The sequence below is a fragment of the Rhinopithecus roxellana genome, chromosome 10 (assembly GCF_007565055.1).
Source record: "Rhinopithecus roxellana isolate Shanxi Qingling chromosome 10, ASM756505v1, whole genome shotgun sequence".
In the NCBI taxonomy this organism is placed as follows: domain Eukaryota; kingdom Metazoa; phylum Chordata; class Mammalia; order Primates; family Cercopithecidae; genus Rhinopithecus; species Rhinopithecus roxellana.
The window spans coordinates 104,899,365-104,958,398 of NC_044558.1; the positions used below are offsets into that span (position 1 = coordinate 104,899,365).

Genomic DNA, 59,034 nt, shown 5'->3' on the forward strand with positions numbered 1-59,034 from the left:
GCAACTTTTCCAGAATTATCACATTTACCCATTTTTTATGGTTCTCAAGACATTCAATTCTTTTAACTTTAAGGCAGAGCTTAAGACCTGCTAAAAATAAGCTTTTAAGACTTAAGTAACTGACTAGCCACAAAAATCCATAAATAAAAATACCTTAAATTAATATTTTCCAGTCATATAATTAGACTTCCTTATATTCCTTAATGCTAGGACAACCTTAAGCAACTTCTATCGTTGAAATGTTTGTCTTTGGCATTCTTTTGAAAGGTCACACTCTCCCATGTTTCTTGTCTTCTCATGCTTAGAAATCGAACAGGTTAAGGAACCTGGGCTACTTGCCCAGAACAATGTTAACAACAGTTAAGAGCGCTAAGAACTAAAAGGAAAATAAAATGGTTTTCATTCATAATATGTTAATAAGGCTAAATCCAGAATGAGACCGTGTGCCACAAAGGTAAGACAACTTGAGTGATCTGCATTCGTTGAAATTACAGTTCCAGGGACTCGCGTATCGTCAGTAAAGCTTACGCGCACCACATCTGCAAGCAATGTTTAGAGTGTGCCCAGGATTTACAATAATTCATTCATTTTAAGCCTTCTCTTTGCAAAAGTTCCTGAGAATTCCTATAAATATGCAGACATAAAAAGCTACAATTTCCAACTTCACAACACCACAGACTTCTGAGTCTGTACTTCCTTGTAAGCTGTGGATACCCATTCTTACTCTACAAATATTGGAGGTGGCAGCATTTCCTTAAAGAATTTTACTCTGACATTAAAGTTCCTAAGAGACACTAATTGAGTTTTTTTTTTTTGAGACAGGGTCTCACTCTGTTGCCCAGGCTGGAGTGCAGTGGCGTGATCTCGGCTCACTGCAAGCTCCGCCTCTCAGGTTCAAGTGATTCTCCTGCCTCAGCCTCCTGGCGCCGCGCCCGGCTAATTCTGTATTTTTAGGAGAGACAGGGTTTCACCGTGCTGGTCAGGTTAACTGAGCTGTTATGAATGGAACTGTATGCACTTTTAAAAATAAATGAAAAGAAAATGCACATACTTTCAGTAAAAACAAGAATTACAGTTATTCAAATAAGGTGACAATCACATCAATTTTATTTTATAACAAATAGAATCATGTTGCAGTTCCAAAACAAAATAAATAGTAGTGTTAATATAGAGATTTACTACTGGCCTTTTTTGTTAAAGAGTCTTAAAATGTTTCTTTGGACAATTTAAAAATTCCCAATCTTTTTTTTTACTCTCATACAAACTAGCCCCCTGCCAAATAAAAATTAAGCATATTTTCTCCTATATCTTGTGTATAGATTATGTAATAGTACCTTCTATCTTTTAAGATATGAGATGAAACCCTACCTACGACTGTAGTGAACATCCTACTTTATGCCTCTTATCTCCTTTAAATTCAAAATAGGTATTTCAAAAATAAAGTTAATATAGGTTTACAAGTAGGACTAGCTCACTCCTGAAAGTACTTTTAAGTAAATCTCCAAACACATTTCAAATACTCTCAGAGAGTCTGTTTATATTACAAAGTATCTTATCCACATTTCTTCAAAATAAACAAAAAAACCTCACAAAACATAAGAAACAAACAAGAAGATAAAATATAAAATCTTAATTTTTACCTATAAAATAACGAAGCCAGCGAATAGCAATGCTAGAAATAAAATGCGAGATGTCCTAATTCCCTTCCCAAGTTTCATCCAGAAAGACAACAGTTAAAAAAAAAGTAAATAAAAGCTTAAAAGAATCCCAAAGTTATCATTTCGAAAAGAAAAAGCAGCTGCATCTTCTTCTGCAGGTTAGAGGTAGTAAAGGCGGTTTGACAGTGACAGATTTGGCTCTCTGTGAATACTCTGGCCAACAAGAAAAGCCAGCTTGTGGGCATACTGGCAAGGAGCAGGAACACGAATGACACCCTTTAGTGGAAGGAAAAAAAGGGTTCTATTACTCTAGATTTCGCCTCTTTCAATTGCAAATCTCAGTATTAACCCTAAAAGTCTTTTAAACCACAGCTATTTCATTTTGAAAAGTGAATCTCCTTTATTCGCTAAACATCAACAAGTAGAAACACTTACTGGCCAGTTATAATAGATATGACACAGCTTGTAAGTCAACCGCTGTATGTGGTCCGGCTTCAGGCCGCTGTTGTCATAGATGACGTTGTAATGTGTGGGAGAAACACTGCCACTTCTCACAGCCTGGCTCACGATAAAAAAATCATACCTGGAATTACAGAAAACACATGGATGTATTGAAAACTAAAACTAGGATGATTCCAGTTTCTGACAGTGAAAAGCTCTGTACTACTCTTCGCTGTAAGTTACCACAGTAACCTCATCTCTTCTCACGCTGTAACATGCTTCCTTGAAGTCCAGGAGCGTGTTATTCATGAACCATTTGGGACTGCTTATGTGTGAATGATGTTTACCATAAGGATTATGATTTTGATTTTAAATACCTGTCATGATGCCTCCCAGCAGAACCAAGCTTTTGATATGGGTGGTAACAACTATGGCATACTTGGCTAGTTCCTGTTTTCCACCCCCACCCCCAAACCATGTGACTGAGCCTTCAGACTCCAGAAGCACAACCTGTGGGGCAGTGAGTCAGTCGAGCTTCAGGGACATGCTTTTACCACGGAACCTTGTCCCCTCTTGCTGTTCCCATTGTTACTGAACAAAAATATAATTCATTTTAATCCCCAGGAATTTAATGCAAATCTTTAAGAGGAATGGAACGTGAAAGAATATAAACTAGTATAGGACCAAATGGAAGAACAAAAACTAAGCATAGCCATCCTTTGGGAATCGGTTCCAGGACCTCCTGAGGATACCCAAATCCTCGGACTGCCCAGGTCCCTAACATAAAATGATGTTGTCTTTCTATAACCTCCCATATACTTGAAAGTATCATCTTTACGTTATAATTCCTAATACAATGCAAATGATATGTAAATAGTTGTTTTACTGTACTGTTTAAGGAATACTGAGCATGTACAGACTTTTTTCCAAATAATTTTGAATCCATGGTGGCAGGACCTACAGATATAGAGAGCCGCCTGTAGTACAAAGATGAAGGAATACACATTAGATTTTTTTTTCTTGGTACCAATAAAATATCAATCCAGAGATATTGTAATTTGACCCAATAAAGATTTAAGGAAATTAACCCTGCAATTTATTATGCCCATCGAAACTAGTAAAATTAGGAAAGCAGAACTGATCTACAACAGACTGTACAGCTACTTTTTCAAAGAATGAGGAGTTAAGAAATGTTAAACGACTTGTTCAGAAAGAACAGAGAAATCGCGCCAGGGCTGGAATCCAAGCCTGGCTTCCCGGCTTAGGCACAAACCATTTGCAGTGCTGGTGATTAGAGATGACTTTGGGGCTCATTAAGAGAGGGCTTCTCAGTGGCGACAAAAGCAGAAATCGACAAATGGGATCTAATTAAAGAGTGTCTGCACAGCAAAAGAAACTATCATCAGAGTGAACAGACAACCGACAGAATGGGAGAAAATTTTCGCAATCTACCCATCTGACGAAAGTCTAATATCTAGAATCTACAAGGAACTTAAGCAAATTTACAAGAAAAAAAAAGAAACATTACAAAGTGGGCAAAGGGCAAGAACAGACATTTCTCAAAAGAAGAAATTTATGTGTCCAAGAAACACACACAAAAAAGCTCAACATCACTGATTATTAGAGAAATGCAAATCAAAACCACAATGAGATATCTCACACCAGTCAGAATGATGATTATTAAAGTCAAGAAACAACAGATGGCAAGGCAGAGGACAAATAGGAATGCTTTTACACTGTTGGTGGGAATGTAAATTAGTTCAACCATTGTGGAAGACAGTGTAGCAATTCCTCAAAGATCTAGAACCAGAAATACCATTTGACCCAGCAATTCCATCGCTGGGTATATACCCAAAGAAATATAAATAATTCTGTTATAAAGATACATGCACATGTATGTTTATACAGCACTATTCACAATAGCAAAGACATGGAATCAACTCAAATGCCCATTAATCAGAGACCGGATGAAGAAAATGTGGTATATATACACCATGGAATACTATGTAGCCATACAAAGGAATAGATCATGCTCTTTTCAGGGACATGGATGAAGCTGGAAGCCGTTATCCTCAGGAAACTAACGCGGGAACAGAACACCTAACACCACGTGTTCTCACTTATAAGCAGAAGTTGAACAGTGAGCACACACGAGCGTGGACGGGAATGACACACACGGGGGCCTGCTGGGGGACCAGGGGGAGGAAGAGCATCAGGATAAACAGCTAATGCATGTGGGACTTAACACCTAGGTGACGGGTTGATAAGTGCGGTAAACCACCATGGCACACGTCAAGGTTACCTCTGTAACAAACCTGCACGTCCTGCACATGTTTTGGAACTTAAAATGAAACTAAAAACAAAACAAAGAGTGGGCTTCTCCAGGTGTCCAAATTGCATCAGCAGTTGCTACATTTTAATAATATCTAGTGAAAACTCATGACTTTTTTTATACTTCATAATTCAACTGGGATTTTACCCAATTTGTTTAAGGTAGTTACTGTCTTCAGGCCAATGTCACATCTGGGCTTTGGCATTCAGAGTAGTAGTAATGTTGGAAAGCATCGGGGGTCATTTTGAATGGTGAAAGAGAATCCTGCAGAAATGAATTTGCTATGTTAATATCTTAGCCTTGTTTTGTCTTTCTAGCCAATTTTTTCCCAATAGGTTAGAATCCTTCTGAGCCAATGCCGTAACATCTGTCTGAGAAAAAGACAGAAATCCAAGATAATGTATTTCACAGTAAAAATTTCTCTCCACTGTCAGATAACACAGCAGACTAGGTAAGACTAAACTCTGTATGCTATTATCCTTTTCCACCTAAAGTCACTATAATTTTGCCTCATTCACCCAAGGTTCACACAGGAAAAGCATTCCCCATGTCAACTTTGCATACAGGCCGAGACTTTATTCTGTTAAAGTCGCCTTCCTCACAAAGGTTCCAAAGCACCTACGTATAAAAACAGAAGCCCTCCCAACGGTTCGCTCTCCTGAGGAGAGAGTTAACTTAGAATGACTGATGGGTTGCCATCACGAACGTGCCCACTGCATTAACAACACCTCCCACAAAAGGGTTTTTGAGGAACTCACTAAAAATGGAACAAGTTTTGGCTGGGCACGGTGGCTCATGCCTGTAATCCCAGCACTTTAGGAGGCTGAGGCCAGTGGATCACTTGAGGCCAGGAGTTTGAGACCAGCCTAGCCATCATGGTGAAACCTCGTCTCTACTAAAAATACAAAAATTAGTTCAGCATGGTGGTGCATGCCTGTAATCCCGGCTATTCAGGAGACTAAGGCATGAGAATTCCTTGAACCCAGAAGGTAGAGGTTGCAGTGAGCTGAGATTGTGCCACTGCACTCCAACCTGGGGAACACAGCGACTCTGTCCCAAAAAAAGAGGGCCAAGTTTCCTGACTTTACCACTGAATCCTCCTCCTGTGCTACTAAGGCCATTTCCTGGTGCCCGCCAGTGCCCACTGTAAGCTCCGGCTGGCATTCTGCTTTTCTCACGGTCAGTGAGTGTGGCTCCTGGCTGCACACAGCAGCTCGGCTCAGAAGCCACTTTTCTCATAAGCACCTCTGTCTCAGATAAAACTTCTTGACCTGTAGAAAACTAAGTGTATTACAAATCTAAACATTTTTTACTAGAAAACAATCTGTGGATAGGTTATGTATGTAAAAAATACAAAAGCAATCTACAGAAGCAATTCTTAATCTCCATATATGTAGTAAATACCACAGAAAATAATCCTCTTCTCCCAACAAAAAACTGTACTTGGAAACCTCTGTTCAGACACTAGGAAACCATGGGCTTTCTTAATTATGTTTGACCAAATTAGCTGAAAAAATGTTTATAAAAAATATAAGAACAAAAGTAAACTGTATTAAAAATGGTAAAGCATAGGGGCTATGCTAAAGAAACCACCACTCATCACACGGAACTTACCATTCTGGTCTGGTAACCTCTACGTCAATAACTGTTCCAGGAAGTGGATTCTGAAGTCTTCCTCCAGACTGAGCAAAAAATCTGGCGTTCACTCTTTTCTTCACCACAATTACCGTTAGTCTAGGGCTTAAAAATGATGATGAATGTAACTACATTTAGCCAGTCATATTTTCACGGCATTCATTCATTCAGGTGTTCATATGCTCCATGTAAAAAGGAACACACCTCTCCTGGGGCGTATCACCTGTCCAGGTTGTGGAGAAGGATCAGGATCTTACTCTTGACAAGAGTAAAGACCAGGGATAAATGGTGAGAGGGAAACCAAATGGCACCTGTGTCTAGTGACACGCGGTCATGTAGATGGTTTATCCACAGACCAAACACATTACATACCTATCACACCAAAATGTTAAACCCAGCATGTCTTCAAAATTCACAGTTTATAACAGTCTTCAGTGGGCATTTTCTACCATGTAGAAAATATAATACTAACTCTAAAATCTGTGCTAGTAAGTGGATTTAAGTAGTGCTTTTCAAAATGACTGGCTCACAATCCATCAGGGGACACACACACACACACTCTCACAGACGTCTACATATTCATACACCTTTGTCGGGAGCAGCTGCTTCATTTCATATTAGCGTCTCACTGGAGTCTCAAATGACATTTTGTGCAGACCCTAGGACAGCCCCATACTCCTTGGCCTACCACATGTCAGATGCATCCATAGAGAGGATGCCCTTTTTAGCCATCTGTATTCTTCAGGCAGCTCTCCTGTGTCACGGTTCATCAGGCTTCTTGGCCTGGACACATCTGTGCACGCTCAGCTGTCCCCGCTGGCAGATCCCTGGCCCTTCTGCCATGCCCTCTGACCCTGCTGAGAGCAGCCCTGCACTCGGCACTGTGTGGTCTGCTAGAGCACCTTTCACATCCTTTTCCACCCCCTCCTCCAGGCTCACTTCAAATCCTTCTGAAGTAGCCACACTTGTACACACATAATCCATATAGTTAATCCATGAATTAGAACAGGTAGTAATTAGAACAGCACTGCCAGGTAGTAAGCCCTACATAAATATAATTATTAGCACCTCCATCTCCAACTACAACATTAGTTCCTTAAGAGGGCAGATACACTTGATTTCCAACACTGGAAAACAGAGGGTTTTATACAGTATGGACCTAGTAATGTTTGACTCGGCAGTTTTGCTGATGTTTTTCACTGATAATTAAACAGGGCAAGAAACTCAGCGAGAGTACTTGAGTAAGCAGAGGACATCTTCAGAAATGTCCCTCTCTGCCTATGTAGACAATTGCTGCCCAGCGACTGCCCGCTGTTAATAGCTCTGAATATAAGAAAACCACAATGAACGTGTTGAAAAAATGTACAGTCCTCTGTTTCAAATGCCTCTGCCACTTACAGAGATTAAGTTCAGCATAGGGCCTTGTTAGAAAGTGATTACTATCTAGGACTTCATGATAGCATCCAAAACAAGTATCAGTCTTGGGAACAGAAGGGCATAAGGTGGATAATATTAATCCTGTAACATCACAAGAAACAATTTAGCAAATATAGTAACAGAAAAGCAGGTCACAAATATGCTGGCCTGACTTTCTGATTTGTTCTTGTATCAAACATTCTAAATCAGCTACCCTGTGATGCGTCTCCATAAAAGCTTAAAAGCAACATTTCAATTTAAAAGCAAACATTGTGGTTCTAATGATAAATTTTATTTATTTATGTATTTATTTATTTATTTATTTATTATCTATTTATTTTGAGATGGAGCCTTGCTCTGTCACCCAGGCTGGAGTGCACTGGCACAATCTCGGCTCGCTCCAAGCTCCGCCTCCCGAGTTCACGTCATTCTCCTGCCTCAGCCTCCTGAGTAGCTGGGACTACAGGCACCCGCCACCGTGCCCGGCTAATTTTTTGCATTTTTAATGGAGACGGGGTTTCACCATGTTAGCCAGGATGGTCTCCATCTCCTGACCTTGTGATCCACCCGCCTTGGCCTCCCAAAGTGCTGGGATTACAGGCGTGAGCCACCACGCCCGGCCAATGATAACTATTATACAAACATTTAAGTCCAAACTTTGCATTTTTTAAAAGTGAAGAATAATTCTCAGATATTCTACCTTTACATACAACTTGAAGGTTTTTCCCAAAAGAACTGCCTACCACGTATCGAATACTTACTGGATACTGTGTGAAGTGCATTACGTATATTTTCATTTACTCCTTTCAATGCCTCACTTAACTGTTCCCCTCTTCTACAAACGAAGGTAAAGCTGGGATTAACTGAACTCTGATTTTAAGACGTATTGCTCTTTACCACTGATCTCTACTGCCACCAATTACCAGCACAGTTCACAGTGTGCAGTCTACTTCACGCAACAGTGTGCTAAGAGTCAGCCCAAGCAGTCGACTCAGGTTCTCCTTCCCTGCAACACTGTGTTCCCACCCAGCTGCTGATGGAGCTGGGCAGGTGCACCCAGCAGCTGCACCAGGCTCTACTTTGCACACCCAGGACGACTGTTCACAGGTACTCATTCACTAGGGGGGCAACCTCCTCTTTAAGAGCCGTTCCTGCCAGTCCTTCTGGGAATCAAACCCAAAGGACCCTAAGAAACAGAGATGACCCGGCAAAGCCAAGAGTATGTACTCCTAGTAGCCTAACAATTCAGCTCAAGGGAATGTGACGAACTTGCACAATGACCTCTATTCATCATTTCTTGACAATCTTCACTTCAGGTATGAAGAAATGACAATGAAGACTAGAAAACACTGTGTGCTCAAGTAGTAAATCACAGGAAAAAAAGAGTAGGAAAGAAGCAGTCCAAGTTAGATCCTTCTTTACTCCCTGCAACACACACCACACCATACCTCCCCACACAGACAGAAAGGTCAAGTCAGATAACAGTATAAAATAAGGCTTGGAAAGCCTGAAAACAAAAAAGTATCATTATTTGACAAAATATAAGCATTAAGAGTCTTAAGGGAATAGGAAAGAACATTAACTTTCATTTCCAAAATATTAAAAAAATGCGTAGTCTTTTAATATGAAACACAGCTATTTCAAAAAAGATAAAAACACTCCTGACTTTCTCTGAGACCTTCATGGCATCACATCTCATTTTAAGAAACGTCTGGGATAAACACTCATTGTGTGGGGCCTTTTAGCATTGGCCAAAGATGACTCAGAAGGCCCTTAGTAGAAATCAGGAATGAGCTCTTGGTGCTTGTCCTTTTCCTACGTACCAGGTAAAATCAAGCCCCCGATGTGGCCAGTGGCTTTCTGAATTCCTCCTTTCTATAATGATACAAAGTGCTGAAATACAAGAATAATGGGTGTGTAACACGTATGTGCAAGCACACAAAACAGGATTCAAGATCTTCCAAATATCCTGAAAAGTTCAGTCTTTAAATCTGTACTCTACCATGCACTTAGCCCTTAATACAACCATCCCTGATTTCAAATCACTCACAGATCTGATAAAGAGAAAGAGGACTAGTTAATGTAACTTATTAAAACGGCTATCTTGCAATAGTACACATTTTACTGACTCATAATGGCACTGATGGAAATGTTTGTAGGCGAGCAGAGGAAGACAAAAACTAATATGGGTTTCACAGGAAAACAAGTGCAGATTTGGATACTATCCTCGGCCATCCACATCACTTACAGGGAGAAAGCAGAGGCCGGGAGTTGTGGCTTATGCCTGTCATCCTAGCACTTTGGGAGGCCGAGGTGGTGGATCACCTGAGGGTGGGAGTTCGAGACCAGCCTGGCAAACATGGTGAAACCCTGTCTCTGTGAAAAATATAAAAATTAGCCAGGTGTGGTGGTGCACACCTGTAATCCCAGCTACTCAGGAGGCTAGGGCCGGAGAATTGCCTGAACCTGGGAGGCGGAGGTTGCAGTGAGCTGAGATCGTGCCACTTCACTCCAGCCTGGGCAACAGAGTAAGACTCTGTCTCAAAAAAAAAAAAAAAAAAAAAAGAGAAAGGAGAACCACCCCCTGCCCCATGAGACTAGATGCTCACCAATCACCTTACTGATCAAACACAAGTCCATAAGGAAATGAAACAAGTATTCAGTAAGTTAAGACTGTCATGAACACTTATTTCAATAGTGAATCCTGTGGACACCTTTGGATGTACAGAATTATCAGATACCTGCACTCCAAGGTCTTAGGTAAGAAGGCCGATCGATGATTGGTAATGGTGTCTTACCATGCTGCCCTGCGAAGGAATGACCCTCTATACTACCCCACAACACAGCCTTCTCGTGAAAAATTTCCAATAGAAACTTCCCTCTGCCCTTCCCATTACCTCAAAGGCCCTACCGTCCCTATCAAGTTAGTTTCTCCCTTACCCTTTCATCTTGTGATGCTAATTTCAAAGATGTGCAGTTTTGGAAAATGCTTTACAATTTGCATGCTTACTTGTAACCTCTACCAATGGATTTTAGACAATCCAAAAACTGCGGCACTTCGTAGTTCACCAGTGTTTTGAGCTGGCCGTCTCCTACGCCATCACGGTACACGATGATCCGGCTGGGCATGTACTCATTGCAGCTATTCCAAGCCCTCAGAGCCGCTGAAACAGGCCAGAGAAGTTTTACATCAATTCATGCCTACAACACAACCAGTCTGTTCTTCCCCAATTCTGGGCACATCAGTAACACACTTCAGGGTGATTTCTGGAAGACCCCAGGTTAGAGAGCAGAAAGGTAACCCCACAGGAGACTAACCTTGCAGGCAGACTTTGAGCCCATCTACCAGCTCCTGTCCTCTATCCTGAAATATGCAGCGTGAGAACCAGCTATTCAGAGAAAAACACAGCTAGAATGAGAATGCAATTGTCTACCAATTTTTCCTTTCTGAATGATTCTATATTTATTTCACTCTTAACAATCTGTCATCTTTGTAACTGCCTTAAAGATATCTGCTACCATCTCCAAATACTTTATAAAACCTTCACAGAGGGAGCAGGATACAGGAGATCCCGTATCAGCATCACAAACTGTGTCTGTTTTCATTACAAATCACTACCATGATTCCAGCTGCTGGGGAGAAAACAGAATTTAGTTATAATACCCAGGGGTGCTGTCCAGGTTTATTACACCTAAATACACACAGAAGCACACTCATGGCTATGCTCTTGAGAAACCATTCATTGTAAGTCTCACTCTTCTAAAAGATAAAAGACCTTCAGCTCCATCCATCACCTCTAGCAAACTAATGCAGGAACAGAAAACCAAATACCACGGGTTTTCACTTGTAAGTGGGCGCTAAATGATGAGAACTCATGGGCACAAAGAGGACAACAGACACCAGGGCCTACTTGAGGGTGGAAGGTGGGAGGAGGGAGAGGAGCAGAAAAAAATAACTACTGGGTACTAGATTTAGTACCTGAGTGATGAAATAACCTGAACAGCAAACCTCATGACATGAGTTCAGCTATGTAACAAACCTGCACATGTACCCCTGAAACTAAAAGTAAAAAATGATAAAAGACCTTGAAACATATCCATTACTAATGTCAACAACTAATATGCCTTCAATTTTCATATATTACTATTCTTGGCAATTCCCTTAGTTCCAAGAAAAGCACTGAAAAATAATGTTATCATGTTGAAATACAAGTGACTGGATAAACCGAAGTGGTTTTTCTACATGAAAATGTGAAACTACATTTCAGTGGCCAGTAAATATTATTGAACAAACACATTTTATTTTTATTTATTTATTTATTTTCGAGACAGAGTTTCGCTCTTATTGCCTAGGCTGGAATGCAGTGGCACGCTCTCGGCTCACCACAATCTCTGCCTCCTGAGTTCAAGCGATTCTCCTGCCTCAGTTTCCTGAGTAGCTGGGATTACAGGCATGACACCACCATGCCTGGCGAATTTCTTTTGTATTTTTAGTAGAGATGGAGTTTCTTCATGTTGGTCAGGCTGATCTCAAACTCCCAACCTCAAGTGATCTGCCCGCCTCAGCCTCCCAAAGTGCTGGGATTACAGGCGTGAGCCACCACACCCGGCCTAAACAAATACATTTTTAGAGAGAGTCACATTTAACAAGATGTACTTGCCAATATATATGACAAAAAAAAAATCTGAAATGCAGTTTGACTAATATAGGATGAAGGTCATTCAAGAGCTAACGTAGGTCATTATTTTTCTTTCCTAAATTTGTTGCCATGTATAATTGAGAAACTGGAAGGATAACAACGAAGAATGAACACTACTCCTGAACCTGCAGACCCCTGCTTTATGTCCTCACTGCTACGCACAGTAGCCCAGTCTCACTCACCGGGTCATCCCTTCATTGATGCTGGCAACAAATCCTGCAATTGACCTCCGTCCAGCTGTGGTGTCATGGTAACAATCAATGCCAACGATCATCGCTAGCTTCAGCTTGAATACAAATACGGTAATTTTAGATACAGCAGAGTACTAGCAACATTTAAAAAGTAAATCCATTTTCTTAAATACCAATTTTAAAACTGCATCTACCAATTAAATCAAACTCACGGGGATGTCCACCCTCCAAAGCTCTCCTCCCATCTTGCAATTCATCTGCAGGGCAATCTTTGTAGCAATGGCCATGACAGTTTGCTGTTTGCCTAAGGTTCGGGCCACCACACATTGACTTGGGGTAGGGCAATCTGTACACAGGTATTTTTTAATAGCATCATATTTGTCCTTCCGATTACTTGACAACAGACAGACAACCTAAAAACAAAGTGTCTTCGTTACAAAGAATTAGGAGACAGATGATTAAGAGTAAGGGAGAGGACAGGAAACTAAACTCACCTGTGGAGTATCAAGGTCAAGAACATGATCATTTATTTTACTATTTACTTCAGCCACACAGCTAATCAGTAGGACATTAACAAATACTGCTCATCATGTGCAACTAAATAAACGCATGTGAAGCAAATAAATCATGTTAAGCAAACTACGAGTCAAAACTGAATACTGTTTAAACTTGAGAACTTAAATATGCTCTATGTAACCAGTGTGGAAAAATTTAGAGACAGAAAACAGGGTAATATAAGTTAATGATAAGTGACAGGTAGACAAATCAAAGATTTTCTACAGTCTTAATTTACTCATGATTCACCTATGATCATAACTTGTAAGTTTTAAAGCTCTGGATTGAGAATCTGATCAAACTATGAACTTTCACAGGAGGTCCATGGACAATTTTGGGGACAAAACAGGTGCCTGATCTAAATGTACCCCTGCCCCAATTCTGGGCATCCAAGTTTAACTTTCTGGAGTTTTTTGTTTTGTTTTGCTTTTGAGACGGAGTTTTGCTCTTGTTGCCCAGGCTGGAGTGCAGTGGCGCAATCTCGGCTCACTGCAACCTCTGCCTCCTGGGTTCCACTGATTCTCCTGCCTCAGCCTCCCGAGTAGCTGGGACTAGAGGTGCACCCCACCACGCCTGGCTAATTTTTGTGTTTTTAGTAGAGATGGGGTTTCACCATGTTGGCCAAGATGTTCTCAATTTCCTGACTTGTCATCCGCCTGCCTCGGCCTCCCAAAGTGCTGGGATTACAGGCATGAACCACCACGCCTGGCCTGAATCCAGCTTTTAACTCACTGTCATGTTCTCCAATTTATGTTCCCAGATTCTTCTCTTCCCTTTCTATAGTGCCCAGCAAAATAATTTTCCCACCTTGGGTGTTTCCGTTACCTAGATAACATAATAGATACCTGCTTGTGGGATCTAAAGTGTGAGACGGAGGGCTAAACTAACAAACACATGAGAGGAAGCCGATTCACTTCTTAGGCTTACAGCAACACAGATGTATTGTTTATCATGAAGTCTGTTTTTGCCAGCTCATTGCAATGTGGCTGTACGAACACTCAGTGGGGCAGAAGACACTTGTCCTAGCGCTCACTGCCCCACAGCGTGCTGCTGTCCTCAGAATGCTTCCCGTCAACTAGAAATGTGCTTTCCATTTGTTTTAAAAAATAGCCGAGGAAATAAATGTCTAATAAAAATAATCAGTGAAATCGTTGAACTAATGATTATTCACAGGCATGTCATTTTTCCCTTCCTGCTTTACAATCATAATCACATAATAGTATAACCTATCATAATTTTCCTTACCACTTAAATTTTAATCTCATATTGTCATTCTTTTGCAAGTTCCATGTTCTCTCAGCAGATTTGCGGCAATTTTATGCTACAGATATAAAAAGCAATAGGAATGTACTGAACTTCTACGTCTCACCCACTACAGTCCCAGGCTACTATTACCTTTGTGTGTCAGTTTTCTAACAATCATCAACCAACTCTGCTAAAAATAAGAAGTGAAGTACTTGACTTGGAGATTTTATCAGGCAGAGCTCCACCAAAATAGATGGAATATTCAACCTGGACAAGTTGAGAGAACCTGAATAAAAGGACTACTTGTAAGACACCTTCCCCCACACCCAGGGGCTCATGGCAGCAAAAGCAGAGCAGGGAACGGTTATGGGAACAGGGCATGGGGGTGGAGAGTGAGAGGAACCCTCTGCAGGGGTCATGGCCTTTGGCCTGGCTGTGCTTTCACTTCTGCAAAGTCAATGTCTAAGCCCTACTCTTTCTCTTCCACTAGGGACCAGGAAGTCTTGAGGCCACAATTCCAAGTTCTTGGACAAAGACTGAATGGAAAGGAGATTCTAGACCAAATGTGATTAAGATTTGGACAACTCCGGAGGTCCCTGGCACTGAGTCTGACTCTATTTTGCTACATTAAGCTGGGTATGTGGACTTAAAAACAAAACTATGACACTGCATCTCATGTTTATAAAGACTACATTCTAGATGCAAACTAAAAACAATAACCACATCAGTGTGACAGAATTTCAGGGTGGGGAGGAGTGTTGGAGAAGAGATGTAAGTCAGAAAGCTTTAAAGTTGAAAACCCTGGCTCGGAAACACAAAGGCAAGCTTGAGAAAAGCGTGTCAGCAGGTGTGCAGGGATGTGCATCTGAGAAACGATGAGCAGGATGGCAGCCTGACTGCATCTGAAGCGCGGCCATGGTGAACAAGGCCAGGCTGTCGTGGTACAACATGTTGCGCCTGGAACACAGAAGGCCCCGTTCTCAGCGCTGGGGACACGACATGAACGAGGCTCTAGAAAGCAGTGTGCCAGAGTGACAGTTTCTAACCAACAATGTATAGAAAGCTGGACAAACAGTGAAGTCAAGACACACCTGACAGCCTAAAAAACTAGTTTGAGAAAAGGGGTGTCATTTTCCCTTGAATAATTCAAAAAACTTACTGGGATTGGGAAAAACAAAGAGTTAACTCAGACTCACCGAGTTTCAGGAGCTGACTGGAAGCAGCAGCAGCAACAGTGATTAACACGTCCTGGGCTACTAGGGGAGGCCAGGCATGACAAGGCCATGAAACTTCAGAAGTGCTATGAGGGTTCACTACTATTATTACTACCACCCAAGTTTGTTCAGAAAAGGAAATAAAGCCAGAAGCACTTGATGAAGAGCAGGCAAATGGCTGAGCTAAGATGTGAACCCAGGGGTTTGATTTCAGTTTACCCTCTTAATAACTGTGCTACAGATCACAACAAAAATGAAACCACAACACATACTTGCTGCACATCCCCACAATTTCAGATCACCGATGAAAACCACCCGTCACTAAGTGGCTGCCATCATCTAATGTCCCCATCTCCAATTGCTAACCCTCTGCACCTTCCCCATGCCCACGCCAGGCAGCGAGACTCTGGCAAACCGGCATATGGGCTCTTCGGGACTCAGTCCTCCCCTCCTGAGTCATCACTCACTCACCTGGACGGGTGGGTCAAGCACACACACAACAACATGTTTGCAGATAACAGGGGAAAGAGCTTAGGAGAGTAGTTGAATCTGTATCCTGACCCCTCGGGGTGACGTGGATGCACGTGGAAGCTGACAAGCTGCTGAGTGTCACTCAGGGCTCCCTGCTCTCTGTGACCCTGCTCTTCCCATACCTGGGACTAGGCTGTCTGGGGAGCTTCCATGTAATTACACCACCATACGTCTATGTGCGCCAAACAACAGCTGATTTTGACTTTTGTGCTTTCCTGTATTTTCCAAATTTTCTAGACTAAGTAAAGCCTTTGAGTCTGAATAAATTAAAGATGGCTTTGTATTTCTCCACTCCTTCCTCACCTTTTGCAGTGTGCAAACCAAGCTCCCAGGTACACAAGTAAAGCCAGCATTAGCTTAGCTACTTTATGGTTACAAAACATATTTTGTGCCTAGTTTGAGAACCTAATAACATTTGAAAAAAGAACCCCAAGTTCCAAGATATGCAAATGCCCCCTCTGAAAAAGCTCTTTCACGGAAAGCTGCCTATATGTCAATTAGCTACTTACTATCTGGGTGTCTGTTGTGACCTTTTGCTGTAAGACTCTTAAGTAGGCTTCAGTTCTATCATCCACTTCAATCCTAGAATGAAAGTACACAATCCAACATTCAGACAAAGTCACGACAATGGACCACGCATAAACACTTTCCTATGTAACACACAAAACATTTCTCTATAGAACATGAAACCAAACACTGAGACCAGCCATTCATTCAAAGGGCTGTTTCTAATACAAACAAGAGCAATAGTTGAAGCAGGTTTGAGAAACTGTCTGACTTGGTTGTTTCTCCCACCCATTCTTAGTTATTAAAATGTATCTGTTTATCTACATTACAGGGAGCCATATCAAATCTTTCCATTAAAATAACGTTGTTTGTATTTTTAATAGTTCCATGGCTTTCGAGTTCCCAGCCCCTCCAAATGACTGCTAAGCAATTCTCAGAGCAGAAATGATTTGATTAACTTACATTATTGCTTTTTTCATTTGCATGCCCATGGCTGGTGTAACTTTAAATAGATTTTGTATCAATGAATTGGCTGCTTCATAATTTCTTCGCGTATAGATCAACAGCCAGTTATCTAGTGGCTTAACACTAATTAATGGTGCACCTCTTGTTTCTTTTGACCAATCTGCAAATTGTGGATTGTAATCAAACTAGAAGAGAGTTCAGACACACTGTCAATTCCATTGTAAGTTCTCAATCATCAAGCCAAAAAGTCTTCAATAATTCTACCCTGGCATATTTTGAAACTTAGTGTACTACTCTCATACATGAATTAAAGGGACAGAGAAAATGTCCTCGGTAGGGGCAGAGTCTAAAACGTATCCAAAGGATGATGACAATTTTATTTAGAATACACTCATACTGACAGCTGCTCCTCAAATGCTTACTTGGACCAGGTCCTTCCCTAAGTGCTTTAGTTGCATTCTCCTTAATCTTTTCAAAAATCTTACAAGTATAGCTACTCTTTTCTTCATAATGAAAATATTAAAAAATAAGGCTTTGAGAGTAAAGTAACTTGACTGAGGTGTTACATGCCACAAGCAAGCTACAAAAATATCTGACAGCAAGACAGTGAAATAAACGCGAGGCACAGCACCCAAGTGCTGGTCATCACAGGGAGCAGCCCGGTGTCTTCTGCGTGTTCTGGCCACCTCCCTGACTGGCCTCATGCAGGGGATAGCATAAACGATGCAACCAGAATATTAAGTTACATTGTGAGACCACTGTTCACAGTACATTTCAAAGGCAGGAAGGACACCATTTTCTAAAAAAAAAAAAAAAAAAAAAAAAAAAAAATTAAAAATGTTGGCACTTCACAGTGCTTTAATTACACTAAAAATATTTTTAGAATACTTGCTTTTCCTTTTCTGAAAACCAAACATAAAAGGTATCATAATAATTAATACATTATCTCTATAAACAAATGGTCCAGGCCAATCAAATCAGGGATTTTCCATCATTTTCATGACAGTCAAAATACCAACCCAAGCAGATAGTTAGGATTCTACACTTTAGCTCAAGTTATTGAAAAAAAAAAAAAAATTCAAATCACTTTTTAGCTAAGTCTTACAGATTATTTTTGAGGACCAAGCTACAGGCTCCACATTCTCTAGGGCTTCCACGTTTTCTCCTCCTGGGGTGTACCTATTTCTGAGGTCCTGGGCTGCTCACGTGGGTTGATAGAGAGTGGATGTGGAAGGGGAGAAGAGAAAGGTGAGGAAAAGATCATTCTGGCATGGAACTAAGTTATTCCCACTTGCTTTATTGTGATCTGACCCAAGTCTCACTTGATTGCCAACTTTAAAAACTGCCTTACTAGGAGCTTGCAGTGAGCTGAGATTGTGCCACTGCACTCCAGCCTGGGGAACAGAGGGAGACTCCGTCTCAAAAACAAACAAACAAACAAAAAACTGCCTTACTGTTTTTCCACCTTGGTGAATCTTTTCTGTTTGCAAAATTCTTCCTGAGAAGGACAATAAGTTGGAATCAAAGCTCAAACCCCAGTCTCGAAGCTCCCTTTGAACATTATCGTTTCTGTAAATTTAACACATTTACATGCCACTAAACAAAGAGACACAGCAAAAAAAAACCCAGTCAAACAGATATCCACTCCAGCCTACAACACATTCCAGTGTCGCTGTCAGGGTTAAGGCGATGGTGAGAATGCCAGCCAGCACAGGAGCATGATCATCCTTCTCTCACCACCTTCAGGCTTCTCTTCATGACATTCTTTAACTTAAAATTCTGATTCCCAAACTTTCTCCCCATCAAAGGAAACCCCTTGATATAACAAAGATAGAAAAAAGATTTGACCAGAAACATCTCCTTTTTCAGTTGTTACCATTTTCTAATAGAAGAATTAGAAAGACTACGCGCTACGAAGTTTAACTTCATTATTTCCTGAGAAATAAGTGAGGTATAGGTAGCCTTGCTTAGCAACACTAAGAACAAGCCCACCCCAAATACTACAGATACAAAAGGAGAAAGTTACTTTCTGCCACCCCCTCAAAAGATACTCCTCAAAGCCACATAAAATACTAAAACAAAAACGGAAACCATGCCCCAGTGAAATCAGTGACTTACTTATGAATGTAATCAATGAGTCTTCCCACTTCACGCTGCCTTTGCTCTGGAGTCAGTCTTGTATGAACGGCTAAGTCTTTCATCACGTTAAAATCATTACGCATTTTATCAGTGAGGCCTTTAAATCAGATGTCAAGGCACAGGTTAAAGAATTAATAATCAGGTCTAGATTTAAAGGCACAGGTTAAAGAATTAATAATCAGGTCTAGATTTAAAGGCACAGGTTAAAGAATTAATAATCAGGTCTAGATTTAAAGGCACAGGTTAAAGAATTAATAATCAGGTCTAGATTTAAAGGCACAGGTTAAAGAATTAATAATCAGGTCTAGATTTAAAGGCACAGGTTAAAGAATTAATAATCAGGTCTAGATTTCAAGGCACAGGGTTAAAGAATTAATAATCAGGTCTAAATAACTAGAACACAGGGTGATGGTGACCGCGAATCCCCAGGAGGCAAAGCAGTTTTAATAAAAGGTTTTCGGGGGAAGGGAAGGGGAAGTAAAGGGATGTCTGAAGACTCCTAGGAAAGAAAGGGTAAATCCAGTGGCTTCCTTCTGAGTAAACGAAATGCAACAGTACCTGTAAGATAGCAGAGTTCAGGAATGAGCATGGCAGGCCCTGGCAGTGTCCCCCCGGGGCCCCGCCTTCTCTTGGGCTGGCTGACCAAGACGGGCTGCTTCAAGTCGGTGATCTCTTGGTTGTATTGCTGCTCAAGAGAGGAGAGGGTTGCTGGTCACGGCAAATGCCTCGAGTAGTATCTCAGCGGGCAAAAGGGGTTTCATTTTTTTAAAAAATAAGGAACTGATCCAATAGCAAGGCTGATAATAGCTCCAGAGTAAAGTTTTAAAAAGCATTTTTTAACCTTCTTAACACAGAGGTTGTGATTTCTATGCTCTACCGACTGCCCCATCCTTTTCCTAAAACCTGTGATGGTCCAGGAGAGTATGGTTCTGAGTCCGGATTTGGTTAGTCACAGTTCTCATTGCTTAATGCTTTATTTCTTGGTTTAGAAACAGTAGTCTGTGTAACTCTGCATCTTCACCATAGGATGATTCCTCTAAAACTATTTTCTGTTATTGTGAGAACTTACTTTTGAAAGCAGTCTCACTGTAAGAATAAAGACGGGGAGGGAAGAATGCTACAGGGTATTCTTAATCAGAAAAAGTTTTTACAGTATCTTGATATTTTCAAGAAGTCAAATTTCGATTAAGAAGTATTAAGTTTCCCCATATAAAATCACTGCCCAAAATAAGTGTTTACAATTTGTAAAACAACAAAAAATGACATTCGTGAATTTTTTTTTTTTTTTTGAGATGGAGTCTCGCTCTGTCACCCAGGCTGGAGTGCAGTGGTGCGATCTCAGCTCACTGCAACCTCTGCCTCCTGGGTTCAGGTGATTCTCCTGCCTCAGCCTCCCGAGTAGCTCGGACTACAGGCATGCACCACCGTGCCTGGCTAATTTTGTATTTTTAGTAAAGATGGGGTTTCGCCACGTTGGCCAGGCTGGTCTCTAACTCCTGACCTCAGGTGATCTGCCCACTTTGGCCTCCCAAAGTGCTGGGATTACAGGCGTGCGTCACCACACCCAGCCAATATTCATGATTTAATGTTCTCAAAAGATGAGTTCTCTGGCCTCCAGCTCAGCTCTGCAATTCTAGAACCATGTCAGACTTTGAGTTTTCTTCACTACAGGTTCTGGTCCTGTGTTTCAAAGATCCTCTTTCCTACCATATCCTGTATCTTGCTGAAAACAGATTTTCTTAGCATCCTGCTTAATTCAGATCCAGCTTTTCTTAAATAAAAAAAAAAAAAAAAAAACCACACACCTCCACCGGGCACACCAGAAGAACAAACCACACAGCTCCACCGGGCACACCAGAAGAACATCATGACAGCATGTCCTTAGTCTGTCTCTCATCAACAGACTAAGGGTACTGGTATATTTCTTATTCCTAGCATATGACAAGGTCCTGGCCACCTACTACAAACCCTTATGAATTAAGAAACCATGAATTCTAGCCTGTTCTCGACTTGTTCTGTATAGAAGCAACCATCCAGGAAAGAAGTTAATTTTCTCATTTCAAATAAGAAAATTGTAAGTAGAAGAACATTCATATCTCACCTCTGCTTCACGTAGCTATATGACCTATTTTATCATACGTTTTAAAATGAGGAGTCTGGGAGCAGTTACCCTCCACACCACTTGCAAACACACACAGTGGAAGTGTGGTCGTAATTTCAGAAGTGTGCCCTCTCTCACCCTATTTTACCCAAGGCCTTAAGTGCCATGGTTCCTGATACAGAACTTGCACTCACACTGCCCCACCCCCACCACTTTTCATATTCTTAGGGTTGAAACAGCCTGTCATTCAGTCCTTTATTTATTTGAGACAGAGTTTCGTTCTGTCGCCCAGGCTGGAGAGCTGTGGTGCGATCTCAGCTCACTGCAACCTCTGCCTCCCGGGTTCCAGCGATTCTCCTGCCTCAGCCTCATGAGTAGCTGGGACTACAGGTACCCGCCACCACACCCAGCGATTTTTTTGTATTTTTAGTAGAGATGAGGTTTCACCATGTTGGCCAGGCTGGTCTCATACTCCTGACCTCAGGTGATCCGCCTGTCTCGGCCTCCCAAAGTGCTAGGATTACAGATGTGAGCCATCGCGCCCGGCCCTGTCAAATATTTTTAAACATTTTCCTCTACACCTGAAAAAACAGCACTCTCATTTTTATTAGACATTACTGTTAAACATTTTATTTTAAAAACCAACTATGACCTTCTCTTCCAAACACCTTTCCTTCTTCTACTCTGTTTCCTAGATATTACCTTCAATCCCAAACCATCACTTACTACTAAAACCGCATTTCTACCAGAAAATCTAAGAATGTTTTCTTTGAAATATTTCAACATCAACCTCTTTCATTAATTATTTCTACTACAGACAGCTGATTATCCCTGATTTCCAGGGAAGTCTTCCCTACAGAAAGAAGCTGACCTGAGATCTCAAACACAAGCATACAGGGTGTGTCCAACAGAGGGGACACAGCCCTATGTTTAGTCTAAGGGTAGAGTGGGGGACACGCCATGAGAATCAAGCAGCAGGCAGAGTCTCACAGAGAAAGACCACCACACTTCACAGCACAGGGCCGCGGGCATCTCGGAGAAGGACCACCACACTTCACAAGACAGAGAGCCGCGGGCACCACATCACTTCTGGGGGGAAGGGGAAGAATAAGAACAGATGGGTACGAGTTGATTGATCACAAGGCAGAGGAAATAAATACTAAGAGACTAGTTAAATGAATTATAAAAATAGGGCCTGGACAGGAGATGCCCGTCATTTAGAAAAGGAGAAAAATGAAGGCAATTCAGATAACAAGGCGAGTGACGGGTCTGGACAAAGAGGGAGTACTAGGAGGCAGGGGAAGGTGCAGAGATCTGACATGTGACTCATCCACCATTTTTTTATTCAAATACCCGACAGCCTACTTAGGCATGGGGTATATAAACCACAAAATCTCTTGCCTCTGTCCAAGTTACCTTCTCTGCATTGATCAAGAGCACCGAGTAGGGGCCATGTTGGGAGGACAGAACACATTCAACATTGACAACATAGGAGAGGTATCTTTGAGTCATCCAAATACTTAGAACAACCAGGCAGCTAAGCTTAGACAAGTCTAGGCTGGAACTGGAAGTCTGGGGATTCTTAACATTTCATGCCTGAAGCCTGGACAGAGGAGACTGGAAATCGCCTAGGGAGTGAACATATAGTAAAAGGGGCCTGGGCAGAGCTCATAAGTATGACAACACATAAAACACAACTTACAGGAGGATGAGCTGCCACAGGACACTCAGTACCAGTCAGGGAAGGGGAGAGGTTCCACTGACCTTGCTTCAGGTTTAAATCACATTTTCAGCTGATGTTTCCTTCATATTTGCTGTTGATATATACCAACTTCTACCATCCCTGAGAGTGACTACTAAAATTAACGACAGAAAAATGCCACAACTCATTCCTCACAGTAACCTCTGACACCCAGAGGGATCCAGATTAGGCATGGTTGGAGTCCTCAAGGGGTAAAGAGGCTGAAAACAGTGGGAGGAAAGGCATGCTGAAATGACCACTGGCTGTTTCCATCTTGCCAGGAATAAGGTTAGCCCTTCATGCAGCATCTCATAGAATCCCTCCCTCCGCAGTGGCTTATGTTTTTAGTCACAGCTGAGCAGCTGGACAGCAGCACACACACCTTTCCAAGGCCACTGGTAAGATGCACACTTCCCATGCAAAACACGAATACTTTTCATATTTAAGCTAATTTATCCAAATATTTAGAAACAGGAAATACTCTATTTAAAGTAGAAGAAGATGTGAAATGTTAGCAATTCAAAGACAAGTTTTGAGATTTTAATTGATAGTTTTCTAGAAATAATTTTCCTGCAATTTTAACATATCAAATGGAATGTGACGTTCTAAGGATTTGGGGACCAGATCTGCTCATCTCTGAATACTAAAACAATGTTGGCATGCATTCCTATATAAACAGTTTAATTTCTTCTAGTCAATAGTTGTTCTTTCTTGCTATTTGCCTTTGATGGTCTTTTCAAAACTAGAATCATCTCTTTAAAAGCTGTTTTAGATGATCGCCCAAAAGATCAGTCTTTTGTAAATCAAAAGTTAAGAGTTATAACCCACAGGCAGCAGATTTAGCAGAAATGATACTGAAGGTTCCAAGATCTTTAATTCCCACCCCTGTCCAAGGTGAAATTAAGTGCAATGTTGATTATGGAGGGAGAGACAGTATGGCAAGCTCTTAATTCCCACTGCTTACCACCTGTTATCCAACCTACTTGTCCTCCATAGGCTTCAATTCAAATGTAAGCTTTCATTCTACTGGAAAAAGGGAGCCAGGACAGGGCACTTCTCATTATGTGAACTGTGCCAAATAAAAAGAGGCATTTTAATAATCTGATAATGAATACAATTATGCTGTGATTGCCCTAACAAATACATTTACACACAGCTTTAAAAGCAATTTGTTCCAAATGTGCAACAAGTGTTAGAGAATTCTACCAAGGATATTTTGGATTTCTCCTAAGATTCAACTACTTCCGTAAGATCTAACTACTTCATATGAAAAAGATAACACCACTAGCATCTTACCTTCCTGTAGTATTCCAGGAAGCTGACTTCAGAGCCGTCGGCTTTCTTAAAGGTGCTCTTGGGATTCTGGTCCCAGTCAATATCATCCACTCTGTACGTTTTATTGTTATACCTAGGGATCAGTTGAGATTTGACTGCATTTGATGGAAATGTGAAGAACTAATATTAAAAAGAGAGACTAGACAGCATGTATTCTCTAAAATTTCAAATCACCTGGGTATATACAAAGTTATGGAAAAAGAAGGAAACAGAATTTCTTACAGACTCTGCCAGATGGATGGGGGAAGTGACTAAATTACTAACAGAAAATAAAATAATTTAAAAGGATAAAAATCACTAGCTATTTGTCCTCTCCAGATGAGTTATGTTACCCCCAAAACTATGATCCTGGGAAAAGTGAAAAATACCATCACCCTTTTTTGGTGCTATTCTCACCACTCAACTTGAAACACTATTTCTTAACATTGTAGAACTACAAAGCCACAATACTTTAAGACTCACAAAAATTATTTTGCATTTTAAAAAGCAGTCTTACTTGGTAAGAACAACTAAACCTATTAGTTCTTTGGAAACTTGTTCTTGAAATTTATGTTCTTCTGTCTGATGATAAAAGTTGAACATGAAATCCAAAACAGTCTCACTTCGAAGCACTTTATGGCTAACATCAGTGCAGAGCATAATGCTGTTTTCATACTGAAGGATGGAAGTAGTGAAGCCAGGCCAAATCACCAACCTGTCAGGCAAGATAGGGGTCATGAAGAACCTCTCCACATTCAAACACATTCTGCACACACTAAGTTGCATTTTCACTTTTATTAACTGGGTCTAAACTGTAAGTTTTTGAATGAATCGATTCCCTTATTTCTAGGATTTACATGGTTCCAGCTTTAAGACCTTCAATATTATAATAATTGTATAAGTTTCATTTTAAATGAATGTACTAACTTTAATCAACTATTCATTACAGTGGTCTAAGACTTTAAAAAACTGCCAATCTAATTGAAAGCACCTACAATTACTATGATAAACTTAAACCTGTTGGGCTGCAATATTTTATTTCTTTTTTATTTATTTCTTTAGACAGAGTCTTGCTTTGTTGCCCAGGCTGGAGTTGGCGTGATCTTGGCTCACTGCAACCTCCGCCTCCCGGGTGTAAGCACTTCTCTGCTTCAGCCTCCTGGTTAGCTGGGATTACAGGTGCCTGCCACCACACCCAGCTAATTTTTGTATTTTTAGTAGAGACAGGGTTTCACCATCTTGGCCAGGCTGGTCTAGAACTCCTGACCTCGTGATCCACCCACTTTGGCCTCCCAAAGTGCTGGGATTACAGGCATGAGCCACCGCACCCAGCCTTTTATTTCTTAGTTCAGCTTTAGATTCAAGGGGTACACGTGCAGGTTTGTGACACGGGCATATTGCACAATGCTGAGGTCTGGGTACAAAAGGTCCCGTCACTGAGGTGGGGAGCACGGTACCCAGCAGGCAGTTTTTCAGTTGGGCTGCAATCTTGATACACCACATTAACTGATTATTTTTATTACCTAAGGGCAAAAATACAAACTTAGCACTGGACAACTATTCTTCCCTAGTGACAGGTAAATTACGTGTTTTTTTTAAAAAATCCAAATATTCTGGGATGTCTCCTCATTATTCAAGTTAAATAGTCACATAATGTGATGGGTGGCATTAACAGTCACCGTAGTAAATTCGACCATTTCAAATTAGGTTATTATCTCAAAAGCTTGTAATTAAGCCTAAGGAATACTAAACTTTCCACTTCATACAAACCTGTGACTTGGAATATCAATTGGGTCATTTGGGTTATAATAATTTCGTCCAATTTGTTGCAAATTCATGATTTTCAAAAGCCTAGAAATTGAAAGGTCAGAATAATAAATATTGATAAATATCTCCAATATGGCAATCAGAACAGCATGTTGTTTAGAGCAGGGGTTGGCAAACTGTGGTCTGTAGTCAGGCCAAATCCAGCCTACCTGCTGTTTTTTATGGCCTATGAGTTAACAATGGTTTTCAAATATCCTTGAGGTTGGAAAAAATAAAAGATTATTTCATGACACATGAATTATCTGAAATTCAGATTTCAGCATCCACCAATAGTTTTACTGGCACACAGCCATGACTGCTCACTTACACACTGTCTCTGGCTGCTTCGGTGGTCCAGCAGTAGAGCAGAACAGCTGCAAGAGATGACATGGCTTTCAAAGCCTAAGATGTTTACTATCTGGCCCTTTGCAGAGAGAAGTTTGCCAACTCCTCATTTAGGGAAAAATAATCTACCAGTTACATTAACTGAAAACGAGTATTTATCACAATGAATTGTCCTATCAGTGTCAGTTATCACTAACTTAAATTAATACAAGTATGATGCCCCATTATTCTCACGAAAATTTCAGCCTCATCTGGATTGTTTCTTATCTCCGCAAAGCATAAAAATTTTTGCAGACCATGTGTCTTGCTTTTGGATTGGGAATATGTGGTATGTGCCCCGAAAGCAAATTACCCAGCACGCAGTGGATCTCCTGTGGTGGAACAAGTGAGCTGAACTCTGCCCTCCTCCTGACCAAGGACCCACCGTGGGGAGCAGGAACACCAAGTCTGCAACCTCCTCACTCTCGAGGATATGAGTGTCCGAACACAAGCTCAGACAGCATTTGAAGTCAACAGAATTAGGGAAGGAAAGGCAGGATACTTGCTTAAAGCAAATAGATGAATTTTCTATCAGTAAACCACACCTTAAGTTACGGCAATACAGAGAAACCCAATAATCTCAGCCAACGTCGAAAATCTAGGAGACTTGAATGCAGACGATCAATGTACAATTATTTCAACTTTGCTGGTTTTCCTCTTAATAAAATGTTGAAATAAAACACATACCTCCTGAAAATAATATTATAGAACTGCAAACAAGTTGGTGATGTAGGTGGAAGTTCATTTGTTAAAGTGATCGTTATCCTCACATCCTCTCCATTCCGGGTCTTACTAAAAACTTCAGTAACCTGAAGCCAGAGAGGTGGAAAACCCAAACTTTAAATCCTTAAAGGACAACTATGCCCAATCACAGACTGCTTGCTTAATAAGGCAACACTGAAAACTATAAAATGTTTCGACTGGATTTTTTTCAAATGGCTCTGAGAAAAAGAGTGGCTAAGTGTATTATAATTCAATTGTAATCGTCAAGTTATCCAGACAAATCTGACAATTCTACAATAATGCCAAAGTACCCTATGCGTTTATTCCAAGTCATACCAAACAGGAGACTCCTGGGGTCTCTCTAAAAGCCATGTGAACTATCTTACATTGTAGTAGTTTTGCTTTGAAGTGGAAATCCCCCATCTCCCTTTTGCCAAATAACCTTTTGCTGTAGTCTTTTAGGTAAAAATAATATTGTTCCATCAAAAGCATGACACTTTCCAATGAGATCCTCATGTTGAAAAAGAAGAGCTGAACGGAGTCTTCTGGCTTCCATCAGTGGGTTATAGTCAATATGATACTGATATAAGGCCCACTGGGGACGGGATGTCAGTCGGAAATGGTTAGTGCTTAACCTCACTACAATGCCTGAAGAACCTGGAAAAGCAAGTTATAGTCAATTAACAAAATATCAAGTTTATTTTTCCTTGAAACCTTTCCTACCATGACAAGGCAGGCACAGTTCTGTAAACCAAGGCTAAGAGCAGCAGACAGCATCTGACTCTGGAGACCACTAGTTTATCTCTTTAGATGAATTTCTAAAGAAGCATACATTCAGAAACAAATCTTCATTAGACTAAGTAATTTACAAATAATTTTGCAACAAAACCAACCAAATCTCTTCATGGCAAAGAGTTTTGAAAGTGATCTATTAATATTTAATGAGATGACATTTCAAAATGTGCAGTTAAAGATATTATCTATAACCTATTTCATCAATGACAAAAGAAACAGAGAGAGGAAAATGCAAAAGCCATGCAGGATCCTTGACCAAATAAATACCTAAACTAAAGTGCCTCAATTCACTGTCCTGTGTACTTGAGATGTAATCTCACAAAAACTTATTCTTAATTAACCTACCTGTTTTTGATTCTTTAACATGGTCTAGGTTCTGCCTTGTATTCACACCAAGATCATGAAAATCTCTACGACGACCTCCTCTCTCTGCTAATGATAACTCCTGAAATCCAGCAGATATCTGGAGTTCTTAAAAAAGAAGAAAAATTATCTACTTGAAATAAAGCATGAAATAAAGGATGACAACATTAACTCCCACAGTGCTAATATACATAATCCAAAGGATACTGAGGTATAGAAGACAATGCATAAAACAATCCTATCAACATGTTTTCGATATCTGCCAGCCTAACGAGAGAATGGTTTCCTATTTATAAGTTCATTCATAAAGGCTTTCTTGTCACTGTCCCGGGAAGTTGCAGACGCACCCTTTCAAGAGATGTATACCTTGAAAAGATCAAGCCGGCGGGACTGTGGTGCGAGAGTGCAGGAGCATATGTTTGCTGACTGGGAAAATATTTTTCTGTATTGTAAGTCTAATAACTATCTAAAGGTCTTCATGTATGTTCTACAGTCTGTCATGATGCAATTACAGCTACAGAAATTGGTGGTTTAAAGGGTTTAAATCTGTAACCTGGATTAGAAAACTTACATCTAAAATGCAACTTCCTCACTACCTGATTCCATTCAGAATCAGAAGAATGGATTTCTGCACCTGCACATATTCTCTGGTCATGACATGCATCTCATACTGGTAATAGGTAATAAGCTCGTGATTAATCAGTTTATGCTTAGTGCTACAAGCTGTGGTTATAAGAAGCTAAATTATTCATGTCATTTAATTTGCTGAAATTATACAATTATCTCAGATCAACAATATGATGTGAGCCAAAAAACCAATATGAACTTTGTAGTCAAGTGTTAAAATTCCAGCTGTCAATTAATAGGCATGTTATCTTTTGTAACAGAGATTACCAGTCGACTATCCAATAACCAATCCCTCATTCTTTGAAAAAATTCTATTTTGGGAATAATATACTTAAATAGACCAAAATTTCCACCCTCCCCATGGTTAGGGATGGCCTAAGAGACTTAAGCAGAAATTGTAGGATGACACTTTTGGAAAAATTCCGTAAGAGGGCCAATAGCTGACTAGCCTTTTGTACTTCCTGCCCCTTTGCTCCGCCCATGGAGCCTGGAATCTGGATCTGGCAGGGAGGGCTCGAATATAGATGTTCTGAACCAAACAGAGGTCTTAATTATGGCAGTCATGGGCCCAGGACAAAAGAACAAAAAGATCAGAGTCCAGTTCTCTTCTGACCACAAACACCAGAACTGCCTACTTTCTAGACTTCCTCAGAGAAATAACAGTGGCTTAAAATATTTCAGTTCTTGGTCGGGCGCGGTGGCTCAAGCCTGTAATCCCAGCACTTTGGGAGGACGAGACAGGCAGATCACGAGGTCAGGAGATCGAGACCATCCTGGCTAACACGGTGAAACCCTGTCTCTACTAAAAAATACAAAAAACTAGCCAGGCGAGGTGGCGGGCGCCTGTAGTCCCAGCTACTCGGGAGGCTGAGGCAGGAGAATGGCGTGAACCTGGGAGGTGGAGCTTGCAGTGAGCTGAGATCCAGCCACTGCACTCCAGCCTGGGCGACAGAGCAAGACTCCGTCTCAAAAAAAAAAAAAAAAAAAAATATTTCAGTTCTTGCTGTACTTTGGAAACCAGTTATTTAACATGAGCGTCAATTCCTTCACCTGAAAAATTGAGAATAAGCATCACAGGCATGCAATAAGTTTTAAATATCACATCTAAAGCACTTTAAAAGGTGCTTCCATGTTAGTTTCTGTACCTCAAGATTTGGAGGGTGCTCTACCTAAAAATCCTTAAATACCTAACTGTTCATATTTGTCTCTCTCAGTGAGCTTTTTATCCCAGAGACTTGGTTTAAAGTATTGATGGCATTGGGTGAGTAACTACACTAAATCATGCATACTGAATCCAACCTGATGACACTGAAGGGTCATAAAGGCTGATTTTTTTCCTTAAAAACTTTTAATTTGTCTTGAAAAATTCGATTCTGGATGCAAAAATCCAATTGCCAGTTTCTGAATAAAAACAATGACATCTGTTCTGCTTGAGATATACAGTACTGCTATGACACTGAGCCAAAGCTTGATTTTGTCACTCGAAGAGGACAGATTTCAGAACGGACAAGACTGGGAACCTTGCTAATTCCCCCTTCCATGCAGCTCCCAGAGTGATTTATTTCAAACACAAATCAGAGCTCACGCCACTGTGCTGTTTAAGAACCTTTCGGTGCATCCACATCCCCTTTACAGAAGGAAAATCAAGGTCCAAACAATGTCTAATTGGCAATAATCTGTTAAACGCATATTAATTTCTACAATACAATAGGTACTTGAGCATTTACTGTGACAAGCAATTCTCAGGTATAATCTCTAAAGAGCAGTGAGAGATGACAAAACAGGACCTTCATTTGTTATCCCACATATTAGTTACTGGTCACAATGATCTTTACCTCTACGGGTAGACACCACCTTGTTACAGATAGGGAATGGTTTCATAGAGTTAAATTTGAAATCCTGAGTAACCATTTTTTTTTTTATGTCATTTACTGGTGAAGACTGATACACAGAATGTTTAAGAAATTAGATTTAAGTATTTTCCTCAATTGTATTTGCGTGTTATGGCAACATTATAAGGAAATGTTTCTTAAACAGTTTCAGCACAAATTTTTGTACCAAGTTTTAATTCAATAAAATTTGCTGCCTATGTTGAACACAGTTGTTAAGACTTCCTGTTACTTTCTCTTCACCTTGTGACTTAGCTGTTCCTCCGACTGTTCCTCTCTGCCGTCCACGGCCAAATAATTCCCCCTCTGCTGGTGGCTGCTGAGACCTAGGCTGAATATAACCAGGTTGCTGACTCTGTAGTTATATAAAAATAAAGAACATTCTTTTTGTCAAGCGGTCACAGACACCAGAGAAAATGTCCAGTCTTAAGTCTCAGGAATTCAACCAACACCTATCTAGATTAATAATCAAATATTTTATCTTAAAAAGAAATTTGAGAGAAGAGTCACCAAATAAAGTCATGAATCAGCTTCTAATATCCTGAGGAAACAGGACATGATCTGCCTTGCTTACTCCCTATATCCTTCCCAGCACAGTTTTTAGTTTATTTTCAACAGCCTAGGCTGATCAAGATTCAAGGACATTTTCTGTAGTCAGAAATGGTGAAACACTTACAGCAGTGGAGCCCACCAGCGGCGCTGTCTCCTGACCGCGGGCCCTTCCTCTGGCTCTGGCTCTGGCTCGCCCAGTCATTGTTTTCTATTTCTGGAGAGGAAACAATCTTGAAGACAATACTCAATGGAGGCAACCGCATTTGACCATTTCTACATGTTACTTTAAACTTCTTTGAGATTCAAAAGTAAGCTCCCCAGGCAATTAGTACGTATCCTTCTAATCTTTAATGACAGTTTTTTAATGTAACATTCCTATATTCAACAAACTCAGTTGCCTGCCTTGCACTGGGCACTGCTGTAGGGCCAAAGGGGAAAACGTATTTTAATAGAAGACTTAGTTTTTATTTGGATTATTTATTATAAACAGACTTAGGAGGAGAAAGTGCTGAAAGAATTAACATGCTGGTGGCTGGTTCTTTCTTTCCCATTTGGAGATACACATACACACACATACACACACACACACACACAGAAACAGGGCACTTGTGGCAAGTGTCCCGCCAGGCCCCTTAGATAATCCTTCTGCATACATAATGAGTTCTCCTGGATCTTCTCAGAGTTCCATGTGTGGCTTACGCTGAACATACCCAAACTAGTATCTCTTCTACCTCATGTCCCATAATCTCATTCTTGGGGAGTGGCATCACCACCTACGTTGTATCTACATAAAAAAAATGGAGTTACTGATTTCAAAACTACTTTATTTCTCCTACATCTGCCAGGACCATTCTCCCCATTTCTTGAACATCATGGTGGCACTAAGTGCTTCCTGTGAGCTGGGATCAGCTTTGGGCTCAGCTATGACAGCCTCTCACCCTCGCCGCTGTGGTACACAGTGTCATCAGGCTATTAAGCGTAGAGGCCTCGGAGCTCAACTGCCTGAGCCCAACTCCTTCAGCCCAACTCCTTCACATTTTAGACACCGTGAGAAAACGACATAGCCTTTGACTCTTTGTCGAATGGTTGGAATAACCTACTGCACAAGTCAATGGTGAGGATCAAATGAGAACTCACACTGGCCTCTGGTGAGCAGTCAACAAACATTAGCCCTAATGGAAAGGGCAGGTAAAATCATAACTCCACGTGTTAAAAAGTGTGATGAAGGAAATAAGCAGAATTTTCTTACCAAAAAGAAAGTAGGAACTGATTTAAATCCCAAAGAGGCCTGCCTCTAACAAGACTTAAGCTGAAATGGAGAATCAGGAACTGGAAAGTAGGGTGGTACCAGTCTTCCACACAAGCGGCAACAACCCAGACAGAAGTGCTTGAATTGGATGCAGAACCAAAAGACGCCCAGTGGGACTGGAAAGGGAAGGAACAAGGGGAGCGGAGGAATTCATGTGGGCAGGGAGTGGGCTGCTCAGGGTCCTGCAGACAGCTTGGATACTCAACACATAAGAAACCATCAAAGGTTCTACATGGGGCAGGCGATGACAGCATTTACCATCACTCTGCCTTAAGTCACGTTATCTTTTTCATCCTTGGAATTTTAACAGCTTCTAAAATTCTTGACTTCATGATCTTCACAGAAAGATAAATCTAATGCCATTTTTCAATTTTAAAAACCTCTGACTTCCTATTGTATTTTACAGGATTAAAGCAAACATTCATCGTATAAGAAGACCCCCTCCTCTAAACCAGCAATTTCCAAAGGAGTTTACACAAGACAATCCGCTGAGGTGCCAGCATATGACAACTAACTTTAAACCTCATGTTAAACTGCTTTATATTTATTTTATAATGTGTGCATCATGACAATGGTTACGTATGCACACTCAATTTACACACTGGGCACACTGGTGCATGAAAGTCTCTTGCCGATAATCCACAGGCAGCGTCCCTAGCCCGCCGGCCATGGACCCGTACGGGAACCAGGCCACAAGCAGGAGGGGAGCAGCGGCAGCAAACATGACAGCCTGAACTCCCCTCCTGTCAGATCAGTGGAGGCATCAGATTCTCCTAGGAGTGTGAACCCTACTGTGAAGTGGGCGTGCCAGGGATCTGGGCTGCATGCTCCTGATGAGAATCTAATGCCTGATAATCTGAGGTGGAACCGTTTCATCCTGAAACCATCCCCTACCGGTCAGTAGGAAAATTGTCCTCCACGAAATCGGTCCCTGGTGCCAAAAAAAGACTGGGGACTGCGGATCTAGAAATCGGTCTGAAAGCACCTGCCTGAGACTCCAGCAAATGCTACTTGCTTCCTATCACAATCAATTCCGTGACTTACCCTATACCACGGCACAGTCTCTGCTAAAAAAAGCCCCACCCTCCTCTGAAACCACAAGAATCCAGTGAACCACTTAAAGACCAGCTCGCAGGCCATCCCTTGCCCCCTTCTCTGAAAGCCCTTTCCCCGGCGTGACCACGGTCACCCTACTACATGGTAACCTGCTTTCTCCCTCTGCACATCCCTGCACTCCATAGCTTCTCCAACTAGGCTGCGAATGACAATTGAATGACAATTGACGCCTTTGCACCCAGACGGCCGCCTGACACCTTACAAACAATGGTGTGAAATAGTGATAAAAAAAACAGGCAGGAGCTGAACTCTCTCATCTCCAGCAGGAAATGCAGTTCTCAAAGCCTGTTCCCTGACAGGCAGCATCTGGACTGGGACTGGCTGGTAACAGAAATTACGGGGTGGGGAGCGGCTCTCAGCCCTGGCAAGTTAGAAGCCGGCTGGAAGCAGCCCTCCAGCTGATTCTCATCTCCAAGGCCTGAAACCCACGGCGGCGCGTTGTGCTGGTCACTAAATACCTGGGGGGCCCAGCGCTCTACGTCCAGGTTTCCCAGCACAACTCTGGTTTTCAGCTTTATCTCCTTCCAGTCTCAAAACCACCTCAGTCTGGATATCGAATTCTTAAAAAGTCAGAAAACAAGTGTGTGCTTCCAATAACCACACTTGCTGGAAATCACACGCCCGATTCATTACCAGCTCTGCCAAAGACTCTTCCACCTAACATCATCCCTCCGGCGCTGAGCTCAGGACCACGCCATGCACGTGGGAACCACCACCGTGCCACACGCCTGAAAACCGTTGGGCGGTACATTCTATGCCAGCGGGGTCTCTCTGGCCACAACCTAAAAACGAAAAGGAAAGCGCGCAGAGAACACGCTGCGCAGAGGTCCAGCAGGCTTTACCCTGGAGGCCGCAGGGGCTGAAGACAGCGAGAGCATCTATCCCGGGAGCTCCCAAGGCCCCCGCCGCCCCGCCGCCCCTTTCCCGCCACAGGTGCCAGGGGCCCGGCCGCCAGCACCTGCGAGAACCCCCGAGCCTCGCAGAGACCGACCCTTGCGGTCGCCACCTCACTTGTGGTCCTCCGGAGCTCCGTCCTCTTCCCAACGTCCGGCTCCCAAGGCTCCCGGGGACGCAGCGCAGGGGCTGCAGACGTGGGAAAGGGGCTCGCCCTCCGCAGAGATCGCTTCCTGCGGCCGCGTGGGTCAGGCGGGAGGTCCCGAAGGGCCTCCTGCAGGGCTCCCGGGTCCCCGCAGTTTCAGGCATTGCCGCCACTGCGGAGACCTCTGTCCCCGACCCCCGCACCCCCAGCAACTCAGGCCTCAGCCTCTCACCCCGGCCCCTGCAGCCCCCGCACCTGGGACCTGTACCCCCGCACCCCGGCGCCACAGCCCGGCAAGTCGGGGCTCAGCGCCTCACCCCGGCACCCCCCACACCTGCGACCTCGCCCCCGCACCCTGGCCCCTGCACGCCCCGCACCTGCGACCTCGCCCCCGCACCCTGGGCCCTGGGTCTTCGCCCCCGCAGTCCGGCGCCACAGCCCCGGCAAGTCGGTTCTCAGCGCCTCACCCTGGTCCCGCACCCCCCACACCTGACACCTCGCCCCTGCACCCCCTGCACCTGCAACCTTGCCCCTGCACCCGGGCTCCTGCATCCCCTGCACCTGGGACCTCGTCCCCGCACCTGGCTCCTGCATCCCCCCACACCTGCGACCTCGCCCCCGCACCCCTGTCCCCACACCTCGGGCCTCACCTCCGCATCCCAGAACCCCGGCCGCCGCCCCCGCACCCCGGTCCCCGCACACCTAACACCTCAGCCTCGCCCCTCACCTTGGACGGCCGCCCTCGCCCTAGTCCTGGTCCTCGCACCTTAGCCCGAGGCCAACAGCCCCAACGGCTCCCGCGGAGATCCCTCCGCGCCGCCGACTTCCCAGGACCTCCTGCGGCCTGCGCCCACCTCGCCTTCGGCGCTGGGTTCCCGAGAAAGCCAGGGACGCGCGGGCGGCCGGCAACCGGCGCTCTTTTCCGGGGCGGATGAACACTTCATTCCAGACGCCGGCCTCGTGTCAGCGCACCAGCCGCCCAGTAACGGCGGAAAGCGGCGCGCGCCACGCCCTCATTGGCTGCCCAGCGAATGGCGGTTTTCGATGTAGGGGGCGCGGGACCAGATGAACCCGCCCCACAGGCGGTGGCCGCCCCCCGGGCCCCGCCCCTCCAAGACCCCGCCTAGTCCCTCCCAGACACCCCGCACAGGCCCCACAGGCCAGGCACGCCCCGCCCCACAGGCTCCGCCCCCGCCTCACAGGCCTCTCGTCTGCCCCTCGGAGACCCCGCCTGGCCCCGCCCACACACGCCGCACAGGCCCCACAGGCCAGGCACGCCCCGCCCCACAGGCCCCGCCCCTGCCTCACAGGCCTCGCGTCTGCCCCTCGGAGACCCCGCCTGGCCCCGCCCACACACCCCGCACAGGCCCTACAGGCCAGGCACGCCCCGCCCCACAGGCTCCGCCCCCACCCCTCCAAGACCCCGCCTGGCCCCGCCCACACCCCCCCACAGGCCCCACAGGCCAGGCACGCCCCGCCCCACAGGCCCCGCCCCCGCCTCACAGGCCTCTCGTCTGCCCCTCGGAGACCCCGCCTGGCCCCGCCCACACACCCCGCACAGGCCCCACAGGCCAGGCACGCCCCGCCCCACAGGCCCCGCCCCTGCCTCACAGGCCTCGCGTCTGCCCCTCGGAGACCCCGCCTGGCCCCGCCCACACACCCCGCACAGGCCCTACAGGCCAGGCACGCCCCGCCCCACAGGCTCCGCCCCCACCCCTCCAAGACCCCGCCTGGCCCCGCCCACACCCCCCCACAGGCCCCACAGGCCAGGCACGCCCCGCCCCACAGGCCCCGCCCCTGCCTCACAGGCCTCGCGTCTGCCCCTCGGAGATCCCGCCTGGCCCCGCCCAGACACCCGGCACAGGCCTCACAGGCCAGGCACGCCCCGCCCCACAGGCCCCGCCCCTGCCTCACAGGCCTCGCGTCTGCCCCTCGGAGACCCCGCCTGGCCCCGCCCAGACACCCGGCACAGGCCCCACAGGCCAGGCACGCCCCGCCCCACAGGCCCCGCCCCTGCCTCACAGGCCTCGCGTCTGCCCTCGGAGACCCCGCCTGGCCCCGCCCACACACCCCGCACAGGCCCCAGAGGCCAGGCCCCGCCCTGCCCACAGGCCCCGACCCCACCCCTCCAAGACCCCTCCTGGCCCCGCCCACACCCCCCCACAGGCCCTGCCCCCTCCCCGCAGGCCCCAGCCCGCCCCACCCAGGCCCCGCCGTGTTCCTCTGATGCTTCTCCCAGACCCCTGGCCTTTGCTAGCTTGGCTCCTGCAGTCCCCCAGTGCGAGCCCCCGGCAGGCCGACACAGGGTCGGGCCAGTTCCTTACTAGCTCATGGAACTGGGCAGTGGCGCACGAAGCTGACCCTCCATAGACTTCGAAATTGTGGCCACGTGGGCACCGAGCGCCCCACTGTAGAAGTGGACTCGATCTTGGGCTGGCCCTCAACGTCGGAAGCTCTTTCACTCATCACACAGAGCTTTAAACTTTGCCTCCAAAGTAAATAAAGCTGCAATGCAAGTCTAAGATGCCGGGCGGCCCTTACCTAGAACCTTAGCTTTCAATGACTTGTGCCTTGGGTGCCTGCCAACGTGGACCGCAGGGGTTCTCAGGCTTCACCTGCGGGGGATCACCTGCAGGGCTGGCTGGGACGCAGACCAGAGATTCCCGTCTGCAGGTTCCCCAGGTGGGGCCCGCCGGCTGCATTTCCAAGGCCTCGCAGGTGCTACTGACCGGATCTACGCCGAGCTAGGTGCCCTCCATAGGAGTTAATTTCCTCATTGAGGCAAAGCCAACTGCCACAAAACAACCGGAAATATTGTAAGATAGAACAGGTTTATTTGCCAAGGTGGAAGTGGGACTGAGGCTCACTAACTGCCTGACTTGTTATGTTCCAGAACTATAAAAATGATTGTAGGAGGTAGTAGAAATGCGGTCGTCTCTGCAGAAAGGTTTTAAAGCTGCATTTATACGGTAAACATAGTGCTTTTTCCTTTTTTTTTTTTTTTTTTTTTTTTTTGAGACGGAGTCTCGTTCTGTTGCCCAGACTGGAGTGCAGTGGCCGGATCTCAGCTCACTGCAACCTCCATCTCCCAGCCTCCTGAGTAGCTGGGACTACATACATGCAGGCATCCACCACCATGCCCACATAATTTTGTGTTCTTTGTTTTGAGACAGCATCTGTCTCAGTCAGGCTGGAGTGCAATGGTGTGATCATGGTTCCCTGCAGCCTCGACCTCCTGGGCTCAGGTGATCCTCCTGCCTCAGCCTCCCCTGTAGCTGGTACTACAGGTGTATGCCACCACACCCAGCTAATTTTTTTGTATTTCTTGTAGAAAGAGGGTTTCATCATGTTGCCCAGGCCGGTCTCAAACTTCTGGGCTCAAGCGATCCACCCACCTTGGCCTCCCAATGTGCAGGGATTACAGGCGTAAGCCACTGAGCCCAGCCTACATATTGCTTATTACTCATACTTAAAAGCGGATGCTTGGGAATTGGGGGCTGGAGAGGGCTGATGGCTCCCCAAGTCACCTTCCAAATCCTATGTCTCATCTGTGCCATGAAAGGGGCAGGTTAGATGTCAGCGTTTCCCACACTAGCCTGAGTGTAAGCATTCACTGAGGGAATTTCCAAATAATACAGACTCCCAGATCATGCTGATTCCAGGAGGTCTGGGATGGATGCAAGGAATTTTAAGAAGTACCATTGTTATTCTTATGCCAGAGAAGACTGATAAACTTGGGGCGAGGTCAGAAGGCATTGGAAGTCAGTAGTATGAAAGAAAAATAGCTTTCCAAAGGCGTTCGCTTTGTAAAAACTAAAGGGTGCCTTTTGGAATACAATATGAACATAACTTTTCCGAGGATTTAAGGTGTTGATGAGAAAGACGTTCTGAAACCTGCCAGCAGATGGAGCTATAAAACTAGAAACATGTTTACAGCCTCAACTCGGGAGAAAAATACCAGGAATGAATCTTACACTGTAGAAGTAACACTTTCCCCTCTGCTTTATTTTCTCTATATGCCTAAACTCCTTGCCTCTGCTAAAGAACATCACTGGAGTGTCTTGGTGTATGAAGTATGAAATAGTTTCTAAAGACATGAGTTGTGATATAACAAGAGAGACAAAACCCCTAATTCTTCTAAGAGTGTAAACATCATGTCACAAGAAGCTCACTTAACATTTAAACAGGAAAACTCAAAGAAAAATTGAAAAGAAATTCAAGGAAAAAAAATGTGACCTTTAAAAGTTTCTATGTTGACAGCACAACCAGGATGCCTTCTGGGATCAGAAGCTATGAATGTTATGCTATTCGTAGCATAAAAATGAATAGATACAGATTCTTTTTCCGGGAGCCACTTCTGGAGGGGTGCACCCACCAAGGAAGGTGAACAGAGTGCCACCAATCCTGTGGGTGCTCAGAGGGAGGTTGCTGAGGGATGCTTCGTGACTCAATGCTGCTGAAGCCCTAAAGGCTGATTTGGGTTTGCAGGGAGCAAGAGGATCAGCATGGCGGGGCACGTTGGTCTGGGCACATGTGAGGTATTTAGAGAACTGCAAGTCATCCAGCACAGGAGGAACACTAGGCCCAGGCAGGGGAGTCACAGGGGATGATGCTGCAGAAGGGACAGACCGGGTTCTAGAAGTTGGCAAGCAAGGAAATGTGAGCATCTGGACTGCTGAACGCACCTTGTTAAGTGCTGTGAATAAAACATACTCTGTCCTCCCATTGATGTAAATAAAACACACTCTGCCCTCCCCCGATGGCTCAACAAGGGAAGCAGGGAGTGTGGCAATTGGGAACGTGGATGCTGACCTGAAGGGCCAGTGGCTGCTTAGTCCTAGCCAGTTACCAGGGGAGAATGAAGGCTCACATTTGCTGGGCCTCACCTGATGGCTTTGGTTGGCTATTTTTTTAAATTGAAGTGAAATTCACATAACACGACACTAACGATTTTACATGAACAATTCCATGATATTTAATGCATTCATAATGTTATGTAACCCCCTACCTCTAGTTCCAAACATTTTCATCATCCCAAAATAAAACCGTCACTCTCCATCTCCCCCTCCCCCCACTACCCGGGCAACCACGAATCTGCTTTCTGTCTCCTTTTCTGTTGATTTCATAGAAAAGGGGTCATACACTAGGTGGCCATTTGTGTCGGGCTTCTTTCTCTCAGCGCCGTATTCTCAAGGCTCACCTACATCGTAGCCCATGTCAGAGTTTCCGTCCTCCTCATGGCTGGATCTTCCTCTGCTGTTTGGAGGGACCACATTTTGTTTATTCCATTCATCTATTGGTGGACAGCTCAAACGTTTTTAAAGGGAAGCAGGAAACTTGGACATTTCTGATGCGTTTTTAGGAATGGCCGCCAGCACTCATTAGTGTTGGGCGGAGGAGCATCCCAGGGAAGGGAAACAGAGAACAGAAAAATCCCAAGTTACTTCATGTAAAGCTGAAAATATGATCTGGGTGGATTGTGCTGGGGGTGACAGGAACTAGATGGAAAAGAAACTCATCATGAACCCTGAATGCCGTGTCCAGAGCTTTGAACTATATTCTGTAACCCATCAGTTTCCCAAGTTTTTAAAGCAGAAAACCACATACGCAGAGCAAGCTTTGACCTAGTTCGTTTCATTCAAGGATCTCAAAGCCCCTTTAAACCCATGATCCAGATTTTGTTTGCAAAGGAAGAGATGGAGTTGAAAAACAAGGTCTAAGGTAATTCCTGTGAATCCCGCCCGTGTAATTTTTCAGAACATTTCCCTTCTCCCTTCATATTCATCATGTCGTTCTGATTGGGCTGAATTGAAGAGCTGCCCAGCCTCTTCCCTGGCCCCGAGGCCCCTGATCAAGAGGGACTAACTAGAAGGACGGCATGGCAATGGCAGGTGTACCCAAGACAGCACACCCGGCAGTTTATCCGGGAATATTCATCCAGAGGGAAAGAGCGATTGGTAAGGCTGAAGGTCGTGTGTTCTCTGTGTACAAAATGTGAACAAATCCTGAATATCACAGTCTGGCCACAAGGGGGATGTTTTGGGGTGGGCAGGGTGGTGGAGGCAGGGGGTCCTGACCTGGCTCCCCAGGAATCGGGTTCTGTTCTGTTCACTTAAGCTCTCTGCATTCTTTTTTCCACGCTAGACGATGAGCATGTTGGACCAGATAGGCACGTGTCCAAGTGGACACGTGGAATGTATCAGCATCGCCCTCGCCTGGAAGCCTGATAGAAATGCAGATTCCCAGGCCCTGCCCAGGCCTGCTGTATCCGGATCTCTTGGTGGTGGAGCCCAGGGATCTGCATGTCACAAGCTTGCTCAGAGTATCTGTGAACTGAGTTCAATCCACAGCCCTCTACTCCAACACTAGCCAGACCCTGGGGCCATTGCCTCTTCCCCCACATGCCCCTCCATACTGTCAACACCTCTGCACTGTGGCCTTTCCACCACCCCCAACCAATTTGGGGATCCCAACCACCCACACCCAGGGGCCTGCACCAGACTGCAGAGTGCTGCCTGCGGTGACACAGTCCATGGTCATCCTTTCCTCCTCTCCTTCCCAGTTAATTCCATTTTCCACGCCTCTCATGGCGATTCCTGACCTCCACAGGCCCCAGAGCCTCTGACCCTGATGTTCCCCCTGAGAAAATTGAGGCCAGGGTCCGTGAGCTGCCCATGCCACACCTGTGCCTGCCTCGTCACATTGAGTCCTTTTAGCTCAGTTCTAGGGTCCCCCTTCTTGCTTCCTCAAAGATTCTCCTCTCTTCCAAATTCCCCTTCTTCTCAACACTTCTCTCTCCTGGGGCTTCCCCCTTGACATGTCAACGTTGTCTAGCTGTCTTCGTCAATTTTCTTTATTATTTTATTTTTATATATTGTATTTCATTTTAAGACAGGGTCTTGCTGTGTCAGCCAGCCTGGAGTTCAGTGGTGCAATCATAGCTCACTGCAGCTGCGACCTCCTGGGCTCAAGCGATCCTCCCACCTCAGCCTGCTAAGTAGCTGGGACCACAGGCGTGGGCCACTACAGCTGGCTAATATTTCCTTTTTACTTTTTAGAGACAGGGTCTTACTACTTATCCTTGTCTTTAAGAACGAAGCAAAACAAGGATCTCAAAGAGATATTTGTACCCCCGTTCATAGTAGCATTATTGAAGAGTTAATATGTGGACCCAACCCAAGTGTGTTTCCATTGATGAATAATGAGCAGAACGGGGTCATCCGTGCAGTGGGTATTATCAGCCTTAGAAAGGAAGGGAATCTCGACGCACCCTGCAACGTGGATGAACCCTGAGGACATTAAGCTCAGCGAAGTAAGCCAGTGACAAACAGACAAATATGATTCCACTTCTAGGAGGCACTTAGTGTTGTCAAAGTCAGGGACAGACAGTAGAGCGGGGTTGCTGGGGCTGGGGGAGGGGAACGGTGGGGACAGTGTTTCAGTTTTGCAAGATGGAAAGAGCTCTGGTGGTGGTGGCGGTTGTCTGACATGACAACGTTATGAATGAATTTCATACCATTGCACTGTACACATTAAAAGGATTAAAATGGCACATGTTATGTTCTGTGTATTTTGCCACAATAAAAACAATGGGGGTAGGGGGAAACAAGATAAAACAAAAATGAATCCCTGTGGTTCCTCCTTTCCTCTTTTCCCTCCAGAGTCCATCTTCTTGAAAGAACAGTTTCTTAGGCCCCACGTCCACGTCTTGCCCTCCCACAGTGTGGTTTTGTTTCTCAGAGGCCTCCATGGGCTCCGGAACCCTCTTGGTTTCTAATCCCAGTGGCTCTTTTCAGACAGCCTGTCTTCCCTGGGCCACATAAGTGTTGCTCAGCCTGCCCCAGCCATCTCAGCACCATCCCCCTTGCCCTCTGTGATACGGGTTTCTTCCTCCAGCTGTGGCCAGTCATTAGAGCGACCCACCGGAGTTTCGGAGTTTGTCCTTCTCCCGCCTCCTCATGCAGACGCACTGAAGAAGTGGCTCTCCAGGTCCAAGTGTGGCTTGGAGCTCCAGCAGCACTGGGACCTGTTGGACAGGCAACTCCTTGCCTCCCAGCCCTGACCTGCTGAATCCAAAACTCTGGAGCTGAGCCAGCCATGTGTGTTGCCAACCAGGTTGGTTCCAATTCATTCTGGTTCACCCTGCTGTTGAGAACCAGTGGGCTAAGCGAGCTCACCCTCGGAGCTCAGGAGTCATGCTCGATACCCTCTTGCTCTCAGGATTCTCAGGCCTCTGCAGCTGAGCAGCCCTGGATGACTCTGGCCTGTGTTAGCCCCCGCAGTGTATACGTGTGTCTCCCAGTGGCCTTGGCCCTCCCCACCCAGCACTGGGCCCGGTTGCTTCACCAGTGTCCTCTAGAGCAGGGCATGGAAGGCCACCGCAGGAATCACGGGGAGAGCTTCTTAGAACAAAGTTGATTCTAAAATTAGGAAAATAAGTTAAGCTTTAATCATATGTAAGATGCGGGGGACGCCCGTACCCTCCTTTCGTTCCTGCATCCTGTGAATAACTGCAGTGTCCAGGGTGGAGGGTGGGAGCCCCACTGCATGGTGGGATTGGTAGCCCCCATCTCTGACTCGTGGCCTCTGGTGACCTGCTGTGGCCTGGCGGATCCTGTCAGTAGCAGCCGGGATTACTAACCCAACTCTCTCTAGACCAACCTTCACAAAAATAAATGATTGGAAAAGATTTCTCTGCAAAGAAATCGTGGGTGGGGGGAAACATGGAAAATGTAAACACCGGCAAACTCCAAGAAATGGTTAGAGCTGATAGCTGCACTTCTTTCTGCTCCTCCTACAACCTTTTGGCAGATGGAAAGGCTGAATCATTTTCATTTCACACAGTTGAACTGAAAAGAAATAAGTATCATTCATAATTATTGTAGTGGGAAAAAGTTCTTACCAAATGAAAATGTTTAAAGTATTTAATTCACTGTTATTTTATTTTTAATCTTTAATTAGCAGTATATTTTATTATGTGCCTGATACTGTGGCATGTTGCAAATATATATAGTGGCATACTGCAACTAAATATAAATATATTGGGTGTTCATGCTCAAAACTTTGGCTGTTCTGGGTGCATGATCAAAAGTATTTGGAGATTGCTAGGCTGCAAGGTCAAACCCATATTCTGTGGCGTGGCTGGTCCACCCTCCATCGGCCTGTCTGATTTTACTCCTTTCCCAGGCTCTCCCCAAATCTGGACCCCAAGCTCCTGCCACAGAGAGTTTCGAAATTCAGCTCCTGGGCGTTCCTCCAAGAGGTTTTTCCCCTCATTTTCCTCTCTGTGGATCAGCATCTCTGCGGTGAAGGCCTCTCCTCTGTGGTTTTACCTCAGCAGCCTTTATATGCTTCTACAATAGCATTTATCACACCACAATTGTAAGTAAACACGTACTTAACCCGTTTCCTTCTTTATTGGGAAAACGCGTTGAGGATAGAATCCCGGTCTTACTCAACATTGCGTCTAGTTCCCGGCATTCTGAGGGGCTCAGGAAATATTTCTTGAATACATGAACATACATAATAGTGTTCAACTTTATGCAACACCTTTGCACAACAGACAAAGTATGCACACTTTGTCCATTTCCATTCTTTTGTGCCTCTCAGAAGTCAGGCCGAGGGCGAAGTCACTGGCCTTTGGCATTCTTAATTTTTAAATACCTGTTGTGTTCATTTCTTCCTCAAATATTGCATCCTTCTCTCTGACCGTTTCCTCCCCAACAGCTGTGTAGTTTTGTTTTGTTTTGGAATGGCCATAATTACTGGCTATTACACCCAAATTAGTTTGAACACAGTTTCCTGGTACCAGAGACACCCAAAGACTGTTTACTACTTTCTTTTTTAAATTGACATGTCGGGGGGGCGGAGCAAGATGGCCGAATAGGAACAGCTCCAGTCTCCAACTCCCAGCGCGAGCGACACAGAAGACCGGTGATTTCTGCATTTTCAACTGAGGTACTGGGGTCATCTCACTAGGGAGTGCCGGACAATCGGTGCTGGTCAGCTGCTGCAGCCTGACCAGCGAGAGCTGAAGCAGGGCGAGGCATCGCCTCACCTGGGAAGCGCAAGGGGGAAGGGAATCCCTTTTCCTAGCCAGGGGAACTGAGACACACAATACCTGGAAAATTGGGTAATTTGCACCCCAATACTGCGCTTTAAGCAAACGGGCACACCAGGAGAATATATCCCACACCTGGCCAGGAGGGTCCCATGCCCACGGAGCCTCCCTCATTGCTAACACAGCAGTCTGCGATCTAACCGCAAGGCAGCAGCGAGGCTGGGGGAGGGGCGCCCGCCATTGCTGAGGCTTAAGTAGGTAAACAAAGCCGCTGGGAAGCTCGAACTGGGTGGAGCTCACAGCAGCTCAAGGAAACCTGCCTGTCTCTGTAGACTCCACCTCTGGGGACAGGGCACAGCTAAAAAAAAAAACAACAACAAAAAGGCAGCAGAACCTCTGCAGACGCAAACGACTCTGTCTGACAGCTTTGAAGAGAGCAGTGGATCTCCCAACATGGAGGTTGAGATCTGAGAAGGGACAGATTGCCTGCTCAAGTGGGTCCCTGACCCCTGAGTAGCCTAGCTGGGAGACATCCCCCACTAGGGGCAGTCTGACACCCCACACCTCACAGGGTGGAGTACACCCCTGAGAGGAAGCTTCCAAAGTAAGAATCAGACAGGTACACTCGCTGTTCAGCAATATTCTATCTTCTGCAACCTCTGCTGCTGATACCCAGGCAAACAGGGTCTGGAGTGGACCTCAAGCAATCTCCAACAGACCTACAGCTGAGGGTCCTGACTGTCAGAAGGAAAACTATCAAACAGGAAGGACACCTATACCAAAACCCCATCAGTACGTCACCATCATCAAAGACCAGAGACAGATAAAACCACAAAGATGGGGAAAAAGCAGGGCAGAAAAGCTGGAAATTCAAAAAATAAGAGCGCATCTCCCCCTGCAAAGGAGCGCAGCCCATCGCCAGCAATGGATCAAAGCTGGTCAGAGAATGACTTTGACGAGATGAGAGAAGAAGTCTTCAGTCCATCAAACTTCTCAGAGCTAAAGGAGGAATTACATACCCAGTGCAAAGAAACTAAAAATCTTGAAAAAAGAGTGGAAGAATTGACAGCTAGACTAATTAATGCAGAGAAGGTCATAAACGAAATGACAGAGATGAAAACCATGACACAAGAAATACGTGACAAATGCACAAGCTTCAGTAACCGACTCGATCAACTGGAAGAAAGAGTATCAGCGATTGAGGATCAAATGAATGAAATGAAGCGAGAAGAGAAACCAAAAGAAAAAAGAAGAAAAAGAAATGAACAAAGCCTGCAAGAAGTATGGGATTATGTAAAAAGACCAAATCTACGTCTGATTGGGGTGCCTGAAAGTGAGGGGGAAAATGGAACCAAGTTGGAAAACACTCTTCAGGATATCATCCAGGAGAACTCCCCCAACCTAGTAGGGCAGGCCAACATTCAAATTCAGGAAATACAGAGAACGCCACAAAGATACTCCTCCAGAAGAGCAACTCCAAGACACATAATTGCCAGATTCACCAAAGTTGAAATGAAGGAAAAAATCTTAAGGGCAGCCAGAGAGAAAGGTCGGGTTACCCCCAAAGGGAAGCCCATCAGACTAACAGCAGATCTCTCGGCAGAAACTCTACAAGCCAGAAGAGAGTGGGGGCCAATATTCAACATTCTTAAAGAAAAGAATTTTAAACCCAGAACTTCATATCCAGCCAAACTAAGTTTCATAAGTGAAGGAGAAATAAAATCCTTTACAGATAAGCAAATGCTTAGAGATTTTGTCACCACCAGGCCTGCCTTGCAAGAGACTCTGAAGGAAGCCCTAAACATGGAAAGGAACAACCGGTACCAGCCATTGCAAAAACATGCCAAAATGTAAAGACCATCGAGGCTAGGAAGAAACTGCATCAACTAACGAGCAAAATAACCAGTTAATATCATAATGGCAGGATCAAGTTCACACATAACAATATTAACCTTAAATGTTAATGGACTAAATGCTCCAATTAAAAGACAGAGACTGGCAAACTGGATAAAGAGTCAAGACCCATCAGTCTGCTGTATTCAGGAGACCCATCTCACATGCAGAGACATACATAGGCTCAAAATAAAGGGATGAAGGAAGATCTACTAAGCAAATGGAGAACAAAAAAAAGCAGGGGTTGCAATCCTAGTCTCTGATAAAACAGACTTTAAACCATCAAAGATCAAAAGAGACAGAGAAGGCCATTACATAATGATAAAGGGATCAATTCAACAGGAAGAGCTAACTATCCTAAATATATATGCACCCAATACAGGAGCACCCAGATTCATAAAGCAAGTCCTTAGAGTACTTACAAAGAGACTTAGACTCCCATACAATAATAATGGGAGACTTCAACACTCCACTGTCAACATTAGACAGATCAACGAGACAGAAAATTAACAAGGATATCCAGGAATTGAACTCATCTCTGCACCGAGCGGACCTAATAGACATCTATAGAACTCTCCACCCCAAATCAACAGAATATACATTCTTCTCAGCACCACATCACACTTATTCCAAAATTGACCACATAATTGGAAGTAAAGCACTCCTCAGCAAATGTAAAAGAACAGAAATTATAACAAACTGTCTCTCAGACCACAGTGCAATCAAACTACAACTCAGGACTAAGAAACTCAATCAAAACCGCTCAACTACATGGAAACTGAACAACCGGCTCCTGAAGGACTACTGGGTACATAACGAAATGAAAGCAGAAATAAAGATGTTCTTTGAAACCAATGAGAACAAAGATACAGCATACCAGAATCTCTGGGACACATTTAAAGCAATGTGTAGAGGGAAATTTATAGCACTAAATGCCCACAAGAGAAAGCAGGAAAGATCTAAAATTGACACTCTAACATCACAATTAAAAGAACTAGAGAGGCAAGAGCAAACACATTCAAAAGCTAGCAGAAGGCAAGAAATAACTAAGATCAGAGCAGAACTGAAGGAGATAGAGACACAAAAAACCCTCCAAAAAATCAATGAATCCAGGAGTTGGTTTTTTGAAAAGATCAACAAAATTGACAGACCGCTAGCAAGACTAATAAAGAAGAAAAGAGAGAGGAATCAAATAGACGCAATAAAAAATGATAAAGGGGATATCACCACCGACCCCACAGAAATACAAACTACCATTAGAGGATACTATAAACACCTCTATGCAAATCAACTAGAAAATCTAGAAGAAATGGATAATTTCCTGGACACTTACACTCTCCCAAGACTAAACCAGGAAGAAGTTGAATCCCTGAATAGACCAATAGCAGGCTCTGAAATTGAGGCAATAATTAATAGCCTACCCACCAAAAAAGTCCAGGACCAGATGGATTCACAGCTGAATTCTACCAGAGGTACAAGGAGGAGTTGGTACCATTCCTTCTGAAACTATTCCAATCAATAGAAAAAGAGGGAATCCTCCCTAACTCATTTTATGAGGCCAACATCATCCTGATACCAAAGCCTGGCAGAGACACAACAAAAAAGAGAATTTTAGACCAATATCCCTGATGAACATCGATGCAAAAATTCTCAATAAAATACTGGCAAACCGGATTCAGCAGCACATCAAAAAGCTTATCCACCATGATCAAGTGGGCTTCATCCCTGGGATGCAAGGCTGGTTCAATATTCGCAAATCAATAAACGTAATCCAGCATATAAACAGAACCAAAGACAAGAACCACATGATTATCTCAATAGATGCAGAAAAGGCTTTTGACAAAATTCAACAGCCCTTCATGCTAAAAACGCTCAATAAATTCGGTATTGATGGAACGTACCTCAAAATAATAAGAGCTATTTATGACAAACCTACAGCTAATACCATAATGAATGGGCAAAAACTGGAAAAATTCCCTTTGAAAACTGGCACAAGACAGGGATGCCCTCTCTCATCACTCCTATTCAACATAGTGTTGGAAGTTCTGGCTAGGGCAATCAGGCAAGAGAAAGAAATCAAGGGTATTCAGTTAGGAAAAGAAGAAGTCAAATTGTCCCTGTTTGCAGATGACATGATTGTATATTTAGAAAACCCCATTGTCTCAGCCCAAAATCTCCTTAAGCTGATAAGCAACTTCAGCAAAGTCTCAGGATACAAAATTAATGTGCAAAAATCACAAGCATTCTTATACACCAGTAACAGACAAACAGAGAGCCAAATCATGAATGAACTTCCATTCACAATTGCTTCAAAGAGAATAAAATACCTAGGAATCCAACTTATAAGGGATGTAAAGGACCTCTTCAAGGAGAACTACAAACCACTGCTCAGTGAAATCAAAGAGGACACAAACAAATGGAAGAACATACCATGTTCATGGATAGGAAGAATCAATATCGTGAAAATGGCCATACTGCCCAAGGTTATTTATAGATTCAATGCCATCCCCATCAAGCTACCAATGACTTTCTTCACAGAATTGGAAAAAACTGCTTTAAAGTTCATATGGAACCAAAAAAGAGCCCGCATTGCCAAGACAATCCTAAGTCAAAAGGACAATGCTGGAGGCATCACGCTACCTGACTTCAAACTATACTACAAGGCTACAGTAACCAAAACAGCATGGTACTGGTACCAAAACAGAGATATAGACCAATGGAACAGAACAGAGTCCTCAGAAATAATACCACACATCTACAGCCATCTGATCTTTGACAAACCTGAGAGAAACAAGAAATGGGGAAAGGATTCCCTATTTAATAAATGGTGCTGGGAAAACTGGCTAGCCATAAGTAGAAAGCTGAAACTGGATCCTTTCCTTACTCCTTATACGAAGATTAATTCAAAGTGGATTAGAGACTTAAATGTTAGACCTAATACCATAAAAACCCTAGAAGAAAATCTAGGTAGTACCATTCAGGACATAGGCATGGGCAAGGACTTCATGTCTAAAACACCAAAAGCAACGGCAGCAAAAGCCAAAATTGACAAATGGGATCTCATTAAACTAAAGAGCTTCTGCACAGGAAAAGAAACTACCATCAGAGTGAACAGGCAACCTACAGAATGGGAGAAAATTTTTGCAATCTACTCATCTGACAAAGGGCTAATATCCAGAATCTACAAAGAACTCAAACAAATATACAAGAAAAAAACAAACAACCCATCAAAAAGTGGGCAAAGGATATGAACAGACATTTCTCAAAAGAAGACATTCATACAGCCAACAGACACATGAAAAAATGCTCATCATCACTCGCCATCAGAGAAATGCAAATCAAAACCACAATGAGATACCATCTCACACCAGTTAGAATGGCAATCATTAAAAAGTCAGGAAACAACAGATGTTGGAGAGGATGTGGAGAAATAGGAACACTTTTACACTGTTGGTGGGATTGTAAACTAGTTCAACCATTATGGAAAACAGTATGGCAATTCCTCAAGGATCTAGAACTAGATGTACCATATGACCCAGCCATCCTACTACTGGGTATATACCCAAAGGATTATAAATTATTCTACTACAAAGACACATGCACACGTATGTTTATTGCAGCATTATTCACAATAGCAAAGACTTGGAATCAACCCAAATGTCCATCTGTGACAGACTGGATTAAGAAAATGTGGCACATATACAGCATGGAATACTATGCAGCCATAAAAAAGGATGAGTTTGCATCCTTTGTAGGGACATGGATGCAGCTGGAAACCATCATTCTTAGCAAACTATCACAAGAACAGAAAACCAAACACTGCATGTTCTCACTCATAGGTGGGAACTGAACAATGAGATCACTTGGACTCGGGAAGGGAGACATCACACACTGGAGCCTATCATGGGGAGTGGGGAGGGGGGAGGGATTGCACTGGGAGTTATACATGATATAAATGATGAATTGATGGGTGCTGACGAGTTGATGGGTGCAGCACACGGACATGGCACAAGTATACATATGTAACAAACCTGCACGTTATGCACATGTACCCTAGAACTTAAAGTATAATAAAAATAAATAAATACAAAATAATAAATAAAAATAAATTGACATGTCATAGTTGTACACATTTTGGGGGTACTTACGGTATTTCATACGTTCATACGATGTCTACGGATCACACTGGGGTAACCGGGCTGTCCATCACCTCACACAGTCGTTCCCTGCCTCCTCTGCTCTTGGAACTCAGCATACTGTTGAGTGGCTACCACTGCCTTGAGTAACTCAGGGTTGGTTTGAAATTATTCTAAACAAATGTGGCAGCTCCAAAACCTCTGCCAGTAAATGGTGTGTTTTAGACCTCAGCATGTGAAACAATCCTGGCCAAAGACATATAAGAAGATTTTGTCTGGGGTCGTTAAAGGGGGGTGGGGCGGGGAAAGGAAAAAACAGGGCGTAACAAAGAGATGGTCTCTTCCTGCCTCTGGACTTTGAAGTATGTGGTGCCCAGAGCTGCTCTAGACCTCCTGGGACCATGAACAAAATTCCAAGAGATAAATTTTCTTTATTGGTCACGCCAGTTACACTGGGGCTTTCTGACGGTGTAGCCCAGGGCACCCTAACAAAAGATGCAGCGGGTCCCACCTCATGATGTGCAGCAGGGCCGCCTGGGAGCTTATTCAATTTTTTTTTTTTTTTTTTTTTTTTTTGAGATGGAGTCTTGCTCTGTCGCCCAGGCTGGAGTGCAGTGGTGCCACCTTGGCTTACTGCAAGCTCTGCCTCCCGGGTTCCCACCATTCTCCTGCCTCAGCCTCCCCAGTAGCTGGGACTACAGGTGCTCACCACCACGCCTGGCTCATTTTTTGTATTTTTAGTAGAGATGGGGTTTCACCGTGTTAGCCAGGATGGTCTCCATCTCCTGACCTCGTGATCCACCTACCTAGGCCTCCCAAAGTCCTGGGATTACAGGCGTGAGCACTGCGCCCTGTCGGCATCTGAATTTTTAAGAGGCTCTCCAGTTGATTCTGATGTCAGTTGGTCAAGATCAAACTTTGAGAAACACTGCCAAGTTACATTTTCAGAGTAACGTGTTTTGAAGCAGAAATGAAATTTGGAATTCAGTTGGGGACACATTCAGTTTGGGCCAATATGCAGTTTACCTTGGTGAACTTCAGGGGTAACTGTTTTTTGGTAAACAAGTACCTTAAAATGAGCAATTTTGTTGTATTTATCCATCCATCACTCAGCGGCCTCTAATCTGTACAAAGCCAAACGCTACCTTGTCCAAATTACTTTAACTGTTAGTAGAAAGAATCGCAAAGTTTCAGTATCTATAGCATGCCGAGAATTCACAGAAGAGATTACTTTGAAAAATTATCATTCACATTAAGACTCATATTGCCTCAATTGGTAATACTGAAATCACATACATAGAATTAAAGTTGTTGATATACATTTCCATTTCTCCCCATGTTCAGTCACACAGTTACTCTGGATTTTGCACCGGTGTAAAATATATCTTCCAGAAGTTGTTGAGTGTATGAACTGACTGGGTAGCAGAGGTAGAACTGATTTGGGATGTGATATGCCAACCTCATCTACATTACCATTTAATTATTCACCTATTGGTGCCTTTGAAATTTCACCCATCATCTCTTCAATTCTTTAAACACCAAGAGCTAAAGGAAAATACCTGCAGTTTTGGTGGCTATAAATCGTGTGGAGCTGTTTGACACGATGCATCACTGCACACGGTAAGGATTTTCTTCCTGCACAGATCAGAAGTGTCCTAGAGATTTACACTGAAAACAGAACTTTGGGGTGACAGGTACAGCGTGGTGAGCAGAGGTCAGACTCTAGCGTGAGACGAACCTTGGATTGAGTCTGTGAGAGCAGTAGTTCTTAAACCTTAGAAATGCAGACACTGTGGGCCCTGCTTTTAGGAACAGGTATCCACGAGCGTGCAGTTGATTTTTCATACATTATCAGGATGTCCTGGGACCTACTGAATACCTGGTGCTAGACCCTGACTGTGAACTGGACCGGACTAGACTGACAACCCTGGGCATTTCTGTAGCTGAAGCATCCAACCAAGACCCAGCGACACCTCTGACATTTCTATTGAGGAGGTGGGAATGGGGAGGCAGTTGAGTGAAGGTGGTCTGGGAACTTGTCTGGAAGCTCATTTGCACAGCAAGCGCACTGTTGTTACTAAGACATATGTGTGTGTGTGTGTGTGTGTATATATATATATATATATATATATATATTTGGTGGCTCGTGTGGGGCTGATAGATTACAGAGGGTGGCAAAAGTCCTCCCTAGCTGTCACTACTGAAGCGGTGCCATTGTCTGGGATAAATATCTGAGGTTTGTTGTCTCACGCCAGGGGGAATCAAGGATGTGGACACATAAGAAGTGGGTTTAGGAGTGGAGGTTTAATAGACAAAAGAAAGAGAAGGGAGAATAGCTCTCTTCCCCGCGAAAGAGAAGGCTGTCTCATCCAGCCTGTGGCAAAGTGCACAGGCTTTTATAGACTGGCTTGAGGAGGCGGTGCCTGATTTACATAAGGCCCAATGATTGGTTGGACCAGGTGTGACGTTTACATAGGGTGCTGAGAAGCGCGCCGCCCCACCCTAATCTTTTTATTATGCAAATAGGCTTTCTGCTGGGCTGGCGCCATGTTGTCTGCTCCTTACTGTACCGGTGGTTGATAAGGCAAAGGGAAGATGCAGCCACCATGTAGGACATGCCTGGCCCCAGGTAGCCTTTTCCTACTGGCACAGCTGCCAGCATTCACCAGCGAGAGCATCCAGCTTGCTTGTCTATGTCTGCCGCTCGATTTTGTAGGCTGCTCTTTGTTAGAAAAGAAAATGATTTGGGGGCTGCTTTTCATTAAAAGGAAAACCTTACTGAGGACTTCCTTACCCTCACTATCTGCCCAAATAATTTCTTTTTAACTCCTGTGTTACTACCAGCCACCACTGTTGGTACCTCGCACAAAATAGTGGCTCATTTACTGTCTATTGAATGGATAAATGATTGAATACACATCTATGGATGGGATGTGTGACCCTGAGCAAGCCACAGGTTTCGGACACCCAGTTGCTCATCACTGTAGAGAACCAGTAATTCCAACCTCATAGTAGCATCATGAAAATTAAATGAGATAAGGTACATAAAGCGCCCAAAACTATTCCTAGAATGTAGTGGGTATGCAACAAACTTTACAGGTCAAGCTAACAATGGGTTTAAAGCCTGCGCTATAGGTAGAGACAGTGACAGTTACTTTGGTTTTATTGATCACAATGAACACAAAACCTTATCATGTGATAAGTGATGGGGCATGGGAAAATTTTACTATGTTAAACTTTGTTAATGAGAATGCTGGATAATGCAATCTTAATTGGGTTGAAGTTTATCTTTGTACTTCAAGGAGGGTTTCAGATGCAAATCAATCCTCCAAACAAGATTGCAGAGACAGATTTAACCTACTTAAGAGAACAACTGTTCTCAAACAAACGGTATATTGTATTGCACAAGAACTGCTAACCGTGAGTTACTTTTATCTGTTTCAGCTGGATCTCTGTTTGTAAACCCATCATTAGCAGTTTATCCTTGTTGCCACGTATATTTACAATCAGTCAAATTGTTTTTTAGAGAAAACATTCCAAAAGGATTTATGAAAAACAAACAAACAAACAAACAAAAACCAAACCAGTTGCCCTTTCATTTAATCCTGACTAGTTAACTTTATGCCTTTTAAAATAGCCAAAACAAATAATGATACTATACAAAGTTTGGGAAATAGAGGAAAAAGCTCACCTATTATTTCCAAAAGCTGATAATGCCTTCAAGCTTCGTTTATGTATTCTTATCTGTGATTTTTCCCCTATATTTTTACATATTTTCAGTTTTAGTTTATTCATACAATTTTATAACCCACTTTTCCTCTTATGATATAATAATTGCTATATAACTTTCAAATTACCATTTTGATTACTTAACTATTAAGTGAATTTATCCTATGTTGAAAAACTATCTCCATTCGATTGAATTTTTATATGGATTCCAGATTTTCAACATTATAATCAAAGCTATATTTCACATGTGCTGCTTTTTTTCTTTTGAAAATATCTTGAGGACAAATTCCCTGGAGCACGGTGCTCCATCTCAGCAAAATGTTCATTTTCATGACCCTTTGCACATTGTAAAATTGCTTTTCAATAAGAGTGGAGCTGATCCAACACTGCCACCAACCAAGTAAATATAGCAGTTTTACTTCATCCTGTCTAGCTCTAGGTATTACCATTTAGCAAGATGTGTAATCCCATTGAAGGACACAAGACAAGATCTGAACCAAGGGAAGGAGATATCAAGTTCTTGGCTGGGAAGGTGACTATCTGAAACATCATTTCTTCTAAATTAACTTACAAATTAAAAGCTATTCCAATTAAATTTCGTATTGGGCAGATTTTAAAAATTATATTTATATGGAAAATAAATTAGAATAGTTATTTAAAAAAAGGAGAAAGATGATAAGCACTAGCTTTCCTATAGTGTATGAACACTAGATTCAAAACAATGCAGAAGTAAAACTGGAACAGATAAACAGACCAGAAGAGAATAATAGGGAGATAAGAAATAGACACCAGCATAAATGGGACTTTGATATAGCAAAAGCAATGTTTCAATTCAGTGGGAACAAGATAGATTTTTTGATGAAGTACTGGTGCAACTAACATAGCATCTAGAGAAAAATCACATTGTATTTCTAGCTTCCACTGTACACAAAATCTAACTTTTGGTGGATTAAGATTTACATGCAAGGAAAAAACAACCTAAGCATTTGGAGAAAAGTTGGGAGAGTATCAGTTGCAACCTAGGAATTTAGGAGGTTTTTGTGACTTAGAAAGCCTAGAAATTACAAAAGAAAGTATAAACACATTTACAAATTTAAAAATTTTGTATGGCCCCAGGTACTATGAATAAAATACATGAAAAAATGATGTTTTGAGGCAATACCTGCAGCACATAAGACAGACAAAGTGTTCATGTCTATCATATATAAAGAGTTCTTGCAGTTCAATAGGACAGCCAGACAAGGATATAAACAGACATCTCACAAAGGAGCATAAGAAAACGGCCAATGTGGAGTCTTGCTTTGTCGCCCAGGCTGGAGTGCAGTGGGGCGATCTTGGCTCACTGAAACCTCCACCTCTGAGTTTGAAGCGATTCTCTTGTCTCAGTCTCCTGAGTAGCTGGGATGACAGGTGCCCACCACCACACTCAGCTGATTTTTGTATTTTTAGTAGAGATGGGGTTTCATCATGTTGGCCAGGCTGGTCTCAAACTCCTGACTTCAGGTGATCCACCCGCCTTGGCATCCCAAAGTTTTGGGATTATATGTGTAAGCCATGGCACCCGGCCTCCAATATGATGTTAAACCTCTCAAATAGTCAGTAGGATACAAAAGACAGTGACATCAGGCATAAAACGAAGACTGCATGTTAGAAAAGAGGTCACAAATCAAAGACTGCCAATCAAAATGACAGACTATTCAACATCAACACTGAAAGCCAGAAGTCAGGGGAGGATATATTTCACATCCTGAGGGAAATGATTTCCACCATAGATTGCCCTGCCGAACCCCATTCATCAGTCAAGTCCAGGGTGGAATAAAGACATTTTGAAACATGCAAGGAATTAAACATTTACTTCCCTTTCTCAGAAAGCCATTGCAGGATGTGTTTTACATAGGCTAATAGATAAAAGAACTTCCAGGAAGATAGTTAAAAGAAGACTTGAGAGAGCAGTAAACAGTCTTAGAAAGCCAGATATTCTGGGAATAGTAGCAAGCCTCTCCTCATGTCTCAATGGCCAGAAATGTGTAACATATCTTTGTATGAGGCAATCACTAGCAAGGGAATGACATATTCCTAAAACCAGTGAGGGCCAGCGCCAGGTCCATGGCTGAATGGGAAATGGATTGAATAAACTCAGATTCTCTGAGGAAGGAGGAAGAGGATATTGGATGTTGGTTGAGCCATGGACAATAACTGCGACAAGCACTCCAATCATATGTTGATGTGTATGTGTGTGTGTGTGTGTGTGTGTGTGTGTGTGTGTTTATTTTCTGGTTATTGATTCTCTTGTAATGAACTGTATGTCTAGCTTTGTGTCAGTGCTACACTGTTTTCATTATTACTGTTTTATAATGTGTTTTAATATCTGATAGAACTTGTCATCCACTTTAAAAATTTTTTCTTTCCAGAATATTGTTTTATATGGTTGTTCTTTCTTCTAGATAAGACATAGAATTATTTCATCAAGTGGGTAAAGCTGCACATATTGGATTCAAACAGACCTGAGTTTGAGATTGGCATAAGATAGAACTGTTTACTAGCTTTCTTCCTGGGGAAAGTTTCTAATCTGTGTGAGCCTAAGTTTTTTCATTTTATAAATGAAAAACTTATTTTTCATTTTCATGAAATTTATTTTCATTTATAAAATGAAAATAATACTAGCTAATTTAGATAAAATGAACAAATTCATAGAAAGACAAGGACTACTGAAACTGATTCAAGAAGAAATAGAAAATTGGGTAGACTTATAGCAAGTAAAAACTTTGAGTTAATAATTTAAAAACTACCTACAAGAAAAAAATTCAGGTCCAGAAAGCTTCACTTGTAAATATAACTACAAATTAAAAAGAGAATGAACATAAATTTTCACAAATGTTTACCAAAAAAAAAAAAAAGAATAGGAAGGAATATTCACAAGTTTTTTAATGAGGCTAGTATTACCATGACAGTAAAACCAGTCAAATATTTTACAAGAAAACTGTAGACCAGTATTCCTATGAATACAGGTGGAAAAATCCTCAACAAAATATTAGCAAGCTGAATCCAGAAACATATAAAAAACATCACATACCATGACCCAGTGGAGTTTATCCAAGGAATGAAAGGTTGATTTAACATCTACAAATCAACTAATGTAATACACTGTATGAATAAAGTACCCAAATCACATGGTCATTTCTATGAAGAAAAAGTATTTGACAAAATTCAACATTCTTTCATGATAAAAAACACTCAACAAGCCAGCAATGGAAGGGAACTTCTTCAGTCTCAAAAAGGAAATCTATTAAAAAATCCACAGCTAATATCATACTCAGTGGCAAAAGACTGAATGCTCTCTTCTTAAGATCTAGAAGAAGAGAAAGATGTCTGCTCTCACCATTCCTATTCAGCGGTGTCCTAGAGGTTCTAGCCAGGCTAATTAGGCAAGAAAGTTGAACAAAAGGCATCCAGATTGGAAAGACAGTATTAAAACTATTTCTGCTTTCAGATAATATGATATATATAGAAAATCCTTAAAATTACAGTAAAAATCTATTAGAACTAGAAACAAGTTCATCACACAGTATACAACATCAGTTCTGAAAATCAACTATACTTTTTCTAAACACTAGTAATGAACAAACAAAAAATGAAATTAAGAACACAATTTTGTTTATGAGCACATCAGAAAGCATAAAATAATTAGGAATAAATTTACCAAATGAATCACAAAAATTACACTCTGAAAATGAAGAACTATGGTTGAAAGAAATTAAGGAAGACCTAAAGAAATGGAAGGATATTCAATATGCATGAGTCAGAGGCTTACTATAGTTAAAATGGAAATATCTGAAATTGATCTACACATTCAATAAATCTCTACTGAAATACAAGCTGGCCTCTTGGCATAAATTGACAAGCTGATTCTAAAATTTATAAGAAAATGCAAGAGACCAAGAAGAGCCAAAACAATTTTTAAAAAGTTGGTAGGTTCATACTTCTCAATTTCAAAATTTACCACAAAGCAACAATCATCAAAACATTGTGGTTCTGCCATTAGGATAGATATAGATCAATAAAATTTAATTGAGCAGCAGTTAATCCTCACATTCATAGTCAAATAATTTTTGACAAGTGTGCCAAGACCATTTATTGGGGAAAGAATAGCTTTTTCAACAAATGGTGGAAAAATTGAATATCCACATGCAAAAGGATGCAGTTGAACCTCTACCTTACACCACATACAAAAATTCACTCAAAATGGATCAAACTAGAAGCAAGAGCTGAAACTATAAAACTCTTAGAAGAAAACATAGGATTGTGTCTTCCTGACCTTGGATTAAGCAATGATTTTCTAGATATGACAATAAAAACACAAACAAAATTTTAAAAAGATAAACTGAAGTTCATCAACATTAAAAATTGTGTGCTTAAACAAGAAAGTGA

The 59,034-nt window shown here is 43.2% G+C and overlaps 1 protein-coding gene across 1 annotated transcript; it reads right to left on the reverse strand.

Moving 5' to 3' along the window:
* Positions 1–803: 803 nt before the first annotated feature.
* On the reverse strand, positions 804–35,775 carry PIWIL1 (piwi like RNA-mediated gene silencing 1). Its single transcript, XM_010354982.2, has 21 exons — positions 35,516–35,775; positions 31,449–31,538; positions 31,016–31,127; positions 28,239–28,364; positions 27,541–27,755; positions 27,063–27,184; positions 25,956–26,036; positions 24,703–24,900; positions 24,168–24,279; positions 19,588–19,714; positions 19,009–19,126; positions 18,345–18,459; positions 16,888–17,075; positions 16,428–16,500; positions 12,586–12,786; positions 12,365–12,468; positions 10,801–10,871; positions 10,493–10,646; positions 6,046–6,171; positions 2,094–2,241; positions 804–1,934 (listed from the first exon to the last, which is right to left on the reverse strand). The coding sequence occupies exons 2-21, from the start codon at positions 31,524–31,526 to the stop codon at positions 1,818–1,820; spliced, it is 2,586 nt and encodes an 861-aa protein (XP_010353284.1). The 5' UTR covers positions 31,527–31,538; positions 35,516–35,775; the 3' UTR covers positions 804–1,817.
* Between the last annotated feature and the right edge of the window lie 23,259 nt (positions 35,776–59,034).

What these genes read in the sequence shown, in the direction of transcription:
- PIWIL1 (XM_010354982.2), bottom strand. Translation starts at nt 31,526, where the DNA reads ATGACTGGGCGAGCCAGAGCCAGAGCCAGAGGAAGGGCCCGCGGTCAG. An exon ending in ATTGATATTCCAAGTCACAG is followed by an intron (nt 24,901 to 25,955) that starts GTTTGTATGAAG and finishes CTTGCCTGACAG; the next exon opens with GTTGGTGATTTGGCCTGGCT. An exon ending in TCCTGGAATACTACAGGAAG is followed by an intron (nt 19,715 to 24,167) that starts GTAAGATGCTAG and finishes TCTCTTGAGCAG; the next exon opens with CAATACAACCAAGAGATCAC.